The sequence below is a fragment of the Lontra canadensis genome, unplaced genomic scaffold (genome assembly GCF_010015895.1).
Source record: "Lontra canadensis isolate GAN:19392208 unplaced genomic scaffold, GSC_riverotter_1.0 scaffold176, whole genome shotgun sequence".
Lineage (NCBI taxonomy): Eukaryota > Metazoa > Chordata > Mammalia > Carnivora > Mustelidae > Lontra > Lontra canadensis.
In genome coordinates this window covers 1014819-1075766 of record NW_022631170.1, presented here as the reverse complement: position 1 = coordinate 1075766, position 60948 = coordinate 1014819, and the positions used below count along the sequence as shown (strand labels likewise).

At 38.1% G+C, this 60948-nt stretch overlaps 5 protein-coding genes across 5 annotated transcripts; 1 reads left to right on the top strand and 4 right to left on the bottom strand.

Annotated features, from left to right (window-relative positions):
• The first annotated feature begins 11500 nt into the window (after positions 1-11500).
• LOC116860436 (olfactory receptor 1013-like) lies at positions 11501-12436 on the top strand. Its single transcript, XM_032846492.1, has one exon. It carries the CDS (start codon positions 11501-11503, stop codon positions 12434-12436), a length of 936 nt encoding a protein of 311 aa, XP_032702383.1.
• Positions 12437-14472: 2036 nt separating this feature from the next.
• Positions 14473-15426, bottom strand: LOC116860487 (olfactory receptor 9G4). Its single transcript, XM_032846542.1, has one exon. The coding sequence runs from the start codon at positions 15409-15411 to the stop codon at positions 14473-14475; it is 939 nt and encodes a 312-aa protein (XP_032702433.1). The 5' UTR covers positions 15412-15426.
• A 5296-nt stretch (positions 15427-20722) lies between these two features.
• On the bottom strand, positions 20723-21661 carry LOC116860486 (olfactory receptor 1013-like). The gene has a single exon (XM_032846541.1). The coding sequence runs from the start codon at positions 21659-21661 to the stop codon at positions 20723-20725; it is 939 nt and encodes a 312-aa protein (XP_032702432.1).
• A 19429-nt stretch (positions 21662-41090) lies between these two features.
• On the bottom strand, positions 41091-42032 carry LOC116860484 (olfactory receptor 1009-like). Its single transcript, XM_032846540.1, has one exon. It carries the CDS (start codon positions 42030-42032, stop codon positions 41091-41093), a length of 942 nt encoding a protein of 313 aa, XP_032702431.1.
• Positions 42033-55609: 13577 nt separating this feature from the next.
• On the bottom strand, positions 55610-56554 carry LOC116860433 (olfactory receptor 1009-like). The gene is given in 3 exon segments (XM_032846488.1): positions 55610-56052; positions 56055-56457; positions 56459-56554. Coding segments are annotated over 3 exon segments (942 nt in total).
• Between the last annotated feature and the right edge of the window lie 4394 nt (positions 56555-60948).

Below are 60948 nucleotides of genomic sequence, written 5' to 3'. Positions count from 1 at the left end.
TGGGCTATTTGATGTAATAGGCTATAGTAGCCAGGGTCCTCCAAGGAGAACACACTAAGGTAGAATTAAAAGTTCAAGAATTTTGTTAGAGGAAACTGTTGTGTCTGTATAAGATAAAGTGGAGAGGGAGCCAGAAGAAGCAGGAAGTGCCACTCAATCATGAGGAAAGTCTGAGCATGAGTGAAGAAGAGAGAGAAGGAAGGATGAGCAAAAGCATCCTAGGCCATTGTTCAGTTTATGGTAAGTTCAGCAAGGTAGGAACTTGAGCCAAAATTAGCCATCAGTCCTGTGCCTAAGAGGGATAGTCCTGCCTTGGTATCCCTGTTGTTCTCAGTCATTAGCTGGGAGCAGTGGGAAGCATGACCTTGATACAAATGAGGAAATGTATTTCAGAGATCAGCAGCTAGGACCTTTGCACAGTTACATTCCCTGTTCTTGGATCTTTGAAAGGCTCGTTTTCCTGGCCATCACAGGGGCCATGCCAATTCATCCCCTTGGTTCATAGACATGTATATTCTTAATAAAGCAAGATGGAACCATACATTTGCTGCTGTTTTAAAGCATGCAGCAGACTTACAGGACACCTCAACAACCAAGAATGAGTTTTCATATAGTCTTCCACAATTTGATCAGGCCAATCACACTCCAAATGTGTGTACAGACAACTACTATAGAATCACTTTAGAATGATAGAGCAAAAAGTAAAACCAATTATTTCTGTGAATTGGAGAATATAGTTACTATTCCCTTGTCATCTAATATATTTCTTCTTAGAGGTGATGCTTGGTGGGATACCATGTTCATGAAAAAGGCATTAGGTAAGTCTACATCTGCAGGAGCTGGCAAGATAAACTGGTAGGAAAATGGGTATGTAAACCAAACAAATCTCCCAAAATGTGATTATTCCTGGAAAGAAAGTCATTGGCTCTGTAATTTTAGATTAGTAAGAAGTAGTAAATTCTGGGTGCCTGAGTGGCTCTGTCGGTTAAGAAGTAGTGTAATCTAATCACCCTGCTATCCAAGTGGCTCACCAATCTTCCCAGAAAATGATGGTATAGCAGAGGCACAGCTGTGATCATTGTTGTTGGCATTTGGGATACCTAACAGTGGAAGTAGTGAAATTAGTCTTGGTGAATAAAATCATGTTGTTGGGCCCATTCCAGCTACTCTAGCCATTTGTACAAGGGCCTGTGGAGCATGAAAAGAAGAGGAGAAAGAGACTGTGTGTGTACAGAGAAAGAGGCTGACAGACATTCACAGAGCATGTCCATCTGTAAAAATGTGTTCTTTCATGATTTCCAGCTTGTAGATCCTCAAACCCTTTCCCTCCAAAGAAATGAGTTAAATGTTATTAATTGGGATTCCCACCCTTGTATCTTCAAGTCTTTCTTGGAAACACTAATCTCTGAACTTCCTCCAGGTGGAGATTTTGTTTACTGACTCACCAGAGCAATATCACCTTCTGCTTGAACCTAATAACCCTCATTCCATGGGTCATAGGTAGAATTAAAATGAGGATCTTGTTCCAGTCTGTGTATCACTCTATATATCTACAGTATTATTTCTGGGTCTGGGTAATAATGATTGGCTATATATCTGGTCCCATTGGACCTGCTGAAAGATGCATTTAGGCCAAAATCATCTTTTACATTGTTCCCATTACCCTCACTGGCAATTATATACCTCTAGTGTTTTCCATCTCTGTAGGTTAGTGTCAGTTCAGAACCAGTATCTAATAACCCACAGATGATCAGCGTATTTCCACATTCCTAACATGGGTCACCCTCATGAATGGCAGCAAGCCATCCACAAGAAGGCTTGGAGGAAGATGTACAATATATACCTTGGCTAAGTTTCAAGGTTCCTCCTCAAAGGGTATTGCCTCACCATAAGTCTATGTTTTCAATGGTTGTAACACTAGCTTTGGTCAAATTATATAGGAAGAAGTAATATAATTATATAAGTAGGCAGAAAGCCTTACCAGAACATCCTGACCTAGTTTTTATCCAAGTAAAAATAAAATGTTTCTCTTTTCAAGAAAAATATCACCTTGGTTGGTTTCCCAACTACATCACTCCTTAAGAACCCCCTAATTCATGATACTTTGTCATTAACATCTGAACAAAATATTTGGTTACCACCCAGTTATGGCATACTGGGTAATTCCTTCCATCTTATCTTGAAGAGTATCCACTGAAATATGGCTTTCTGACTGCCTGTTTGATTAAGTCAGATAGTCCAGGTTTAAACTTAGCAGAAGGCAAATAACCACATTATATTTATTGCATACTTCTGTGTCAAGGAAAAAAAAATGCTTTCCTGCCTACCTGTCCTTCATTCCATAAAGCCACTGGTGATCATTTAAGTAAGTTTGAGGCTAGTAGATGCAATAGATAGCCATTGTCCCATTTCTCACCATGATGGATTTATATATCTAGCCTTTAAATATATGAACAATCCAACCCCATTTTAATTATCAACTCATACTACTTCTAAGATCAGTATCTGGCAAGTAAATATAGCCAACAAGTTGACTAGTTTGGGGAGGGTTTAAAAAGGGATTATTACATAGAAATGTGTGTGGTATAGAGAACTCCTGAGGAATAGTGTTGCAACTTCTGAGAACTATAACCTTTTTTTTAATTTTTTTTTATTTATTTGAGATAGAGAAAGAGCATTAATTAGCAAAAGGAAGAGGGGCAGAGGAGAGGGAGAGGGAGAAGTAGACTCCCCATGGAGCAGGGAGCCCAAAAAAGGGCTTGATCCCGGGACCCTGAGATTATGATCTGAGCCAAAGGCAGAAGCTTCACCAACTGAGCCACCCAGCTGCCCCTCTTTTCTATTTTTGAAGTTGCCTGAAGACACAGAGGTCATAAGCAATGGAGGGAGAGCTTCAAAATGAATCACCTGGTAAGTCTAGGGAGGCAACCAGCTGTGGCATCTTTGCAAGAAAGTAGACCGGAGAAAAATGCTCATACCTCAATCTCTTCCCCACCAATGACAACCACTGGCTAAACCCATTAAGTAGAGCACAAAGGAGCCCGCTGATGCAGTTAATATAGCTGAGTATCCTGGAGCAAAGAGGAGATTCAAAGGGTAGAGAATGGATTTTGAAGAACAAAAGAAAGGTATTCAACATTTAAGGAAAATATCATATTATTAAACAAATATGATTTAATATGCAGCTATATGTATATGAATATATATTTACATACATAATATATGTGCACATATATGTCTAGTTTAGCTTCTACACAAATCAAGAGAAAATGAGGATGCAAATTATGACTGATTACCTTTTCACCAGGGAATTGTAGTCTCAAAAAAAGAATTCTCCATTATTAAACAATACCCCATTTGTCAACAAACAATTTTCTTTAATTGTCTGGTTACCTATTGCCCAAGTTTATGAAATCCTGAGGGGTAACAGGAATTCCCACCTCTAGGGATACAGAAACTCTTATAAAAGTTTCCGAGGCAAGCAGATTTGAATTCTGTTGAAGTGATGGCATTGCTGAGAATTTTAGGTAAGTTGTCTGATCCAGATGTTAGACATAGATGGAATTTTTTACTTGCTCCTCTCAACCAGGACAAAGGTCATTTACATACTAAGCTATCATAAGTGCTAAAGAAAGGGCTCCTTTGAAACATCTTCACCATCTTCCTATTATAGTTTCTGGAAATGCCGAGTTCACAAGAAGAAAGAGCATATTTTACTATTAAAGACCAAAAAAAGCAATTAATATTATTATCAAAAAAAAGACAAAGGAGAAAGAAACAACTCAGTGCACAAACAAACAGTTAATGTCAGGAACCACTTTAAAAAGCATTGTTAATATCTACAGAACAGCTGGGGAAGCAGGATGAAGTAGCTGAGATTATTATTATAACGGAGACTATTTAGGGCTAAAGCCATCCAAAAAAGTTCACATTTCTTTCAGTTTGATATGCTTTAATTTGAAAGCATCACATCATATGATATTTCTGAGAAGAATTCCAAACAAAAGGAACTATCTCTCACCACAAACCTTGATATTCTAGTAATTAGGGATGGAAATGCTTTATTTAGTTTATCATACAAAAGTATAACTTTAGTTAGAAGAATCATATGTTCAGTGGTTAGCAAGCACAGCCGGATTACTGCAGTTGGATTAACAAAACAGAGCATAATTCTTCAAGCCAATCTCTTCCCAAGGAAATGTATGCCTTACTTGTTTTTGTCCTAGCACTGGAAGTCAGAGTAGATCTGTTCATAGCTCATCTCTTTATGTATAATATTATGCAACACATCTTTAACTCCTCAATTCTTCACAACATTATGATGACAGACAGACTTCATGATAAAGAGTAAGAATAATGTAACTGAGGGGCATCTTGGTGGTTCAGTTGGTTAAGTGCCTGACTCTTGATCTCAGCTCAGGTCTTGCTCTCAGGGTAATGAGTTCAAGCCCCATGTTGGGCTCCACCTGGGTGTGGAGCCTACTTTAAAAGAAAAGAAGAAGAATTTAAATGATATTTATTTCAGCATTTGTCAGACTTGATCTATGGACAATGTACAATATAAGCCCTTGAGCTGCTTTACTGAAAGCAAGTTTCTGGGTCCCACCCACAGATTGCTAAATTAGAAATTCTGGAGCTGGGTCGGGTGATTCTTACAGGCACAGAATTTGAGAACCACTGGCTGCCTGAGTGGTTATGATGTGCTAGGTACTGTGCCTAGTCCTTACTTGAGTTATCTTCTTTACAACAACCCAAAAGAGAGATAAGTTATTCCCTATCTATGAAGAAATTTAGGCTTTACAACATTGACTAGTGATGGAGAACTTGAACCCTTGTTAATCTCCTGAAAGTCAGACACTTTTTCCATGATATCCTGGGTATCTCTGGTTTAGACCACTCAACTCTCATTGTAAAATCAGGCTTCCTATCCATCACGACTTATGAGGATGGAAAATCTGTTGATTATGTGAAAAAAAAAATCTTCACAGACTCACTCCATTTAGGCAAAGAAATATTTGGCAAAGCTTTTTGCAGGCAGATTCCTTTGTTTCTTCTTATTTCTGTTTGCAAAGATCAAGGCAGGGATTACTGGTGCCAGAAAATGCACATGGTATATCAAACAATTCTGCTGATGGTTTAAGAGGAAAATGACATAATTAGAAGCCACCCAGAAAATCATTTCTATTGGTTTGTTTCTTTTCCAACTCAGGGCTATCCATTAATTAATTCATTCATTCAATGTTTATTGTATGTCTATTATATGCCAGTTATTATTTGAGGCAGGAGGCATATAATAATGAATGAAAGAGACAAAACTTCCTGCTCTCATGAAATTTACATCTTAGTGAGATCTTATCTCTGCTTGGCTCCAAGTGACCCCGTATGCCAATGAAAAATAGAAATTCACCATTCAGAGATATTCTCCAGGTAGTTTCAATTTTTTCACATAATTCCCAGAAGAACCCTATAATAAGTCACAGAGTAAAATACAAAGCCGTGGAGTGTGGTTTCTTCACGAAGTGATAACACCCTTTAAGGAACATTTCTGAAATGTGCAGTTGGATTTTTGACTGCCACAGAGATCAAAGGCCCATTTAATAAGCAGTAGACAATGATGAAAATGGTTTGCACCTAGGGGCAGTCCTATCCAAAGGAAAAAAAAAAAATGTCTACACCCTCTACAGTGTCTTGATGGACATTTGTGCATTGAAAAAAGACCTTTGTAATTTTGTGAGTTTGAAATCTACTCCACTTTACAAATAAACACTGTATTTTGCAAGGTTATACTATAAATCAACTCACCTAGGAATTCAAAACTGAGGAATGAGTGTCATTTACTTTGTTGGAACTTTATCAAGAATGATTCACCTTGTCAGAAAAATCTTATGACTGATGGAAATGCCAGTCCTGATATTTGGATCACTAATATATTTGTGATGATTCTACATACATGTATAACCACTTCACCAAATGTTGCAGGATTTACATATTAAAATTCACACTATTTCAGAATAAATCCTATAATTACTACCATGTAATACAAGTTATATTGTGAGTGCTTTTCATTTATATCACTTTTATAATTATAATTATTTTATATACATATGCACACATATGTCTGTAGGTAGGTTTATTAACCACAAATTTCATTTAGGACTATAAGGGAAGCATTTTAAATGTTTGTTATAAAGTGGAAGTTTTTCAATATGATAAATTCAATTTTAATTTCAAAATTCAAATAGTTCAATTGAGAACTATTATTACAAATAATCAAGGTGGGATAAGTGTCTTTTTAAGCATTGTACATGGCTAGTTATAAAACTATTCTCCATGGAAAGACAACTATCATATGATCTCCCTGATATGAGGGAGAGGAGATGCAACATGGGGGTTAAGGGGGTAGGAGAAGAGTAAATGAAGCAAGATGGGATTGGGAGGGAGATAAACCATAAGTGACTCTTAATCTCACAAAACAAACTGAGGGTTGCTGGGGGGTGGGGGGTTGGGGGGTTATTATGGACATTGGGAAGGGTATGTGCTATGGTGAGTGCTGTGAAGTGTGTAAACCTGGCGATTCACAGACCTGTACCCCTGGGGAAAAAAATATATGTTTATAAAAAATAAAATTAAAAAAAAAAAAAACTATTCTCCATGGAGAATGTCAAGTCCCAGGCTTTTAGACCCAAAAGACTTACAATGACATCACTTATTTTGTTACCTGACATAACCAGATGGATTAATTTACTGGTCTCCACTCTGAAATTTCTCTCTGATTCTCAATTTGTTTCTCTCTCTGGGATATATGATAAATGTGCTAAAGACCTCTTCACAGTAACTGAGGAGAGAGGTTGCTCTATGATTGTGGTGGAAAATTGTGTAGGAGATCAAAATTTTACCTTAAGGTTTTGGGCTGGGCATGAAAATTAAATTGGCAGGAGACAGAGTGATAGGAGAAAAGTATACAAATGTATTTAACATAAATGTTACATGACATGGGAGCCCTCACAATGAAATGAAGACGCTGAGAAGTGACAAAACCTAAATGTTTTCATACAAAGTTGAACAACAACAACAGAAAAAGGCAACTGTAGAAGAGTAACTAAAATATATGGGGGAGGCTAAAGGAAGATAAGAAGTATTTTAAAGAGAAGATCGAAGAGCAATTTCAAAACTTGCATTCGGGTGCACGTGCCCCTTTGAATCACTACATTTGTATCTTTAGGGTAAATACCCAGTAGTGCAATTGCTGGGTCATAGGGTACCTTTATTTTCAACTTTTTGAGGAACCTCCATGCTGTTTTCCAGAGTGGTTGCACGAGCTTGCATTCCCACCAGCAATGCAGGAGGGTTCCCCTTTCTCCGCATCCTCTCCAATATCTGTCATTTCCTGACTTGCTAATTTTAGCCATTCTGACTGGTGTGAGGTGGTATCTCATTGTGGTTTTGATTTGTATTTCCTTGATGCCGAGGCATGTGGAGCACTTTTTCATGTGTCTGTTGGCCATCTGGGTGTCTTCTTTGCGGAAATGTCTGTTCACAGATGAATGGATAAAGAAGATGTGAGATATATATATATATATATATATATATATATATATATATATATTGTGTAGCCATCAAAAGAAATAAAATCTTGCCATATGCAATGATGTGGATGGAACTAGAGAGTATTATGCTGAGAGAAATAAGTCAATTATCATATGATCTCCCTGATATGAGGAATTTGAGAGGCAGAGTGGGGGCGTTTGGGGGGTAGGGAAGGAAAAAATGAAACAAGATGGGATTGGGAGGGAAACAAACCATAAGAGACTCTTAATATCACAAAACAAACTGAGGGTTGCTGGTGGGTGGGGGAGGTAGGGATAGGGTGGCTGGGTTATGGACATTGGGGAGGGTATGAGCTGTGGTGAGTGCTGTGAAATGTGTAAGCCTGATGATTCACAGACCTGTACCCCCAGAGCAAATAATACATTATATGTTTATAAAAATAATAATTTAATTTAAAAAAGAACAGAAAAAAAACTTACTACAAGATTACAGTAATTAAGACAGTGAGGTACTGACATAAAGATGGACAAGGGGAGTTAGAGAGGAGAAGGGTGTTGAGGGAAATTGGAAGGGGAGGTGAACCATGAAAGACTATGGACTCTGAAAAACAATCTGAGGGTTTTGAAGGGGTGGGGGTGGGAGGTTGGGGAAACCAGGTGGTGGGTATTGGAGAGGGCATGGATTGCATGGAGCACTGGGTGTGGTGCAAAAACAATGAATACTGTTATGCTGAAAATAAATTTTAAAAAATTAAAAAAAAAAAAAGATGGACATAAAGATCAGTGGAGTAGAATGGAGAACACAAAACTAAATCCTTACACTTATGGTTTTGGTAGGTAGGGTACTGTCTCCCAAAAATGCTCATGTTCTAATCCCTGGAATCCAGGAACATGTTAGAACACATGGGAACTGGAAATTGAGGTTGTTAATCACCTGACTTTAAAATAGATTGTCCTGGCTGGCTCAGTCAGTAGAGCATGCAACTCTTGATCTCAGGGTCATGAGTTCAAGCCCCACATCAGGAGCAGAGTTTACTTCAAATAAAATATAATAAAGTCACTTATAAAATAAATTGTCCTGATGATCGCCCCACTACTGTCATGTCTGCTGTTTATCATTTGACCTTCCAAATGACAGTTCTTCACATTCCTATAATCATTTTTAAAAAAATGTTTACTGCCTATTGGCTGTGATGTTTGTAGTGTTGTACATTAAACATACTCTCATTTTTATCTTTTCTTTTTGTATGAAATGTTTAGTTTCTTTTTTATGATAACTATGAAGGGATGATAGATTTAAATGAATTTTTTTTTATTTTATATATTTTTTCACTACAGCCACATCTCCCCCCCCCAAAAAAAAATAGATAAAATTTAAAAAAGAGGGTAATGTACAAGTTTCTGTATGTATAACGTCAGGCTCTATTTCATGAGAGCAGCTGATCACGATTTGTTTCATGAATCAAGGTATGGAAATGCTTGCATATTGATTGATTTAGGCAGTGTTTACCAGTAGAGGCAAAAAAGAAAAAATATATATAACTAAAAATAAAAAAACAACTTCAAAGATTTTTCAGTGATCAGAATCCACATTTGCATTTCAAGATAATGTAGTTTTAAAGAAAGAGTAAAAAGAAACCTTTGACATAAATTCCTCCTTTCCCCTTGGCTTAATGAATATGACTTATTCAGCATAACATCTTTATATGTTCCACATGTTAAGAAAAATGTACATTAAACGTGTTATAATTAATTAATTTAAAAAATAGATTGTCCTGGATTATCACCTAGGCTGAATATAACCACAAGAGTCCTTCAAAGCAAAAAGAGAGGCAAAAGAGTTGAAGCCAAAAGGAAGATGTGACCATACAGATACAATGGTGCTGACTTTGAAGATGGAGAAAAAGGACCACGAACCAAGGAACATGGGCAACCTCTAGAAGCTGGAAGAGGCAAAGAAATGGATCCTCCTTCAATGCCTCCAGAAAGGAACACAGCCCTGCCAATATCTTGATTTCAATGCAGTTGGTCCCATGTTGGACTTCTTTCTAATCTACAAAACTGTAAGATAATATATTTGTGTTGTTTAAAGCCATTACATGTGAAGTAATTTGTGACAAGGGCAATAGGAAACAAACAATGGTGACCTGATTTTTGGCAAGGATGCCAAGAGAATTCAGTGGGGGAAAATAGTCTTTTCAACAAATGCAGTTGGGACTAGATATTCACACTCAAAAGAATGAAGCTGGACCCCCACTTCACACCATATACAAAAATTAATTCAAAATGGATTGTTAACCTACATGTAAGAACTAAAACAAAAACACTTGGATAAAACTGAGCAAACTGTTGTGAACTTAGGTTAGGCAATGGTTTCTTAAATAAAACATCAAGAGCAAGCAAGAAGAAAAAAGATAAAGTAAACATCAAATTTAAAAGTTCATGCACGTCAAAGGATATCATCAAGAAAGTAAAAAAATAACAGAGAATGAGAAAATATATTTGCATATAATAAATTTCATAAAAGACTTGTATCCAGAATATATAAGAAGTATTACAATTCAACAATGAAAAGACAAAAGAAACTGATAAAAAGATGAGCAAAAGATTTTGATACATATTTCTCCAAAGAAGATAGTTAATAAGCACTTGAAAAGACACTATATATCATTAGTTATTAAGAAAATGTAAATCAAGGGGCACCTGGTAGCTTAGTCAATTAAACATCTGGCTTCTAATTTTGGCTTAGGTCATGATCTCAGACTTATAGGATCAAGCCCCCCCATCCAGCTCTATGCTCAACAGGAAGTCTGCTTGAGATTCTCTTTCTCACTCTCCCTCTGCCCCTCCTTGCCCCCTCAAATAAATAAATAAATAAATCTTTAAAAAAAAGAAAATGTAAATCAAAACTACAATATCGTACCACTTCACACCCAATAGGACTGCTAAATTCAAAAAGATAATAACTTGTATCAGGATGAGGAAATATTGGATCCCACATGCTTTACTGATATGATTGAAAAATGGCAGGATTCATTTGGGAGACAGTTTGGTAATTTCCCAGAATGTTAAATATAGATGTACCATATGATTCAACAATTCTACTCCTGGATATCTACTCAAGATATATGAAAGCATATGTCTTTACAAAACTTGTATAAGGATTCCCATAACAGCATTGTTCATAATTGCCAAAAAATAGAAACAATAAAACATGTATCCATTGATGAATAGGTAAATGAAATATGGTGTATCCACACAAAGGGATATTATAAAGCAATAAAAACAAAGTAATGATACATGCTACAACATTAATGAAAAAGAAAAATGTACTAAAAAGGCATATTTGCAGGTGGTATACTCTGCCATCTTTCAATTGTCACCACTTTCTAAACTACAGGGACTTTCCCATCTCTCATGGGCTTTGAGTAACTTGTCCATGTATAACTGGGAAATAAGAAAAGACTGTTTCCTCTCAGTGTCTAAGTTTAATTAGTTCCTCTCCCAGTTTATTTTCACCACACCATCTAGTTTGCTTTTCCTAATATCTCTAACATTAACTGAAAATATTTCCACATGTATTTGTTTATTTATCATGTAGGACTCTAAATAAAGTCCTCGTAGAATAGGAGTCAGCCCTATTGTCCTCACTGCTGTATCCCAATTCCAAGAAGGCAACTGGAGCTCAAGAAATATTTTTCTTGAAAAATAAGTAAGCAACCAAGAGCACTCAAGCTTTCCTATTATTAAATGCATTTTATTGAAATGAATATGTTAATGCTCCCATCACCTGCCCTAGTCAGGCAAAATTCCTGCTCTGATCTCACTTGACCTAACAGCTTATAGTCTTGACTGTATCTCACGGGCTTATCACAGAGCTTGCATTCCTGTAGTATGGGTTGAGGGAATTCAGCACTTCATTCTTTCATTTGCAGGTGAGGTCTCCTTAAACCATGGAGAGAAGCAATCATACAGTAACTGAGTTCATCCTAGTGGGTTTCACAACGGACCCAGTGATGCAGTTGGTCCTGTTCGTGGTATTCCTTGGTGTGTACTCTCTGACTGTAGTAGGAAATGCCACCCTCATGGTGTTGATCTGTAATGACTCCCGGCTGCACACAGCAATGTATTTCTTCATCGGGAATCTGTCCTTTCTGGATCTCTGGTATTCCTCTGTCTACACCCCAAAGATTCTGGTGACCTGTATCTCTGAAGACAAAAGCATCTCCTTTGCTGCCTGCCTATCTCAGTTCTTCTTCTCTGCTGGGTTGGCATATAGTGAGTGTTACCTATTGGCCGCCATGGCTTATGACCGATACGCAGCCATTTCCAACCCCCTGCTTTACGCTCAGGCCATGTCAAGGAAATTGTGCATCTGTTTGGTTATATATTCCTATACTGGAGGTTTTGTCAATGCAATAATACTGACCAGCAACACATTCACCTTGGATTTTTGTGGTGATAATGTCATTAATGACTTTTTCTGTGATGTCCCACCACTGGTGAAGTTGGCGTGTGATGTGAAAGAGAGCTACCAGGCCGTGCTGTACTTCCTCCTGGCCTCCAACGTCATCGCCCCCACACTGCTCATCCTCGCCTCCTACCTGTTCATCATCACCGCCATCTTGAGGATCCGCTCCACCCAGGGCCGCTACAAGGCCTTCTCCACCTGCTCCTCCCACCTGGTCTCTGTCACCTTGTACTACGGCTCCATTCTCTACATCTACTCTCGCCCAAGTTCCAGCTATTCCCTTGAGAGGGATAAAATGGTATCAACATTTTATACTGTGCTGTTCCCCATGTTGAACCCCATGATCTACAGTCTGAGGAATAAGGACGTGAAAGAAGCCCTGAAAAAACTGGTCTGGTTAACACAGTCGGAAATCTGAGTTGACCTGTATTTCTCAAATCAGTGCTGAGGGAGAATGGGCTGTTTCAGAAGGAGCATGGGCAACTGGCTGTTTTTAAACAGCACAGCTTTTTTCCTAGTCAAAGAGATCCAGTGAAAAAAGTTTTATTTATGTTAGTTTGACTTGCTTTAGTGATCAAACTATAATCTATATTATAAATTATTGGTTCAATTGAATAATAACATAATTTTAAAAAGCAGCCTCAGGGCTTAATGCAAAATGGAAGTATATATTGCTTCTAAGATCCTAAAAGATTAAATTTTCCTTTGCTATCTTCTTAAGATCGACCTATTTTCCCCCTACATACTAAGCTTTATGGGAATGTGAAGAAATTCTGAAGATTTGTGTAATACATCCCAAATCCTTCTCATTCAGTACTTACAGAACTTTTGTAATAGAAGAATTTTTTTTTTTAAATGTCGGGGAGCCTAGGTGGCTCGGTCAGTTAAGCATCTGACTCTTAGTTTCAACTCAGGTCATGATCTCAGGGTCATGGGATCCAACACCAAGGTGGGTTCTGTTCTCAGCAGGAAGTCTGCTTGAGATTCTCTCCTTCTCTCTCTGGCCCTCCCCCTGCTATTTCTCTCTCTCTTTCTTCATCTATGTCTCTCTCTACCTCAAATAAAATAAATAAAAATATTTATAAAAAATAATTTTAAAATGTTAAGAATATTGTGATAAAAAGAGAAGGCATTGAGGTGTTATTTGATGAATGCAGAGGAAAAGAAAGATCAGAAGTGTCAGAGCTAACAGAAATGTTGAAGTGACTCCACCTATTTGTTGTAAAATTTCAATTTACATGCATTTTATAGGGTGCCTGAATGGCTCAGTTGGTTCAAGTTCTGCCTTCAGCTCAGGTCATGATCTCAAGGTCCTGAGATTGAGTCCTACATCAGGATCCTTTCTCCACAGAAATTCTGCTTCTCCCTCTGCACCTCCTCCCACTTGTTCTTTCAATATCTCTCTCTCTCTCTCTCTCTCAAAAATAAATAAAATCTTGAAAAATAAATAAATTTATTTACTTATTTAATGACTGTGGCCATTAGAGTAATAGCTATAGTCTTTCAATAATAAAGTACTGACTGGTAAGGCACAAGCTATTCATTTGTCACATGTAACTAATAATCCTGAATTTTCACTGTGGTTTTAAGGAGTATTAAAAAAATCAATTAAGTTTGTTATGTACTGAATATTGAGCTGTAAGTTTCTTTATGCTTAAAATCCTCTGGTGAGAAAAAAAAAGAAGTGGTGAGTCTAGAACAGAGTAGAATTTTGTTAGTCAACTTATTGATTATGGCTTGTTCCACTTGGTCTTGATCTTTTCCTTCACAGAGAACATGTGGTGTTATGAAGTGAAAGAGTGTAAAGCAGAATATTTATTCTATTCTCTGTGGAGAGATCACTTTTCTGAGGTGATATACAATTTCAGAGACACATATCTCTTCATGGATGTAGAAAGATATTTTGGCTGTTTATTTCCTCATTCTAAAGAACTCTTAAACATACGGCTAATAGTCGATGTAGAAGACTCAAGGTTTACAAAGGTATTTTCTGTATACTCAGAGCTTTAAGATGAAGTATGGAGAGAATGCCTTACTAAAAATAAATATTTATAAAATTTTGAGTAAATTTCCAGCAGTTTAGTCATTCTAGATCCTCTCCCCACACGATAAAATTTGCTTCCCAAGGTTCAAAGACAAACTGCATATACAAAAACTATCCAATTCCTTTTCTCTTTCCAAGATGCCCCAAAGATAATCAAGGGAATAAGTTTTATGTAAATCTATCACTACAAAAGAGTAAAATACAATATTGTAAAGCATCCAACAACCCGAAATTAATTGGTTTAAAATAGTTTAATCACCAAATAGTGATAAACGAAGAGTGGTTTCCTCAATGTGTCATTGCTTTAAGTATGACTTGTATTTACTTGAAAATTGCAATGATTACCAACAGACATATACGCTAATAATTTGGAAAATTATGCAATAAGAACATTCCACAAAATATAACCTTCATCTCTGCAGTCTTATGGTTTGCGTTGCTTTCCAGAAGGCCTCTTTGACATCTTTATTTCTCAGGCTATAGATGAGTGGGTTGAGCAGTGGATTGACCACAGTGTAAAACAGAGCAGCCACTTTGTCTTTCTCCAGGGAGTAGGTGGAACTTGGCCTTGAATACATGAAGAGCAGGGATCCATAGAAGAGCATGACTGAAATGAGGTGTGAAGCACAGGTGGAGAAGGCCTTGCGCCTTCCTGAGGCTGAGCGGATCCTCAGGATAGCCAGAAGTATGTTGCAATAGGAAATCAGGATGGCAAGAATGCTGGAGAGGACCGTGAAGCCCACCACACCCAGGAGGACTTTTTCATAGACGTGGGTATCTGTACACGACATTTTAACCAATGGTGGTGCATCACAGAAGAAGTGGTCAATAATATTTTTACCACAGAAACTCAAGCGGAAAGTGTTGGCAGTATGGGCTATGGCATTCAAAAACCCTCCTATGTAGGAGCCAGCAACAAGCCCAGTACAGAGAGACCTGGACATAGAACTTGAATAAAGTAATGGGTTACAGATCGCTGCATACCGGTCATAGGACATGGCTGCTAGGAGGTAGCACTCAGTGTAGGCTACAACACAAGAGAAGAACAGCTGGGCCCCACATCCAGCCAAGGAAATTCGTTTATCTTCTGAGACACAGTTAGCCAAGATTTTGGGAGTATACACAGAAGTGTACCAAAAATCCAAAAAGGACAGATTGCCAATGAAAAAGTACATAGGTGTGTGTAGGCGGGAATCAATTCGGATTAGAATAACCAAGGTCATGTTCCCCGACAAAGTCATCAAATAGAGCACCAGAAATATTCCAAATAGAATCAGCTGCCACTGTGGGTTTGCTGAGAAACCCACCAAGATGAATTCACTCAGAATGGTACGATTCCCTGCCTCCATGTCCACAGAGGAGAAAGCCTGATAAAGACTTTGAGGGGGGAAAAAATCATTTTGCAGTTGTTCTATTGAAATAAATAAACAAAGGCCTAAGTTAAGTCAGTACTTATTAGGACGCTTATGGACATTTATCCATGATTACCTAGAATGATAGTATTTCAGTCTGTGGCTTGGGGAGACCACAGGTATTAGTGTTAGAATCTGATTGTGAAATTAGGGCTTTCCCACAGGGCAAGGCCCTTAGTCCAACCAGAGAAGAAAAACAAAGCCCCCAACTGGTTGTTTGATTGAGTGAAGGAGACATGCATGAAAATACCAAACCCAATGTTAAGTACATAGTAAGTGCTCAAAAAATTTTAGTATCCTTCATGTATTATTGAGAATTTATGTGTCAGGCGTTATGCTGATAATTACACAAATGTCAACATACTGTACCACTCTTGTAACTATCAATACAACATTTACATTAGATATGATATATAATATAATTAATATAATATAATAATGTAATAATCACTATGCTCCAATTAATATTCTAAATTCTAATCTTGAAATACTTAATCCTTTCTATAATTTCATAAAGTAGGCACTATTACAATTCTCATGGTGTTTAAGAAACAAGTCCAAAGTCACCAAACAGATCAATAGCAGAGCTGGTATTTAAACACAGAATTTTCTTTATCAAGAGTATGTGCTCTCAACTGCTAAGCCATTTATGTGCTTTATAAGTAAATGGTTTTTCTTTTGCTCTCCTGGTTAAGGCAATATATAATCCTCTGACAACTTGAATTACTTTACTTAATAAAAACATCTTTAAAAAAGCTTTTTTTAAGAACATTCTTTCCCCACTTTCTCTTGTTGACCAATGAGATTCATATACATAGCTGAGCTATTTTTGGATATAGTAAATGCTGAATATTAAGCAAAACACAATCTTTGGTGTCAATGACAGACTGAGAAGCCATGAATCCTTTCAAATTATCCCAAAGCTCTAAAACTCTGAGGGAGAAGCTAAAAGGAGAAATCTAATTCAAAACATATGGAATTGGTCCAGTAGTTGGTGGACTATCCCTTAGTTAAAAAGATAGTGGGAGAAAGTTAAAACCAAGAGAAGATTGTGATTTACTTCCATGTTCAGAACATTCTCCTTTGAGCTAAGCCAGAATCCGTTTGTAACTGGACTGTCAGTTGTAATGTTCTACCCCAAAGTCCACTGTTCCTCTTTAATAAGGAAAGGAAGTATCTTAATCTTTAAATATTAGGTCTTGTTATCTTTCAGATGTAGCTAATGATGTTCAGAGAGGACATGATTTGATTGATAAACTGTAGTAGATAAAGCTTGGAATCCTGAAGATCACTCATTCCTCCAACTATTTCCATATAATGGATCTCATCTCATTAGCACACAAAGCACAGATGCTTTAGTCCTACACCCCCTTCCCTAAGTGGGCTTTAACTTAACCTTTACAACTCTCTCTTGCTACTTGTCTTCACCTATTTAGGACTTCAACCAAACTAAATTACTCACATAATCTCCCCCTTAAAAATCTCACATCCTAGGAGCTTCACATGTATTGTGCTACACTGGTGTTCATTTCTACACTACAATTTTTTTTTTTCTGAATTTGCTCAAGCTTGAGTAATAGTTATCTTGGCAGGGATTTATGGTCATTATATTGATAATGTACAACCCGGTGGATGATAGCCATCATCTCAGTAGTTACTATGAACCTCCTCTGCTGTGTTATTATTTATCTACACAATGAAAAATACCTGTGCCTTATTAAGTTCACCTTCAATGCGATAAAACTTGGGGGGGAAATGAAAATATCTGAGAGTGCCTATTATTACCCTTCTACTCCTGCCCTCCAGAGAGGCAAATAACTGAAAAAAATTAATGATTTTTTTTGGTCTATTATTCAAAGTCTTCACAGAAGAAGAGATATTGAAAAGAGACCGGAGAAATGAGCCCAGTGCTAGCCCATTGTAAGGATAAGGAGGAGAGGAAAGCAGTTCCATGAGAGAGAAAAAAAATATATATATATATCAAAGCCCTCACATGAGCGAGAGTCTGGTGAACTCCAAGAGTTGAGAGGGGTTAAGTAAAGACGGGGTGTTCAGAAGAACCAGGAGGTGAGCCACAAGAGTGATCAACTCACAAAGCCTATTGGAAGACATATTAAGGATTTTGGCATTACACGAACACAAATAGTTTTGGGGAAAATAGAGCAGAGTTTGAGGAAAACAAGAAGATGGGTATTGCTGGTGAGAAGAGGGCATGGGATTTGAAATAGAGTGACAAGAATGGGTCTTCATAAGAAAATGACATTTGAATGGGATTTGCAGGAGATGAGGTGTGAGGCCCCATTCAGGTCTATTTTCCCCAAGACATACCGTCATCTTCTAGCTTCTGGATATAGTTTGTTGTCCATTTTTCCTATCAGCATACTGCATACAGCATACAGCACACAGGTCAGTATGATTTCTCTGTTTTATTTACTGCTGTACCCAGCACATATAGAACTGTTCCCAGCAACTAATTGGCACTTTATAAATATTTCTAGAATGAATGAGTGGGTAATTATCTTTATATCTTGAAGCTCTTTTCCCCCAAAGTATTGTCTACTTCTAACCTCATACAAACTACTTAAAACAAATTTACCCTCAGCTAGACATTTATTACTCAGTGTACTGTATCACTTCAGCAGGAAGATTATTAAAGGACTCTTAATCATTACCCTCATAACCATCAGGATGTCCTAAAATCCATCTTGAATTTAAAATAAATTGCAATGAAGGGCACTTCGGTGGCTCTGTGGGTTAAGCCTCTGCCTTCCGCTCAGGTCATGATCTCAGGTCCTGGGATTAAGCCCCACATCAGACTCTCTGCTCAGCAGGGAGCCTGCTTCCAACTCTCTCTCTGCCTGCCTCTCTGTCTACTTGTGATCTCTCTCTGTGTGTCAAATAAATAAATAAATAAAATCTTTTAAAATTTTAAAATAAATTGCAATGAAAGTGTGGATGTGAAATAAAAGACACAGAAAAAGTCTGAGCCAATCGTGCTAAAGCATCCCATGTAGAATAGTTTCTCAAGATGTGTATTCTCCTGTTTCCTGCTCCTCTACTGGAGAACTAAACATTTGGAGGGAGAATGTGTCCCTCTAATACCTGAAAACTAGTAGCAAGAAGTGAAAATATCACACAGTGTAGCTTGGACACTATAATCCAAAAGTAGGTCAACCATATTCTCTTTTTGTTTACCCCACTGTGTTAGTGAATACATGGTGACCCAACATAACTACCAGACTGAATTGCAAATTCTAGATGAAAGTGAGGCATCTCATTCGTGGACTCTTATTTAGAAGACTGTGTCTTTCTGTATATGTGTTTGGCGTAACAATGATCCTTTGAGAGCCATGCCTGACTCTGTATCCCCCTTCTAATTTAGCTGAGGCCAAAGAGAGACCAAAACACTTATCTGCCCCTGGTTCTAGTTGCTTACCCTTTGCAAGGAAGGACAGATACTGGAAGTGACAGGATTTTCCCTTTCCTCTGACATTTTGGCATGCTTTGTTGGACTTGATATGTACATTTTCTCACAGACCTTTGAGACCTCTTCCACAGAACAGAAATATACACTTCAGTCTCTAAAGAATCAATTAGAGTTCATTTACAGTATTGGGATAGTGTGTTAATTAGGACATGATGAAATGAAAAATATTTTACTAAAATCTCACTGTCTTACCATTAAATCACAATATAATCACAAACGTGTCTGATAATAGAAACTCTTCAAATTGTTCTAAATAAGCTTTTTTAGAGTGTATCATTTGTGGTCCATAATTTTTTCTACTGCCAGATCTCCTATGCTTCCTTGTCTGTACCGTGCTTCCAGGCTACATTTCCCCATCTCATTCATCAGAAAAATCCTATTAAACCCTCATATTATGGATTGAATGGCAACCTTCTAAAATTTGTATGTTGACTAATAGTGACTCAGAATGTGTGTTTGGAGATAGGGCCTCTATAGAAGTGATTAAGTTAAGGGGTGCCTTGGTAGTTCAGTAGGCTAAGAGTCCAACTCTTGGTTTCAGCTCAGGTCATGATCTTGGGGTCATGGCATCAAGCCCCTTGTTGGGTTCCATGATCAACATGGTGTCTACCTGAGATTGTCTCTCCCTCACCCTTTTCTCCCTTCTACTCATACTGTCTCGCTCTAAAACAAATAAATAAATCTTTTTTAAGTGATTTTTTTAAATGAGGTTTTTAATGAGTGATTTTTTAAAAATGAGGTGGTTAGGGTGAGCCAGAATCCAATCTGATCTAAGTCTTCATTAAAGAAGAATGGAAATTTGGACTCACAAAGAAGTACAAGAGTAATTGTGCACAGAAAAGACCAAGTGAGGAGAAAGCAAGAGGGTGACCATCTACAAGCAGAGAAGAGACCTCAGAACAAACCAACCTGAGTGGCCCCCTGATCTTGGCCTTTTCTGCTCCAGAACTGTGAGAAAATAAATTTCTGTTGTTTCAGCCACCCAGTCTATGGCATTTTGTTATGGCAACCCTAGCAAATGAATATACTTGGTTAATAACACTAGGGCTTTTTTGTGTGAGCACAGCTTCATGTTTTATACGTAAAAAAAAACTTAAAATTAGGAAATGAGAGACACCATAATGAAATATTCTCTAAGTTGTAATGAATTCATGCATAAAGGTGAACAAGCAAAGAAACACAAACATTCATAGAACCTTAAAGGCTATTCATTTCTTCACTTAGCAGAGATTTTCACAATGAATCTTCTCATGGGTGTAAAAGCTTTTTGAAATCTGTCTCTCTACCTCTCTACCTACCTATTTCTATCTACATCTCCATTTTTGGTCTTCATACAACTGCTCCTCTTTTACCCTTGATTTTTATAATTGTTGAGGAAATGCTCTTTCACTGAAAGCTCACTCTGACTCTGAGATATTTGCTCTTCCCTGTATCTGTTGCCAAAAAAAAAAAAAAACCTTTTTATCATGACAAACAAAACAAAACAAAACAAAAACTCTTCTTCACCCTTCTCAGAATCTCAGGAATTTTAGACTAGTCCCAGGTAGCAGGCATAACAGTTATTTCAAATATACCAACCTTATTTATTTTACACACCTACTCAAATACATTAGTGCCAACTTAAAAAGACAATTGCAGTCAAGTGTTTCCACATTATCCAGTAATTTTTTTTTTATTTTTGTTATTTCTGAGAGTCTAGGCTAATAACCATGATGTGGAGATGACTTAGAAAAAAGATACAGTCATGTTTCCCAAGTATTTTCATTTAAAAATTGGTGCCCTATCTAACATTTTCTTCAGAGCATCTTTAACATCTTTATTTCTTAAGCTATAGATCAAGGGATTCAACAATGGTATCACCACAGTATAGAACACCGACACCACTTTATCCCTTTCCAGGGCATAGCTCGTACTTGGACGGGAGTAAATGAAGAGAATAGAGCCATAGTACAAGGTGACAGCTGTCAGGTGAGAGCCACAGGTAGAGACAGCCTTGAGGCGGCCTTGGGTGGAGCGGATCTTCAAGATGGCAGCAATGATAAAGAGGTAGGAGGCAAGGATGAGCACAGCAGGAGCAATGACATTGGAGGCCAGTATGAAATAGAGCACAGCCTGGTAACTCCCCTTCACATCACAGGCCAGTTTGACAAGGGGGGGCAGATCACAGAAGTAATCATCAATAACATTGCTCCCACAGAAGCTGAGGGTAAATGTCTCACTGGTAATGATGATTGAGTTAAGAAAGCCACTAAGGTATGAAGCTGCAACAAGACTTGCACATATCCTTGAGGACATCACCTGTGAATAAAGCAGAGGGTTGGTGATGGCCACATAGCGGTCATAAGCCATGGCGGCCAACAGGTAACACTCGCTATATGCCAGCCCAGCAGAGAAGAAGAACTGAGCTAGGCAGCCAGCAAAGGAGATGCTTTTGTCTTCTGAGATGCAGGTCACCAGGATCTTTGGGGTGTAGACAGAGGAATACCAGAGATCCAGAAAAGACAGGTTCCCAATGAAGAAATACATGGCTGTGTGGAGCCGAGAATCAGCACAGATCAGAGAAATCAGGGTGATGTTCCCTGAAAGACTAGCGACATAGATGATGAAGAAAATGACAAAGAGTACTTTCTGTAACCACAGGTCTGATGTAAACCCTAAAAGTATAAACTCTTTCACTTTGGTGAAATTTTTCTCATCCATTGATTTTGGGTTTCTATGGTCCTTTTCTGTGAAAAGATTAATAAATATGTCAATACATCCATATATCAACTTCCCCTATCATTTGCCATTTTAGATCCCTGAAATACCCAAGTGATGCATGTATGTTGTTCAACACGAGACATGTTCATGCCATAGCGGATATCACTTTTTTCAGACCACTGAGAAATTAGTTCTATGCTGTGGGGGGATATCCGTTATCAGGCACATAACATAGCAGGCACCACCATATTTTTTTTCTTTGAGTATAGCTGACACACAATGTTACATTTGTTTCAGGTGTGCAACGTTGTGATTCAGCAAGTTTATACATTATGCTATGCTCACCATAAGTGTAGCTACCATCCATCACCATATAAAGCTATTAAAATACCATTTACAGTACTCAGTATGCTGTTCCCTTTATTCCCTGTCACCATATATTTCTCAACTAATTTTTTCTCCTTTACCAGAGAGGGTGATTGAGTTATCTTTTCTCTTTGCACTTGATAGAGTGCCTTGTGATAGATGTTAAAAAAGGAAGCATGAAGTAACGCTCTGGTTTCTCTGCTGGTCATTGACTCCTTTTGTCTTTACTAGAGAATTACACCCAGAAGGATACTTTTTATTATTCTAATCATATTTTGGAATATCCTTGAAAGCAATAACTTTATTTTATTCAACTTTTTATCCACAAAACTGGGAACACAGCTATGCATCAAGTAAAAAGTGTGCAATTTAAATAACAGTTTTCCTTTGATAATAGGAATGTGAGCCATAGCTACCACCAGATGGATGCTTAAAAGAAGCAAAATGTTAATCCGTGGCTAACTGTGTTCATGATGTGGTTGAATTTCCTACAAAAAGTTAAAACAAAACAAAACACTGAACTGGCCAAAGTGCATGGTTTGGAGCAAAACAGTAAGCTGCATATGGCCCATAAAGACATGCAGGTTCTAGTTCCAGGAACCTGGGAATATTACTTTATATGGGGAAAGACTCATTGGGTTCAAAATTAAAAATCTTGAGTTGGGGAGATTATCAGGGTGGGCTCTTAGTGCCATCACAAATATCCTTATAGGGAGGAGGCACAGGGAGGTTTGACTACAGACACAGGAAGAGGAGGTAGTGTGGCCATGGAAGCAAAGACTGGAGGGATAGAACCATGGGGACTGCCAGCACCACCAGGCCTGTGAGGCAAAGACTGGATTCTCCAATGGAGCCTCTGGGTGGAGAGTAGCCCCACCAACACCTTGATTTTGGCCCAGTGATATTGAGTTTGGACTGCTGACCTCCAGAACTGTGAATAAATTTGTGTTGTTTTGTGCCTCCAAGATGATGATGATTTGCTAGTACAAGAGGTTGTGGAATTCGACCCCTGACAGTCTTCTTTCCTTCTGAGGCAGACACAGGAGGCAGGTGTGTTGCCGGCAAAGTGGGAAGCAACATCTCCATTTGTCTGTGTTAAGCCCCTAGGATGCCGACTCCTCCAGCACAGCACAATTAAAAAAGGGCTAAATTACCACTGTCAGGGTTCTGAGCTAATATTTCTGCTTTAGATCCAAGGTTTTAAAATTCTCTTATGCTTGAGGGACACCTGGGTGGCTCAGTTGGTTAACCATGGGCCTTCAGCTCAGGTCATGATCCCAGGGTCCTGGGATCAAGCTCTGCATTGGGTTCCCTGCTCAGCTGGGAGACTGCTTCTCACTCTCCCACTCCCTCTGCTTGTGTTCTCTCTCTCTCTCACTCTCTCTCTCTCTCTCTGTCTCAAATAAATAAATAAAATCTTTTTTAAAAAGTCAAAATTAAAACCTCTTATGATTGAGGAAAAAAACTTAATTTTGCTTTTATGTTATGTGGTATACTTAAAACTATTGTCTCACCTACTTTCCTTAGTTCAGTGGGCCTTCAAGAAGCCACACATGTGATTAAGCCCTCTGAAAACTGGAAGTTAAAACTATGACTTGCATTCTCTCTGACTTTACAGTTTCTTCACCTCAATAGTCTGTCCTTCAGATATATTTGCTTTACCTCCCAAGGACTTTCACTTGTACCTATGCTGATTCCTCAGAGTTTCACATGTTGCTATACAGAAAACTTCCCTTCTTCATTATGTGTCTGTCACACAAGCTGGGAAGTTGCTGGGCTAGACTGCAGAACTATATTGGTAATGAAAATTGTAAAAGATGTTTCTTCCCCAATCTCTCCTGTTTGCCTCTCCAGTTATTAAAATATAAAATAAAAATGCATGTCAATATATAAATATGTGACTATGTATGTCAATACTTTTACAAATTAACAAAAGATTGAGGGTGTCTAGCATGAGACATAAGACACAGGTAAACAACATAAAAAAGAAAACATGAAAAGGAAAAGCAAGACCAACACAAAATAGAGCCAAGAATAAAACCTGTTGCCCAGGAGCAAGTCTAAACCACTGTTCTGTACAGACAACAAATTCCCCTCAAACTTTTCACCAGCTCGTTTACACAATTAGTAGCATCCAAAAGACAAGTAAATCAACCAAGAATTTGGGCAAAACATTACCATTCTTGTTACCAACTTTGAAATCATTTCTTCCAAGAATCCTTGTGAAAAGAATGCATGACATATAATGCAAAATATATTGAACAGTATTCTTATATATGGAGACAAACCAAAAAAGATCTTTATGAGCTACCTTTGTTTGTCATTCATTCATAGACTTAAATCTGGCTGCATGCCTTGCTAGAGTCACAGGTTGCTCAGAAACCTTCTTCCCATAAAATATCTCTGCTCCCCATCTTTCAAATACCTCCTCATAGGGAGAACTTTCTAAGAAATAGATGCTTCTGAGAGTGGTCATCTACAAGGAACTGAGCTCTGAGTTCTCAATCCTCTCCAGGCCACATGCATCTGCCATCAAATCTATATCTGTATTTCCCTATAAAGATCTCAGATATTAAAGAAGGTGAAAAATAGAGACACATAGATATAGTTATAGGTACAGACAGACATATAGAGAGAAATAGATATATATTACATATACATAGAGGTAGAGATAGAGATATAGATGATAGATAGATGATGATTGAGAAGATAGGTGATAGATAATAGATGATAGATGATAAATAGATGATAGAAAGATGATAGAAGATGGATAGATAAATGATGATAAATGATAGATAGATAGATAGATAATAGATAGATGATAGATAGAGATAATAGATGATAGATACAATTGTACTCCTCCTCTTAAGGAGCTCCTGTTCCTTGCACTGCCTAACATAGAAAAAGAAATGTTTTAAGGTCATGAAAATGTTGACTCAAGTTAGTATTTCTACTCTGATCTACTTTAAGGGCTAATAAGTTTTCTGCAAAATACAAGGAGGGACCAAACACAAGTACATAGAGCTACAGAAGGTTCACGAGAAGGAAAACCTCCATCACATACATATCTAATTGCCTGTTTCACTGAAAAAGATAGGAATTGAACGCAAGACATTTGGAGACATTTCAGCTTTTTTCTTCACATATGTTAAAAAGGAAGAAAACCTTACTGTATTTCACAAAACCAAACTATGTTATGGCTTGATTACATTAAGAATTGTAGGGGGTTTTTGTCCATATAATGATATACAGATGGAATTCCTCTGGTTAAACACAGTACTTACATCATGAACGTAAATAGTGACTTCATTTGAATTTCAACTCAAGTCCACAACTTTTCATGTTACCTTAGGAAAAAAAAAGTGCCTACTGTTTACTCCATGGGAATCCTCCTTCCAATGGTAACAATGCTGAGAGAAAATATAAGCCTGAGCTTCCCTTTGGGATATGCCACTAAAAGCAAATCATATCTTCATGTGCTATTCTGGTGCCAAGTGAACAATTATAATACTCCGTTATCCTTCTGGAATGAAGAAGGGAGAGATCATTTATCATGAATATAATTGGTCCAATTAACCAGTAAAGTCCATTTCCTTTGTGATTTTCATTTGCATATTTGATATAAAACAGAATTCAGCAGAAAGAATAACCAATAGAATTGTCTGCACATAATAGATACTCAGGTATTATTTGTAGTCCATAATGACAACAGTAATAACAAAGATAATGAAGACCAGAATTTTCGCTCTGAACCACACAGAGTACCACTTAATAAAATGTGCCTTTTTGCAAACAATGAAATTGAGAGATGGAATTTGAGAAATGAAACTGAGAGACAGAGCAAGTCACATGGTTAGAGCGAACTTTTTCTCTACACCGGACCGTGATTATCTTTATGCATTTGAAATATATTTATCAAGCAACTCCTGTGTATCCAGCACTGGGTTAGATGTTGGGGGAGATAAAACTATGAGTCAAGATAAGGTCTTAGGTGAGTTTATAATGGCTGAGAAGGAAGCCCAGGACAGAGAGTGCCTAAGTATGGACCTCAAGTCTACAACACACTATTTGTGTGATCAGGAACAGTACACTTAAACTCATTTAGCCTCAGATTTCCTATCTATAAAATGGAAATAGCCTGTCTTCCCCATATAATTGTTGTGAGGATGAAATAAGATAACCTATATAAAGGTTTTAATAAATATCGCTTAAAATCAAAAAACAAGTAAAAATTAAAAATAGAGATAGAGTGCCTGTTCTTTTGGAACTTACTGCCACATGAGGGAAGAAATCAAATAATTATATGACATATTTATATATTAAGACTAGTGTCAGAGAGGCATAATACTAAATATACATAACACTAAATATACATAATACTAAAGTGTATTACAAGACCCGACATAGCATATAACCTTAGGGAAGGTTTATCTGAGGAGTTAATATTAAACTTAGAAATAAGGGATAAGAGGAACAGGAGTTCACTGGGCAAAGTGGTGACAAAGACGGGGTGGCAGGCTACCAGGAGGATGGGGAGAACAGTATTACAGTGATTATGAGAAGTACAGACTTCAGAGTTGAGAAAAACACTGTGGGTTCAAGGAAGTGAAGGTAGTTCAGGGTGGCTGGACCCTGATAAACAGATAAATGGAGCAACACTGAATTAGGCAGGAGAGGGGGGCAAGACCAGACCACTTAGGACTGGGAAGACTTTGTTGATGACTATGGAGTATATTCTGTGGACAATGTGAAGCCATTGACATTTTAAGAGACAGCGTTATGTCAGACAAAGTGCTATATAGATCGTTGAGTCTCTGTAAAACCTACAGGTCATCCCTATACTGCGACTTCGAAACATTGTATCAGCACTCCAGGTGGGGTTGAAGAGCATTTCTGTCCCGCACACAACCTACACTATGTTCACCCACACGTGGCCAATCTTGAAGCATAGAATGGAGGGGGAGCTCATGGAAGATGAGACATGGAAAACTTCATGGAGCACCTGGAATCACTAGGAACCACACAGAGATTGCAAAAGGACAGAGATGCTTGGTGCAACTGTGTCAAGGAGGGACCAGAGGCCATTTTTAGAGGAATAAAAAGAAGGAACAGGACCACAGTCACTGACTGTATTCGTCAACTTTAGTAAGAGACTCTTGCATAATGGGGGAGATGCCGCAAAAATATGACCAGACAGATTAGAGTGGGTCATTAGCACATCTATAAATAGTAACTAAATCAGAAAAAAAAATGCTAACACTGTTATGTGTGACCCTATGATAAGTCCCCTGTCCATCTCAACAACCTCAGACTAACACGGTAACTTGACAAGATAATGTGTTAAGGTCCTCTGAACGACACAAAGGCTCATAAGCCACAGCCTTACAACCTCTTCAGCCACTTCTGCTCCTCGCTACCACCATGCCCTCAATAATGCAGACCCTCAGAACGCGGGCTGTTGCCTGAAAAGCCTCCACAGTTACCACCTCTCCTTGGATTTGGGCATGCTGCTTGTGCTTAAAAGACCCTTGCATGCTACTGTATCTGGCATGCTTCCACTCAAGCCACACACTTCAGGTCAGAAGTTAACCTAATACATTGGGTATTACTCACGCCCCCTGCACAAACAAAATTAATCACTCCCTGCACTTTGTACTTAGTGATCACCAACCCAATGCACTCTGTACAAACTACAGTGTATAACATCGGGAACTCGGGGGCACTCCACATCTGTCTGCCATTCTCAAATCTTAGTAAGAGGAATAAGTTGCAATTCTAAGTGTTTGTAAAATGCCAGGCACAGGATGGAGCATTTTATGGATATTAACTCCTTCAAACCTTAAACCGTTCAAAGAGAGAAAAACCTGTGTAGAGCAGTGGAGAACTTTCCTAAGCAACATATAACAGAAATTGACAGAATTAACAGAAATTCACAGAAAAAAAATTAACAAAAATTAACAGAAAAAATTATAAGATAACGGTTCTTTAAGAAATAAAATTGTTTTTAAAAATTAGAAAATGTCAGCAACTGCATTTAAACCTGTAAATCATTTGATCAGTTAATACATGTAAAGTGCTTAGAGCCTTGTTTAGAACACACAATAATCAATACATAAATTTAGAACTAATATTCATATTGTTCCTGATGTTTCATTTCCCAATTTTGAACATTGCAGTGCATTTTACATCTTTCTCAAGGAGGTGAGGCACTAAAATTTCAGAAATTGAAGTTTTTCTGGTGATGAGAGATTGCTGACTAATATTTTTGTAAAATCCCACCCTGCAGCACCCTAAGAAGAGTATAATAATGGGAAAGTGGGGAGACAAATTGACAATAGCATCAGCCACCCACCAGAAGAAGAAAGCTCTATTACCATACTCCTAAATGCAAGAGACACCGACCCAGGAGGAAGAGAGAAATGGAATATGCACAGAGGTTCTGTGGTCTGTATTTATGATCCAAATCCCAAACATTATGTGGTTATGTTAAGAAACAGAAGGCCTAACACACACATACCAAAAAAAAAAAAAAATATATATATATATATATTCAAAAACATAACCCCTTAAGAAATTCTGAACCCTCAAATAAACCTCTCTACTTCATAATAGTTAACATGCCTAAACAAAAAGTCAACATATTTGAAGGCCCAAGTTTGGTTTTCTTCGTTATATTATCCTCCGAGGATACAACACAAACACAATGAAAGCTGATGACAGGAGGGGATTGTCATGCTAGATATTCCCCTTGCAGGTACATCTGCTTAGCTCTGAGGCTCTGACGTATAGCCATCTAGCAATTAAAAGAAGGAAAACCAATAATGGATGATGACTAGTAGAGCTTCAAAGAGAACTGAGATACACAAATTAAGAGAAACCTTTGAGGAAATTGATGAAGATTTCCAATGGGTTTTGTGAAACTAACACCCTTCATGAGTGAGCTGTAAAAACCATAATGGAATGTTGAAAATATTATGTGCCTTTCAGTATTTAATTTTATTCATTTTATGTATGAGTTTATACGTACTTGAAATTCGTATATAGCATTTCATAGTTTTTGTTCTGTTTTTCAAGAGCCCAATGAGGCACTCAGTCCCATGACCTTGAGATCATGACCTGAGCCAAAATCAAGAGTTGGATGCTTAGCAGAACTAGCCATTCAGGTGCCCCAATTTGTCTTTTCTGATGTCTCTCCTCCTGGAGACAAAACTCCTTCACTGCCATAACTTCCAGCCTACGGAAATCCTTTCTATTCAGGGAGATTCAGACATGTTGTCTACCTTGGATTCAGTTGCCTTTATCTTTTGCAACTCCTATATGTAAATTCCCCCATCTGACCAATGTTGACCTATAAGTAGGGAATCTCTGCCCCCCCTCATTCAGCAGGAAGAAGCTACCAAAAATGAGACTCCCCCCCACCAACTCACACAAATGCCAAAGATTTGTCATTGTCCATCTGTCAGCAGGGAATGTAGAGGCTGCATTTAGGCAACAGGCTTGAACAATGGAAACTTGAGCAAGGCACAAGGGCAGACAGTGAACACCAAGGTAAATGCAATGAATAAGTGACCCACCCCAAAATAGCCACAGGACCTAACTAACCAAGGCACCAGGACCTAACTTACACCCAGGCACATTTACAAAAAAAAAAGGGAAAATTCCATTCATTCCCATACTTCCCCACTCCACCATACAACTGTGGCCCCTCATCACAACCCCTCAAGGTCTCTCCTGTTCACTGCTCCCTTGAAGTGTTTTCAATAAAATTTATCTCAGAAAGAAAGAAAGGGAAAAAAGACATGAGAGTGCAAATATCTCTTCAAGGTCTTGATTTCGTTTTCTATGAATATATACCCAGAAGTGGAATTGCTGGATCATATGGTAGTTCTATTCTTAGAGGAAATCCCATACTGTTTTCCATAATGCTTGTAACCATTTATATTCCTCCCAAAAGTGCACAAGGATCCTCTTTTCTGTATGTCCTTGACAACACTTGCTATCTTCTGTCTTGTTTTTTTTTTTTAAGAGAGCCCATTGTGGGACGTGAACTCTTGATCGTGAGATCAAACCTGAGCTGAGATCAAGAGTCACCCGCTTAACCAACTGAGCAACCCAGGTGCCCCTCTTTTGTCTTTTTGATAATAGTCATCACAACAGGTATGAGGTGATGCCTCACTGTCCTTTTGATTTGCATTTCCTTGATGATTAGTGGTCTTGAGTATTTTTTTATACACTGATTGGCCATTTATATGTCTTCTTTGGAAAAATGTCTATGAATGTTCTTTGCCCATTTACTAATCAGGTTTTTTGTGGTTTGGTTTGGTTTGGTTTGCCACTGAGTTTTTAGGGTTCCCTATATATTTTGGATGTTAACCTCTTATCAGATCTATGGTTTGCAAATGTTTTTTTCCCAGTAAATGGGCTGCCTTTTCAGTGTGTTTATTATTTGCTTTGCTGTGCAGGAGCTTTTCATTTTGATGTAGTCTCACTTATTTGTTTTTTTGTTTTGTTTCCTATACTTTTGATATTAAATCAAAAAAAAAAAAAAATTATTCCCGAGACCAATGTCAAGGAGATTTTCCTCTACTTTTTCTTCTAGGAGTTCTTAGACTTTCAGGTCTTACATCTCTAATCCATTGGATTAGATTTCTAATCCATTTTGAGTTGATGAGTGCGTATGCAATAAAACCAGGGTCCCTTACTACTGTTTTGCATAATCCCACGTGGGTTTTTGTTGTAGCTTTCTCACTTTTATCTTAAACCTTAAACCTTTATCTTTTATCTTAAACCTTAGCACTGTAATATTTATTTAAAGTTTTCATTCCAGAACCTCCCCCCCAACCCACACCAACCTAGTATAATGTTTGCCGTGTCATATATTTGCTGTATCATGCATATGTGCAAAGTCTACATATATAAGAAAACACAAAATATATTTGCACAGCCATATCTATTTAAGAGATTATATCAATCAAATATTTCTCACAGAAAAAAAAATCTAATTTTTAAAAAATGGGTAAAAAGAGATGAATTAAAGTCTTAAAGTAGTGTCATTATTTCCCTGAGTGCTGCAAACTATTTCCTTCTCTTTATTGGCTTCATCAGAAAGTACCAGAAAGCATTAACTGTCTTTTTAAAAAATTCTTCTTTACTGTTGTATCACAACTTTCTAAAATTCCATAAGAACATAATTATCTTTTTGTGGGGGGAAGTTCTTTGGAAATAGTCATGAGTTACTTATAAAATGCCTAATACCCCCTCCCAATGTGAGAGTTATGGGAGCTTTCTCTTCTCCCTTCACTTCTTTCCTTCCCTCCTTCCTCCCCTCCTGTCTTCCTTCTTTCTTTCCTTTCTTTTTCAGGAGCAGGTGTCAAGGTACCCGACAAGGAGTAATTGCTCTAAATATCAGGGGGACCAGGTTTATTGACCAAGTTGTGCCTCTAACTCCATGACCTTGAGCAGATGGGTTTCCTCACTTAACAAAGAAAGGGCTCAGCCCGGTGTAGGTGTAAGGCAGTTTTCACTGCTAACATCTCTGTGACTCAAAAAAGCCATATGTGAGTTTGAGACCTGAGCCATCAGTGGTTAACTCTTCAGAGAAACCATTACAGCAGAATGCTAACTCACACTCTTCTTGCCTGTGTGAGACCAAAGCTTCGAGGCCCAACATTCTTACTGATCTCTTTCTAACAAGATGCCTTGGGTATCATTAGGATTGATTGGGTGCTCAGAGATCCACAATTACCGAACTCAAAAGAATTTATTTCACTCCTAAACAAGTTTCAGAGGAGCTAATTAATCAAGGCAATTTTAAATATGAAAACTTCCTGCGTGATAATTGCTGTTCAACTCTGAAAGTCAGCTCCCAGGGCCTGGCACAGGAGAGGTAGCAAAGAAGGACTGAGCCTGGAGAGGGGTGACTCCTTTTGTAAATTGATCAGAGCAGGGGGGGCCACTTTCCAGCATGATCATTCCTTTTTTTTTTTTTTTCGTATGATCATTCCCTTGATTGCAATCTCATCTTCTTGCAATTTTACCCCCCTGCCTTACAAAACAAAATAAAATTTGCTCCAAATTCAGCAGTATCTGGCAAACCCAGGAGATTAATTATAAGAATCAAAAGCTATAGTAGGAAAGGCTGTAATTCACATCCGAGCTATGTCAAAGAACACGTGTCTTGTACACGGACACTTCTGGTTGGAACACGGTCTCTTGATCTTGAATAAGTTAAATTTAAAACTCCTGTTTCAGTTCCTTTCTATGTAACAGCAGGTTAAATAGCATTGCCTGCAGTGGAAGATAAACAAGGAATATAATGTGCCTGGGATGTAGTAAGAACCCAACCGTAATATTAAGTTCTTTCATTGTGTGGCCATCACTCTTCTCACCCTGGCCATTGTCCTAGCTCCTACCAGGTCCCTAACCTCCAGTTCCTCATTCCTGACCACCTGCACAAAGCTGCCTCTCCACTTGGTTGCCCTGCCTGTTATCATGTCAGTCTCTTACTATAGAAAGAATAATGTCCCAACTCCCCACACTGATTAGGGGATCTGACTCCATCTCATCTTCTTTCCATCTCCCCCCCCCTTTCTTTCACAGTTCCTATGATCTCAGCTAAATCAGATCCCTTCTCTGTCACATCACTAAGCTTTTCCTTGTGCCGTTCTCACCACCTGGTATCCTCACCATGGCTAGACGTCCCACCCCTACCTTCACTGCCAATTTCAAGAATCACTTCCTCCGTGAAATCATTCACTTCTCTAATCCAATATGGTTTCTTTCTTTCTTTTCTTCCTCTATCCCTTCCCACCTTCTTTTCTTTGAGCTTCCATGAAGCCATGTGCTTGCTTCTTATGACTAACTCTATTGTTATCAATTTTAGCCATTTATACATTAGCTATGCTTTATTCGGATGGAAATTTCCTGAGGGCAGAGGCTATATCTTTCTGGTTATTTTGATTAACAATAATGATAAACACCAACAAATCTCTATACTACTTAACTTCCATAAATAACTCCAATTTCATCATTCATAAATGCTTTTAATTCTGTTTTATAGATGAGGAAAATGAAGCACTCCTGGAAGCAAGTTAGCTTCTGGAGATCTCAATGAAGGTTAGTGACAGAGCCCAAAACTCCACTCCTTTGACTTCATATCCAGGGGTCTTCTGAACCCAACATTTTCTTGATCTTACATGGACAAGACTGATGGTCCTTTATCAATGCTGTCAATGATCCTTATGCTTTCAGGCTTCCCACACAGTTACTTACATATGCTCCAGAATATTAATTGGATCTCAATTTTACAAAAAAAAAATTGCATGAAACTGTAAACATGTCACTTCCCCAGCCCCCACCCCACTTCCACTTTCTGCTCCTTCCCCCTGCTCCTTGACACAGTCTTTCCCACCATTGGGCCCAGAAGCCCAGAACCTCCTAAGAACCTCTCATCAGGTAGAAAATCCATGGCACAGGGGCCTCAGGTATAAAATCAGGTAAATTGAGATAAGGGGCAGGAATGATGATGTATCTTTTACACCAGCAAATAGCAAATTAAATACTTGAAGTCTATACATTGGCAAGACCATGTTTAAAACAGTGCTATTGAATGAAAATGAAAAATGCATCGGTAAAACAGGGTTCTTCTCAAATCTCAGCCTCAATTAAAAAATAAATTGTGGAGAATTGAGTGGACTTCTGAAGAGATTTCCAGGAGTTTTTAAATAGATTTTTTTAAATTTTATCTTATTATAGAAACATAAAGAGAAATTTTTTTAAGAAGTCATGTTTGGCAAGTCTCACCACACAAATATAACTGCTACTAAGTTAGATGACTTCTTTCTTTTCTTTCTTTTTTTGTCTTTCGTCCCTATGTAGTGCTTTTAACACATGCACATATCATTTTATTTTTATTTCACTTAACATAATGTCTTTAAGTTTCATCCATGTTGTAACATGTAGAAAATTCTTGTTCCTTTTCAAAGCTAGATAATATTCCACTGTATGGGTAGACCACATTTCAAAATCCAAACATTTTTGAGTGGATATTTGCTTTGTTTCCAGCTTTAGGCTATGGTGAAGAGTGCTGCTATGAATGTCAGTCAGCTTTTTAGACATGCAAAGACAAAGCAAAGATTTTCTTCTGAGATAAGGATGAATATGATAAAATTAAATATCGGACAGCTTATAATCATCCATTCTACGATATTACTAAGTACCTACACTGTAGAAGACACCCCACTGGTGAAACACTGGTGAACAAAAAGAGTTTTTCAATCAGCATGCGAAGTATAACAGTGCCAGGACACATGGAGACAAAGATAGGGCAATGGGTCCCCCCCGGCCTGTTGGGAGACTCCAACTGTGGGTGGCCTCTGTAGGCATTTTTCAGAAAGTTCACACAGAGAGGGTCTGAAGGCATGCCCCATGGACCCCATAGGGACTAACCCTTACATTCACTGTTCCTCTCTCTGGTTCACTGCAACACACTCCTGTGGCCTAAGTCAGGCACCCGACCAACCACTTCTACAGCCCCACTGAGGAGAAGGGACCATGGTGCTGGGTGACATCATTGAATGTCCATGGAGATATGGTCAAGTAAGACTTGGTGAATAGGTGGGCATGGTGGGGTCTCTGGTAAATGTCACTCCCATGTTCCCAAGTCTGTCTCCACATTTACCAGATATATCTGTGGCTTTCCTCTGATTGTCATTTTACTGACTTCTGTCTAGTCTTCCACATGTCTGTCTAACCCATGAATGTTCACATTAGAGATGCATCAGAGTTTGAAATACATAATAAGTCAACATTAGAGTAGATCTGAATTCCATTTTCATTACACTGAGAAACCTCAGCATTGCATTTGTCAAAGGAGAAAGGGAAAAACAGCTTTAATATAATTTCTCTAACCTTAATTACAGCTCTTTTAAATATATGACTGCTGTAAAATATTTTTTCAAAATTATGACTAAAAATTGTTCATCAGGAATTGTTCACAGTAATTTCAACTAAAAACCTAGAATAAAACTGTTGTGTTCATGGAAGGAAACTTGAGTTTCCCATTCAAAAACTTGGAGAGAAATTATTTGTGATTTTTATGCAAATTCAAAACATCTTCTCTATAATTTTGTATTTAATTTTATTATTAGTATATTATATTTTAAAATAATGAATTGTCTAAACAAACCCCAGTGAAATACCCCAGTCCTTTCCCAATTTCTTGACTGTTCTGAACAATTATCACTTTATTTTACTGTGACTGTTAATTTTACTTGCCAGCTTGGCTGGGGCACAGTTCCCAGACATGTGGTCACACATTCGTCTGGATGTTTCTGTGAGGGTGTCTCTGGATGAGATCAACATTTAAATCGGTGAAATTTGAGGAGATTGCCGTCTGTAATGGGCAATGCGTTCACCCACTCCACTGAAGGCTTGAAGAGAATAAAAGACTTACCTTCTCTGAGCAAGAGAGAATTTGGCAGCAGACTCCCTTCAGACTGGAACCACAGCATCAATTCCTTCTGGGTCTTCAACACGCCAACCCACCCTGCAGATTTTGGAATTCCAGCTTCCATAAACTGATCAGTCGATTCCTTTAAATAAATCTCATTCTATCTATCCACACACACCCAGTTGGTTCTGTTTCTCTGGAAGACCCTGACCAAGACAAACACCAATGACAGTAGCAAATGACCAGTGCTCAGGATGTACCATGGACCCATCCTAGTCTTAACAAACATTAACTGTGTATCTATTATTATTACCATCCCCACTTTGTGCATGTGATTATAGGAGCTTAGAGAGGTTCTGTAACTTGACCACCTTCACGCAACTATTAAGCAACACAGTCAAAATTTGAACCCAAGCTTGGTCGTAAGGCATATGTTCTTGTCCAATACTCAGTAGACTGTCTTTCCAGAACTGTTTAGGAATAGTTCCTCAAAGCATAGGTTGAGTCCTATTGGTGGGAAATGAAATTAGTTAAGTAGGTCATGACCAGCATTGTTTAAAGAAATAGAATGAAAAAGATTGGAATGGAGGGAATGGAATGGAATGGAATGGAATGGAATGGAATGGAATGGAATGGAATGGATAAAATAATGGGAGTAAAGCAAGAGTCACCAAACTTGTCCCATAAAAAGATGTATAATATGAAATATTATAGGCTTTGCTGGAAGACTGTCTTTGGGACAAATACTCAACTCTGCTTTTATAACCCCAAAGCAGCCACAGGCAAGCCTCAAACCAGGGGTTTGTGACCTACATGTTTTCAACCCACAGAGCTCATCTGGATTCATTTTTGAGGCAATAAGCAGGGCAGGGAGGCTACTGGCCTCCGATGGTAGAGGTAAGAATGTGACTAACCATCCCACAGTGCGAGGAACAATGGCCACCACAAAGAATCATCCAATCCTTAAAATGCCAATAAGGCTGCCATTGAAGAACCCATGTAACACAATGGCTATATTCCAACAGAATTTTATTTATGGACACTGACATTTGAATTCCACATCATTTCCACAGTCATGAAACATTATTCTTCTGTTGATTTATCCAACCACTTAAAAATATAAAAACCATTCCTAGCTTTCAAGCAACGCTGGATTTGGCCCCCAGACCACAGGTGGCCAGTCCCTGAAATTGAGCAATCAAGGTGTACTGCAGGTGGTAAAACTAAGTATATTTTATGGCACTCTTCTTTCAGTTAAACACTTTATGTCTCCACTGGTTATGTTATCTCTGTGTAAAATATATATATGTATGTATATTTGTATATGTATTTTTACTGTGGTGCATGTTTGAAGGACAGGATTCTTTGGGGATAAATTATTCTTTTCTAAGTGTGAACTTGTGGTACCCCTGTGAATTGTGGTTGATTCAGTATTCAGTATGCTCTCCTTAAATTAGAAATTCTGGGTTGAAACTCCATAGGAAGCCACCTTTAGATGAAGAAGTGAATTCAGGTTGGATAAACTCAGCCAGGACCCAGCTGTGAGGGTTTACATGTGGTGTTGTTCCAGGAGTTGCCAAACCTTAGACAAAGGGTCTGTGGATGGACTCCTTTGTCCTGTGGTATTGCCCCTCTGGAGTCACCAAGCAAGCCACCTGCAGACTCAAGGCAGCCATGTTGTAGCAACACATTATCCCTTGGAATCACACTACTCTACATTACCTCCATTCTCTACTAGTCTCATCAGAAGTTGCAGGCTGGCCTCAACTATGCTGTGGGTGGCTTAGAATTAAGAGAGTGTATTTGCAGGTTCAGGAGGAAATGGTGGGGTCTTGGAAGAGTGTCCATCCCTGGAAGCAGAAGAGGAGGTTTGCACAATGGGAATCAGGACCCGTGGGTGGAGCAGAAGCAGTGTGAGGCAGCCTTGAAGGAAGGAGAGCAACAGTAGTTGTGTGCTCCTCCCCTGAGGATGCTCTGAACTACAGGGACAAGAGACTCTGGTATCACCTACATTTCTCCCAGCCAGTAAAGATGGGAATTTGAGCCAAATCATAATCAGGCCTTAAAGGAAAGAGAAGGCCACTTTTAGCTACTAGCTAATGAAACAAGGTGTACTTAGACTATGAACACATACAACCACATTTCTGAATAAAAGGTGCTACCACAACCCAACCCTGCATTTTGGATTATTTCCTTAGGACAGATTATCTGAACTGGGATAACTGGGATTACTGGATTACTCTGAGGAACCCACAAAAGAACCCCCAAGAGAAGGAGCCAGTAATCCTGCATCTGGCATTAGAGGTCCCATTACAAGAACATTTGACTCACTTGTTAAGTATTTTGAAATTTCTTTCAACATTTATTTAAAAAAAAAATCTTTTAATTCAATCCTTGACAAAAAAACATTTTTTTCTAATGTCCCTTTTATACTCATCATGTTGAGACACTTTCCTGCCTCCATTAAGAATTTCCTTTCTCCTAATAGTCTGTTCAGAATCTTTTTTCCACACACCTACAAGCTCTTTCCAAAAATACATAATAAGAAAAGTATCAAGTATGTATTTCCTACAAATATTCCCCCCTTTTTAAAATGGACTTTTAGAGGCTTCTGGGTGGCTCAGTTGGTTAAGCAACTGCCTTTGGCTCTGGTCATGATCCAAGGATTCTGGGATGGAGCCCCACACTGGACTCTCCCTGCTCTGCGGGGAGGCTGCTTCTCCCTATCCCTCTGCCTGCCACTTCCTCTGCTTGGGTTCTTTCTCTCTGTGAAATGAATAAATAAAATCTTAAAAAAATAAAATAAAATATAGACTTTTAATTCTTTGACCTATGGAAGCTTTACAATAATAGTCAAATCTTTCATTTTTTGCATCCATTTGAAGCTGAGAAAATGCACCATTACCCCTAGATATTTTTTTGGCAATTAGCCTTACCTTTGCTCATCCTGCTCTGAGTCATATTTCAAAGTAAAGATTGACCCACCCAAAAAAATATTCCTTCTTCACACACTGCTCGTTCTTTTTTCCTGAGTGAGGAGCCTGAGATAGGGCTAGATCCCAGGACCCTGAGATCATGACCTGAACTGAAATCAAGAGCCACCCGTTTAACAGACTGAGCCACCCAGGCACCCCAACATACTACATGACACACTTCCAATAACACTCTGGTTCCATACTTTTGCTGTTTGCATTGAATGGCTTTTATTGGGAAACAGCAAAACATGTTTATACTTTATGAAGTGATTCCACATCCATTCTTTAATTTAATCTTCATTATAATCTATGATAAGGTTGATATTATCATTATTTCTGTGTATGTCCTCATGGACTTGACTGACCCATCAAAAGGGTAATGAACAGAAGAATATCTTAGATCTGTTGTTCTACAAACTGTACAGATGCAGGAATGATGTTTGTTTTCTTCACTGTTATATGTGACACGAAGTTCCATGCCTGGCACGTGGAAGAAGTTCAATAATTATTTGTTGAATCAATGAATGCAGACATTTTCCAATTCTAAATTTTCTAATTATATTATGTTGTTTCTCTACCAATGAATGGTCTTGATAAAACCTTATTCCATTTGGGAAATTCACTGTAAAACAACGTTCTAAATTTTAAGTGAGTCTATCATAAATACATCAGATAGCAAGTCATATTTTGGGCTTTTATTAAGCATAAGTTAATAAAAAAAAAAAAACATTTTTTCCCTGAGCTGGTAATCTGGTTAGGCTAAATTATCTCTAAAGCCCCATAGCTACAAAGCATGCCATGATTTTGTGGAAACTCTTTGATCAATTTTCGATTTTCAGAGACTGTGTGTTGTACAATAATCAACAGAAAATAACCCATAATACTTTGTACATAGAAAGTACTCAGAAGTTTAGAACATGCATTCACTTATTTATTTATTTATTTAGAGATACCATGACTCCTAGTAAAAGCTTCTTAATCAACTTTGCTAAAATCATCTTAAGCATATAGATGGATATGGAAGTTCCTTAAAATCCTGAGGACATTTCTATAATGATTAAGCCATGATATTATAATGTCATGTAGGAATACTGATCCAGTTCCTCCATGAAACTCTCGGCTTTTTGTGTCTTCATCATCAAATCAAGAGGTAAAGCTATATCAAGAAAGATAAGATAGAATCAGGTCACTTTGTTGGGTCTCTGAGAGGACATGGAGACCCTGGTATGGGAACCCAGTCTCCATACACAGCGATGGCTTTCAGACCCAAAGGCTGCCCATCACTCACATGACCCTGGAGTCATAATAATGAAATTGAGCTGTGTGTATGAACTCTCTTGTGATGCTACAAAACTACTGACCTTACTAGAAACAGGTAGGTCTAGACTAAGAGTCTACCTTCAACTATGGCATTTCTCTGTATGTTCTTGGCCTGGTAATAAGCTTTATTACCAGGGTTTTAAAGGCACCATCACGTATACAACCAAGTCCCAACCTGCAGAACACTAGGTAAGAAATCTCTCAACATCCTCCAGAAAACTGAATTCTGAGAAAATATAGGCTTAATACCTTCTATTGGAAGCTCTTTCAGTGTTGAATGCATTAGAGATGAACACAAGTCTCTATTACTATAAACAATCCCTATAAACCATCCACCTGCCGGAGGTGAACACAGATCCATTTCCAGTCCCTGAGATATACATAGTTCTTTGCGTCAAGGTCACCCAAAAAAACTAGTGTATACAGCCAATGATTTCATTCCACTCATGAGGTTAAGCATAAAATCCCACATCTTTTTTTTTTTTTAGTAGATTCCTATTGATGGGAGCTAGATGTAAGTGCAAAATCCAGAGCACTGCATTTTCTTTTAATTTTTTAAATTTATTTTAGAGAAAGAAAATGCAGTGGGGGAGGGGCAGAGGGAGAAGGAGTCTTTAGCAGACTCCACACTCAGTGAAGAGCCTGAGGTGGGGCTCGATCTCACCACCCTGAGAACCAGAGCCAAAACCAAGGATCAGACACTTAACCGACTGTGCCACACAGGCACCCCCAGAGCACTGCATTTTAAAAATTCCAATGTCAATGAGTCAACAGGAAAAGAAAGTATATTAGCAGAATGACAAAAAATTAATAACTGAAATTAAGTTATAAAACTTTTTTAAAATTATTTTTTGAAAGATTTTTATTTGACGAGACAGAGAGAGAGAGCACACAAGCAGAGGGAGCAGCAGAGGGAGAGGGAGAAGCAGTGAGAAGCAGTGAGCAGGGAACCCAATATAGGACTCAATCCCAGGACCCTGGGATCATGACCGGAGCCAAAGGCAGACGTTTAACCAACTAAGCCACCCAGGCGCCCCAATAAAGCTTCTTTTCAAATATTTGGGCTGTGAGGTGTCTGAGAGAAGCAAAATTAAACAGACAATAGATGTGAACTCTAATATTAGTATATCACAGATAAAAGATCATATACAAGGCTGAATGAATCCACATTAATTGACTAGATGAAGGAGTAAGTGGAGAGATGAATTAGGGCTGCAAACCAACCCCCAACACTTGCAAATGTCCTGGAATCTTAGGAATCCACACAGTTAGTCTGCCTTTTTAGATTTCTTCCTCAATTTCCTTTCTCCATAAGAATTTAGACCCTACACATCTTCCTCCTAGTAACCGTCTTGTGGATGGCATCTTTGACCTCCTTGTTCCTCAAGCTGTAGATAAGCGGGTTCAACATGGGGATCACTGCTGTGTAAAACACCGACACCACTTTATTGATATCCAATGAGAAACTTGCACTAGGCCGTACATAAATAAAGAAAAGAGTACCATATAGGATGGAGACAGCCGTCAGGTGAGAAGAACAGGTAGAAAAGGCTTTGTGCCTGCCCTCGGCAGAGTGGATCTTCATGATGGCAATGAGGATGTAAATGTAGGAGACCACGATAGTCAGACCACTGAAGACTCCCACAGTTCCAGCCACAACAAAAACCACCAACTTAGTAAGCCTGCTGTCAGCACATACGAGGGAAAGCAGGGGGGACATATCACAGAAGAAATGATTAATGACATTGGGGCCGCAAAAAGGAAGATGAAATGCATTCGTTGTATGGGTCATGGTGTTCACGAACCCGATGATGTAGGGACCAACCACCAGCTGGTTACACAGTCTCTGGGACATGGCAACGGAATACAATAATGGGTTGCAGATGGCCACATAGCGGTCATAGGCCATGGACGCCAGCAGAAAACACTCTGCTGCCACAAAGAACCCAAAAAACCACTGTTGCAAAGCACAGCCCAAGAAAGAGATGACCTTCCTCTTCACGAAGAAGTCAATGAGCATCTTGGGGCTCACAACAGAGGAGAAGCAGATGTCCACAAAGGACAAGTGGCTGAGGAAAAAGTACATGGGCGTGTGAAGGCGGGAATCAACCCGAATCAGAATAATCATACCCAAGTTTCCGGTGAGATTGATGAGGTAGAAACTCAGGAAGAGCAGGAAGAGGAAGACCTGAAACTGGGGGTTGTAACTCAAACCTGTGAAAATGAATTCAGTGACCCTCGTGTCATTTTCAATGGCCATTGGCTGGTTCCGGTTTCCACTAGAAGAACAGAGGAATCACAACAGATTTGGTGAACACATCTTCAAAAATGGGACACAGAAAAAAATATACCAGTAACTGGGAGAACCTCAGGGGTGATATGACTTCATTGCATCCTGTGGCCAAGGAAACGCAAGTGAGATAGGGACCCAGGTGGAAGATCAGATCTGAAGCTGTCATATATTAAGACTCCGCAGAAATCCATCAATGCCGAAAGGAGAAGACAAAAATCCAGGAAAAAAGAAGCAGGTTGCTAAAGGTCCCATGGCCAGCTGATCACAGAGATGGCTCCAGAACAGATGTCCAGTAACGCTCACTTCAGTGAACTTTGCTTGCGTTCACCAGGTGAACACACACAGCAGAGTGGAAGTGAGACAAGCTGCAGAAGAAATGAGCAGCCACTCAGTTTTAGAAGGTACTCCGTGCACTTTGCGATTATAACCCAAGGCTAAATGCATGTTCTTCAACTCTGGAGCCCACCGCCTCTGAACCTGGGGAAGTCCTCACTGTGAAACAGGAATGATCATAGTAACACCCACCTTGTAAATTTGGTGTGAGGGTACAATGAAATAACGCATGCAAAGCACTTAGCAGAGTCTCACTGAGCACCATATTAAGTGCACAATAATTGCTAGTATTTTTGCCTTGCATGCTTCATTGAATAAGTCTGCAAGGTAAGTATCATTATCTCCTTTTACTTAGGAGGAAAATTGAAGGTCAATGCACATTCATGCTGGTGACTGGCAGAGATGGGCTTTGCACATGTTTTTGTCCAAACGGACTGTGCTCTTTCCTTTGTCGCTGCAGAAATTGTGTATTCACAATTCCACTCCTCACAAAGAGATGCAAAATCCACTTCACTATGAGTACGGAATGATGTGTGTTTGGCTGCCTACTCCTGGTGTTGAGGTTACCGCCAATGGCCACTAGTGGGAAGCCCATAGTATAAGAGACTGGTGCCCTTGAGTATCACCTTTATGGAAACACACAGGGAAGAACATTAGAAAAGAGCCTAAATTCTCCCACCTGTATACCCTCCATCTATCCCTTGTCACCCTCTCAGGGTGCCCTTGGTTAGGTCAGCTGGTCTTTGAACATGGGTTGCTTCACATGTTCAGTGTAACTAAAACTCTTACTCTCTTAGAACTCTCATCTGCTTAGCATGAGAGGAAGATGTTTAAGTACTCTTGAACCCTACTTATACTTAACTTATTTTTTAAAGATTTATTTAAGAGAGAGAGAAAGAGAGTAGGGGGAGAAACAGGGGGAGAGAGAGAGAGAATCTCAAGCAGACTCCCCGCTGAGTGTGGAACCTGATGCAGGGCTTGATCGCACGACCCTGAGACCATGAGCTGAGCTGAAATCAAGAGCCAGACGCTTAACCAGATGAGCCACCCAGGAACCCCTATACTTTACTTTTAAAAAGTTTTATTAGCCTAGGACTATTGGAGTGCAACATCATACTTAGGCTAGACACTTTTCCTCCAGTTTTCTAATCTGAAATGTATTACTTGACTTTAGCAATGTCTCCTCTGGGACCAGTAATGCAGCTTACCTTAGCTCCTTTGCTTTAGGCCATTAAAAAGAACAATCTGATGGCCAGGCAGACAGTCCACCCATCACACTCAGCTCTTGCTTAGGTCTCTTCAAGAGTCTGGGAACTCCTCCAGGGTCCGTCAAACACTACCTCTCAGTCTTCCACTTGGCAGTCGCCCAAAGCTCCCAGACAATACCTTGTCATCCTTGGTTTCTAAAGCTATCCAGACCTTTCATGCACATTTTAATTTCTCAGGTTCTCTGCTGCATTTGGTGCTTACTCCATAAAAATCAAACCACACAGAGTGGGGAAACACAACCAGCTTTCGTATTCAGAGCACTAGCATAATATCAACACAGCCTGTGATAATCTTCCCTTAGCAAGGAAATCACCCAGGTGGTATAGACAGGGATGCAAGTTGAATTCAGTGCAATATCTTTTCCCTTCTTCTTCTACTAAAGCATCAGTCCTGTTTTATACTTATGTGAGTATATTGCGATCCAGTTGCAAAACCTAGATTTATCTCTACATAAATTACCTCTTCTTAGATTTTTCTCAGTCATCCAACAAACAGGAGGATCATGCCCGTCCTGGCTGTCACTCAAATATATAATTTATTTTAATGCCATTTAAAACAAGTTGTGCTCTCTTGAACTTGTTGAAAATCAAATAGAAAGAACAGAAAATGATTTAGAAGTTCTCAACTTACATTCTAATATGCTCTCTCCTCTTTAAAGATGGCATGAAGAACTAAAGTAAGAAGGAGCCCAGTTTGTCAGCATTCCTCTCTCCCCCTAACATGGCTGCCTTCTCATGCACAATAAGTCAGACTTCTCAGTACTCATTTGGTTTTACTGTCTCTTTCCCTCCAAGAAGAAAATGTAGAGTATTTGCTGTAAAACATACTCAGAGTCTTCATCAATTAGATAAAAGTTCCCTGAACTAGTTGCATCACCTTTTCTTTGTGGTTGCTATGGAAACTCCTCTGTCCCCAAAGTCTACCATAGCTTGGGAATGAAGCCCTCAGGGAGAGTTCAATCAAAGTTTTGCTTCATACACTAAGTAAGTCCGATGTGATCTGTTTTCTGATCATCTTATATTTGTTTTTAACTGGATATACTCCGTCCATTCTATTTCCAGGCTAAGCCAGGAACCTCTAAGGACTCCTAGGTAAACTGACGTAGTGTGGAGAGGGTGGGCCACAGGAGAAACTTAGCTCCCCCAGATTCTTCCTCTATTGCTCATATCTTGGAAACAAGGGCAAAGAATGTGGAAAATTAACTTTTCTCAAAGATAGCATTTATGACCTGTAGCCAAATAAACTAGTCTTCCTGGGACTTTGCCCAAAACATACAAAGCGTTTAACCAAGGGCTGGAAAGAGAATTTCTGAGAATATATTAATGATCGTTAAGCTGTATGGCAAGGCATTATATTATATTTGAACTGTTAACATATGACAAGGGAAATACATTTCTTATTGCCAAGAAAGGAATAAAAACCAATGAAACAAAGTGCTTCAGGTCTCTGTTTCCTCTGCAACACAAACATCGCCAACCAAAACAGAGTCGAGACGGATTCCAGCCTAATGGCAGAAAGTGTAAGCCCTTCAGCAAGCAACACAACTTCCCACTCTAGGAGACTTTGTTTTTTGACTTTTTATTAATTTCTCAGCATGCTGCTATAGTCTTTAGAGCAAATTTTCCATGAGACCTTAGTTTTTGATAACAACTTCCTGTTCACTCTACATATGAAAGACATATGTTGAAAACTGAAAACTGTTTAGATATCGCCCTTTTATTTCTGTTTTTTTTTTATTTCAAGTTTTTATCTAAATTCCAGTCAGTTAATATGCTGTGTAATATTGATTTCTGGTATAGAATTTAGTGATTCAACACTTACCTAAACACCCAGGGCCCATCACAAATGCCCTCCTTAGTGCCCATCACCCATCTAGACCATCCCCCCCTACCTCCCTCCATCAACCCTCAGTGTCATTAAGAATCTGTTCTATGGTTTTACGGTTTGCCTCTCTCTCCTCTTCCCCCTATGTTCATCTGCTTTGTTTCTTAAATTACACATATGAATGAAATCATAGGGTGTTTGTCTTTCTCTGACTAACTTATTTCGCATAGTATGATACTCCCAATTCCATCCAAGTTCTTGCAAATGGCCAGATTCTGTTCTTTTTGATGGCTGAGTAATAGTCCATCTTCTTGACCTTTCATCAGTCAACAGACCTTTGGGCTCTTACCATAATTTGGCTAATGTTGATAATGAGTTGTCTGGATAATAATCCATTTTTATTGTATGGCAGTGTGAGTCTATAGGTTCAATATCACTAAAGGTTTATATATGTGTGCATATATGTGTGTTTTCTTAGGTAAAGTGTCTACAACAAGCGTTTGTCATTAGTCAGGATTCGGGGAGTAACTTTGGTCCTGTTGACTGTCTTCCTGATGATTGGTTAATGTTCTTTGAATAACTGGTTAATGTTTGTTCTGGAAGCATATTTATATTTTCTCTTTGGGGGTGAATTTGTAAGTAGAAATAAATATTTTAATTTTTCCTATGTTGCTTATCTCATAGTTATTTTTATTTCCTTTACGTATATCTGTTTTGAATCTTGAGAATATATATTTCTAAGATTTCTTTTAAAATTTATTTCCTGAATGGGGTGCCTGGGTGGCTCAGTTAGCTAAGCATCTGACTCTTGATTTCAACTCAGGTCATGATCTCAGGGTTGTAAGATCAAGCCCTGAGTCGGGCTGTGTAATGCATATGGAGACTGATTAAGATTCTCTCCCTCCCTCTCCCTCTGCCTCTCCTTCCATCTCTCCCTCCCTCTATAAAAAGATAAAATAAAAATAAAAAATAAAGGAAAAAATCATAATAAACATAAAAAATGTTTAAAATTTACTTCCTGAAGTAAACCAAAGAAAGACAAATACTGTGTGATTTCATTAATATATAGAATCTAGAAAACAAAACAAAACAAAAACTCATAGATACAGAGAAATGAGTGATGGTTTGGTAGTTGCCAGAGACAGGGGTTGGAAAGGTGAGCAAAATGAGTTATAAGATAAATTAATCCTGGGGATGTAGTGTACCCAATTGTGATTATCGTCAGTAATACTGTATGCATATTTGAAAGCTGCTAAGAGAAAAGTTCTTAAAGTTTTTCATTACAAAAACAAATTGTAACTCCGTGGTGATAGATGTTAACAAAACTTGTGGTAACCATTCTGCAATACAAATATCAAATTATTACATTGTATGCCTAAAACTAGTGCAATGTTATATGTCAATTAAATTATTTCTGAGGTCATAAAGACCTAAATTGCAGATAGTTTATTTTTAGCTGTATTGATATAATCACTGTTGATTAAGTTGAAATTTCAAATTCATAAGGCAAATCCATTTGTCAAAGAAAAGACAAATAATTAAGATTATTTTTAATGTATATTTGTGTGCCCTTAAAAGTCATTTTCTTCTTAACCTAAGTGACTAATATTACACAGGAAAAAATGAACAAAGGAAAAAAAGTACAAATATACTATTTTAAGCTTCACCACAGAACATTCAACCTCTGCTGCGAAAGATTTGCACATTTTTGGTTGACAATAGGATAAATTAATTTTAAAAATTTTATGCATTTTTGTTATAATAATGTCAGATGAATCTTGGAAAATGTTTCAAGTTGATGCAATTTTTAGCTGAAATGTAAGCCTTCCTTCTGACAGCTACAGTCTAAAGCGATCTCTCCCTGTAAATTTCAAAACCTGTAATGACCTTGTATATAGAATTTATTGGTGCTACCTTTTCCTATGGAGGTTTTGTGTCACATTTACTATATGACCATAAAGGAGAGAGATCACAACACAGTCAATGCCATGGACATTTCAGGGTGTCTATAGCTCAATTGACAATAGCATTTTACAGTTACCACTATTATTTATATGTAACTATTATCCCATGAAGAGGAAGGGGATTATTCTTTAAATATTCTTAAGTTCCTGAATAATTAAAATACAAATATGATAAAACATAAAAACTCAAAAATAAATGTTTGCCAAATATTCTAATCTATGTTCAATATTTATAGATGGACATCGTAATAAACATGAAACAAACACATCCATAAAATTTTATTTATTTTCAAGGTTACAAAAGACAGACCAGGAAAAGTATTTTGCAGCTAATATTACAAAGGCTTTTTGTTTATTGTTATGATGATGTACGGAGTTACAGGAATGTTGGATGACAGAGTACAATCTCTGAGCTATGTCTTCTAGAACAAGTGTGTCATAACTTTGTTACTCGTCATAGAACATCTTTCCTCCTTTGTACCTTACTCTCAAAATTTGAAAGATAAGAACGTGAGAGTAGATCAGACATGTTAAATTTTTATGTGCAATGAACGTTAAAGTATATGACGAGAGGCAGAAAAAAATGTAAAAAAAAAAAAAAAGAAGAATGTGATGAGAGATCCTAGGTAAAGTACACATTCCTGTAGTCCCCCTTTATGCACAGAGAATGCATTCCAAAACCCCCAGTAGATGCCCAAAACTGTGAATAGTACTGAACCTTCTATAAACCTCATTTTTTCCTATCCATACATACCTAGCATCAAGTTTAATTTATAAATTAGGCACAGTAAGAGATTAATAACAATAAATAATAATAAAATAAAACAAATCAATATACCATAAAAAAAAAAAGTTAGGTGACTGTGGTCTCACAAAATATCTTACTGCACTGTACTCATTCTTCTTGAGATGATGTGAGATAAAATGTCTACATGATGAGATGAAATGAGGTGAATGATGCAAGCATTGCAACATACCATTAGGTTATTACTGACCTTCTGACAATACGTCAGAAGGAAGATCATCTACTTCCAGACCTCAACTAATTGTAAGTAACACAAACCCCAGGAAGCAAAACCAAAGGTAATGGGGGGGACTAGTGTATATAGGCCCAAACACACAAAATGTATCTATGATTTCACAGCCCTTTAAAATTAATTTTTAGGTTTTTGAAAGCTTTTTCCAAGCCTCCTATCTTAATAATGCTTTCAATTATTAAAGGAAATGTTTGTGGACAAAATTATTGTGATTTATAAGCTGATGCTGCCATCTAGTGGCCAAGTTTAGCTACACCTTAAGGAGGAATTCTTAAAATGCTACTTCACTATGGAAACCTGTCTTCCTTTTATTTGAATCCTATATTCACTGAGACCATGGTGACTTTTAAAAACAAGAAGGATAATAAAATATATTTCATGACTAATGTGAAATTGTGCCTGTCATGGTACTGAAAACACATATTTAAAGCAAAACTTGTTCTAAAATAAAACTAAATATGTAAAACTAGGATTTTCAGAATTGAGGGTATAAGGTCATTTTGAGGGAATCTTTGTTAACATGAAATGGCAGAGAGACTAATATCAACCTCAGAAGTTAATGATCATCACATTCCTTTCCAAATGACCTCAGATGGATTTAACAAACTTCTATCGAATCACTTCTGGGTCAGATATTGTGCTAGACTCTGGTGATAAAAGAGTATCTCCCCAGGACACGTGATAAGGAAGAATTTCTTTTTGTTTAGGCTACTAAAATTTCATGAAATTTGATTGGGAACAGATGGTGTCTTATGCCTTCCTAATATCCATAAAGATGATCATATAAAATTTTTATTAGACAAGCAATGATAATAAATTAGAAATATCAGTCACAATCTTCTGAGAACTTATTTGTAATATTTTTCTGAATTTTATAATAATAAAGTGCCCTACATAATATTATCTCCACTTCATAGATGGGTATAGTAAGAAATTTTTTGTTTAAATTTTCTGTATTATTGGATATAGCTCCTTATTTTGAATTTCACACCATGCAGTTTTACTTGGGAAGCATGAATATAACTAGGCCATTCCTATCTAAATTCTCTCTCTCTTCTCTCCCTTTTTCTCCCTCTCCCTCTATCTATCTTTCACATACCCGAATCTAAGCATATTTAAAAACAGGGTTTTGTTTTGTTTTTTTTCCTTGATTGTCTTTCACCTTGGTGGGGGATAAGGATGTGTGAAAACAGCATCTCTTCCTCTCTCCAGACATCTTCCTTAAACCTCTCTCTCTCTTTCCTCAAAATTCCATTTCAAATGTGTCCATCTGGAATAGACCAGATGTCCCTTTTCCCTTTTTTGTCAAGAGAATGACTCTTTCAGTGTAAGTAACGTGTCCATCCCACACCTGGGAGGGGCTGTAAATCATGAGATTCTGACTCTCCAAAACCTCAGAGACAACACTTGCGCCAGGAGAGGAAGTTAGAGAATCCCAACATCCTGGACAGAGCGTCAGATCAGGGGTGGGGAGGGGGGGGATACAAGAGGAGAGGGCAGGGACATAGTGCAGGCACACCCTCGAGATATTGTGGGTTCCGTTCCAGAGCCGTGCAAAAAAATGAGTATTACATTAAGCAAGTCAAATGAATTTTTTTTTGTTTTTTCAGTGTATGTAAAAGTTATAGTTACATTATACTGTAGTTTATTAGTACTGTAGTTTATTATGTACAATATGTACATATGTACAATTATGTACCTTAATTTAAAATACATTACTATATTTGTATACAATACATACAAAGCATCTGTCTCCCTTCAACTCAGGTCATGATCCCAGGGACCTGGGACCAAGCCCCACATGAGGCTCTCTGCTCAGCAGGGAGCCTGCTTCTCCCTCTCTCTGTCTGCCTGCCTCTCTGTCTACTTGTAATCTCAGTCTGTCAAATAAATAAGTAAAATCTTTTTAAAAAATAAAAACACATTACTGCTAAAAAATGCTAGCCATCATCCGCGCTTTTGGCAAGCTGTAATCTCTTGGCTGGTGGAGGGTCTTGACTCCGCATTGACAGCTGCTCACTGGTCAGGGTGACTGTGGCCATTTCTTAAAGTTAAGACAACAGTGAAGTTGGCCACATCCATTGACTCCTCACTTAACCACTCAGAGGTCATTGCAGGCTTATTAATTGGTCTATTTCAGTACGACGTCTCAGAGAATAGGGAAGCCTAAGAAGAGGGAGAGAGATGGGACCAGCAGCCCGTTGCTGGAGCCATCAGAGCACCCCTGTCTACGACAAGGTTCGCCATCTTACATGTACGTGGTTTGTGGTGCCCCGGTGTAGTAACACCGAGATTGCTGACCACAGATCATTAGAGCAAAAACAATAATAGTGAAAAGGTTTAAAATATTGCAAGAATGACCAAAGCATGAGAGAGAGACTCAAAGTGAACAAATGCTGTTGGGAAAATATTGCCGATAGAATTGCTCACGGCTGGATTGCTCCAGACCTTCAACTCATGACAAGCACAGTTATCTGTGAAGGAAGGTAAAGTGAAGCACGATAAAATGAGATACGCTTGCATTTGTTTCTCTGGAAGGGTGTCAAATGGGGAGAGAGAACATGAACAGAAACTCCTTCTCAACTCCATGCCTTTTTAAAGTGTCTTCTCCTGATTTTACTCTCCTTTAATGCATTAAAGCGTGAAAGTCAAGCCAATAGTCAACCCAAGTGTGGCGTGGGTGTTCTACTCCCACCGTCTGCCTTCTAAGAGGGATTTCCATCCGTTTGAATTAGAAGTGGTTATATAAGACAGGAAACTCAAACTAACAGTAACTGTAAAAAACTATTCAAAGAAATTTATTTTCTCTGTCATTAAACAGATCTGGAGGTAGTCAATAGAGGACTAGTAATGGCGGTTATACAGTATCAAGAACTTAAATGCTTCCCCAAGGTAGCCGATGAGTGCTCAAGGTCCAGCCATTAAATCTGCATTCCAGGGAATAGGAAGGATACTGGGGAGAGAAAAGGCACTTTCTGAAGTTCTAAGGAGACTTGGTAGAAGCATCTTACGACGGTTCCACTCCTCCAGCCAGGACCTGATCACATGTCAGCACTCGCCTACAAAGGAGACTGAAAACTGCAGTCTTTTATTATGCTTTCAGATGTGCTCAGCTAAAAATGGGACACCTGTTAAAGAAGAGGAGAAAGAAAGATGGGATGCTTCTCCAGTAGTTTTGTCTGTAGAGACAAAGGGAACCTCTTGGTTTCTTTTCTTAGCTATTCCTTTTCCTAGATGATCTTATTAAGGTGATGGTATTAGCATAATAGCTAAAAGCTTAAGTTTTGCTGTCTGGCATCTGAGTTAAAACCCCATCCCCACTGCTCATTAGCTGTACGGTGCATCCTGACATCTACTGCATCCCATTATATTATTTTTGTAGAACTAATACTGATGTTTAGCTGATTTACCATTACTTACAAGCTTTTCTCCCTTAAATAGATGCTCCATGGAGGGAGGGTCTTTGCCTGTCTTATTCACTGCTGTATCCTCAGAATGTGATAATGCCTACTAATTAGGAATCATCACTCACCATCATTGTTAATTTTATAATTTTTTGGCAATTAAAAATCTTCTTGAGAAGAATATTTAATAGAAAATAGTTTATTTAAAATATTTGATCTGTGATTTAGCATAGAACTGGCTAAAATAATAGTTAATATGAAATTTTGTAGAATTACACACACACACACACACACAGAAAACTACTGGAATAATATAACCCAAATATTTAACATAGAGTATCTGCATAGACAAACTCATATCACAAAAACAATGTGTTTTTTAAGATTTCACTGTCTTTAAAATAGACTCTACATTTATGCATATCTGAAAGCTATATATATTACACAAACATACAGAAATAGAAAATGCCTAAAATAAGTGTATTAAAATAGACACATTTTTATATGCAACTAGTGGAATTACATGATTTTTTCTTCTTTCGTTTCACTTTCCAAACACTCTAAAATAATTAAAGCCCCCCCAAAATGTGTTTTCATTGTATCTCCTAGGCAATAACAACAAAAAAATTTCAAATTTAGGCTCATATTTTATACTTATTAGTTCAAAGGCTTTTTGATTCGATTTATACATGAAATGATAGGATAATGTAAGTAAATTGAAACATCTCAATTAAAAAACTGTTGTGCCTCATCGTTGAAAAGCAGTGAGGCAAACCATGGAGAGAGTGGTTTGTGGATCTCTTGGAGGGCATAAAGCCTCTCATCACATTCAGTGGGAACTCTGGCTAGGTTACAGACGCGTGCGCTCTCCATCAGCCCCATGACACTTGCCTTCAGCCCCACTATATTTGGCATTGGAATTGCTCAAGTGAGATTCTAGATCGCAGTTACTGACCCACCACTCTGAGTTCAGATAACAGCTCACATCCATCTAAATGAGTCTATTGGTTCATTCCTTAAATGATCCACCCATAAAATATCAAGAGCTTTGGCAAAAGTAGGGTCTACACAGATGATCCCAGTGGATTTCAGGGAATTTTTAAGTACCTGAAGAACAGTTGCTGTCACCCATTCCATTCTGAAGATCGAGTTTTTACCAAGAGATGTTTTAGAGGCACCAGGGCTTATAATCAATTCTGCATCCCTTTTCTTGACTGGAAACTTTTTTTTAGGTCATTTATAAAAGTTTCATTATTTGAGTGAGACATAAAATGTGGTATAGCTTGTCTGGTGTTGTCACCCAACATCATGAGATGAACAAAATCTTAAGACTCTGGGACCCACATTATTTGTCCATCAGCACAGCCCCCCAAGGCTGTAAGAGTCAAGTATTATGGAAGGGAGGAGCTGGGTTGTGATTTGGATCAACTCGTGCTGAGACTCAGAGTCTCAGCACCGAATGACTGGGAATGCATTTCCTGCTATCACCCTCATGTAGCTTTCCTTCTCCCAGATGGCTTCAGGCGTATTACGTGTCATACGCCATAGGGTACTTGGGGCTCACAAAACTCCCCATAGACCCCAGGCTGAACCAAGTCTACCTGGATCCCAGTAACTCAGGTGAAAAATGTTTGGGGTGTTTTGTTGTAGTTATTTTTTTTAATGTTGCATAATTTTCCGAGTCCAAAATCATAGAGAACACAGATCAGATTCATATTTGTACCCTGAAGCATTGAACTTAGAAATTAAAGACTCTACTGCCAAAAAACTCACTAAGAAGGGGGGAAAAAAGAGAATGCCCAAGAACCTTCCTTTGGTGCAAGATCTATGCTGTAAAGGCACAGCCTAAAACACTCATAATTTTCCTTTCGCCAAGAGAAAAGGAAATCACTTATTCCACCGGTGGAGCAAACACACGCATCTGAGAATGTTGATCCCAGCCTTTATCTAATCAATTATTTCAAAAATAAATAAGGGATGAAAATTAAATGGAAGGAATTTCTGAGGTAAAATCTGAATCATTTTCAGAGCATTCCATCGGCACTAATTCTGTCTCTCCTGTTTCCTAGCCCGTGACTCATTTCTGCTGTCTGAGGCAGTTGCCTCATTGAAACCAGGATTATCCCTAGCCTAAATACCACTTCATTGTCTTGGTAGTCAGTTCCCGCCACAACCCGCTCACTCCTTCGGAACTCAAGCCACTCTATGCCAGTCTTTGGAAAGTTCTATGCCTACAATAACTGCATTAGTCAAAACAGGTTCATGATCCCAAGAAGAAATGGCTGGGACACCATCATTCCACCAATACTGCCAAAGAAATTACTTATTTATCCACTAACGCCATCATGAAATATATTAGGGCACAGACCTGAGATAAATTTATACTTTAGTTCTCCCCACATCATTCCTGAGGCATGTCTCACTCTGCCTTTTCCCCTTATATCTTTCTATAAACTGAAGATAAATTCTCTATTTTTAGATCACACTCAGCTCAAACAACTCGGGCTTGCAGCAAAAAAACACTTTTCAAAAAATCACGTTCTTTTCTCTGATGTAATTATAATACCTCTTGAATTGTTCCACTGTTGTATGAGGGACAGACAGGTGTTAAAATATATTTTAAACTTCATTTTACTGTATTTCTTTTTCTTTCTAATTTGGAACAACAAAAAAAGACTAACATGAGAATAAGATATACATTTTCTTCATTTTAGTTTACCTCTGGCTTCTCAACACCTATTGCCTCTGATTTTTTTAGAATTTCCTTGTTCTCTCCTTCACCCATTTGTATTTTATTTCTAATTTCTATAATAAGTGATGACGATTTATTTTTGTCTGAAAGGAACAGAAAAACTAAATATCGATATTAAAGTAATAGTGGGAACAGCTTCAGAGTCAAATATGTAAAGAGACATCTCTCTTGTCACTTGTCACTGGGTGGAAGAATCAGAATAAAAGTTTTGTATCGTCAATGCTGTTCACCTTCCGCTTGCATTTGCTTTTTTCTGCAGTCATTGTGACATAGTATTCTCAGAAGCAAGGACAAAGAAAATACACATAAGAGATGTTTGAAAGAATATGAGATGAGGAGTTCCTTTTGTTAAAAAAATAATAATTGGTAGTAGGGGCGCCTGGGTGGCTCAATGGTTTAAAGCCTCTGCCTTTAGCTCAGGTCATGATCCCAGGGTCCTGCAATCCAGCTCCGCAGGGAGCCTGCTTCCTCCTCTCTCTCTCTGCCTGCCTCTCTGCCTACTTGCGATCTTTGTCTGTCAAATAAATTTAAAATTCATAATAATAATAGTAATAATAATAATAATTTGTAGCTAAGTGACCTGTTCTGCTTTCTATTTTCAATTCTGTATTTGGGGATGGAGGTCATATATGTCATTCCAATGAATCTTTGCTGGTCTGGACATATATATTGGTCCAACTAGTGCCATAGTAGTAGTAGCTAGATGATCCAGCACTTACTAGATTTTTATCTTATGCTCAATAATGAAATTATTTGAGGAAACAGAATTGCTCTGATTTTTGATGACTAGGGATTTTTATCATCCACATGCACACGATTGAAATGGAGCTTTAAAGAAATAGTTGGCAAGGATTCCATACTCTAAACTCTGCACATTGCTAGTCTCTTTGGATGATGACCAAATAGACTAACCATGTCTAGAAGCTTTTCCTTCTATCTATTTTGTATTCCAGATCGGAATTTAATTTCTGATGGAAAACTTGCTCCTGACGATCGTTCTGCACATAGCAGCTTTCTCCTCTTTATTTCTCAAGCTCTAGATGAGAGGGTTCAACATGGGGATCACCGTGGTGTAGAACACTGACACCACTTTGTTGACGTCTAGGGAAAAAATTGCACCTGGCCGCACATAGATAAAGAAGAGAGTCCCGTATAAGATGGACACCGCTGTGAGATGGAAGGAGCAGGTGGAAAAGGCTTTGAGCCTCCCATCAGCAGAGCGGATCCTCAGGATGGCAGTAAGGATGTAGAAATAGGAGATTATAATGGTCAGACTACTGACAACCAGGACGGCTCCAGCCACAGTGAAAACCAACAATTTATTGATCCGGGTGTCAGCACATACCAGAGAAAGAAGGGGGCACATGTCACAGAAGAAATGATTAATAATGTTGGCGCGACAAAGGGAAGCCAAAAAGCAGCTGTTGTATGAGTCATGGTGCTCAGGAAGCCAACAGTATAGGGTCCAACCACCAGCTGTATGCAAAGTCTCTGCGACATGGTTACAGAATACAGTAATGGGTTACAGATGGCCACATAGCGGTCATAGGCCATGGACGCCAGCAGAAGGCACTCAATGGCCATGAAGAACCCAAAGAACCATTGCTGTAAAGCACAGCGCAGGAAGCAGATGGCCTTCCTGTCAGCGAAGAAGTCTGTGAGCATCTTGGGACCCACTACGGATGAAAAGCAGACGTCCACAAAGGACAGGTGACTGAGAAAAAAGTACATGGGCGTGTGAAGGTGGGAATCCATCTGAATGAGAACAATCATACGCAAGTTTCCTGTCATGGTAACGAGGTAAAAAAAATAGAAAGAGCAAGAAAAGGAAGACTTGCATCTGAGGATGATACTTTAAGCCTATGAAAATAAACTCTGTGATTCTTGTATGGTTTCCATCAGCCATTGATTGCATTGGTCTTCTAAAGTGAGAAAATCAGAAAATAGATGATGTGCACAACTTTAAATAATTTGAAAACATAACATGATACACAAGAAAAGAAACTACAGGTCCAATTTGGGAACATCAATATAAAAAGAGACTAAATTAAATGCTAGCAAATCAAATATAGTAAAGTTCTTAAGAGCAATATGGCTTAAATGTTTTATAGAGATTAGAACTAGGAATTGGGTCACCATTTGAAAACCTATAAAATTTCTCACCACATTTACATATTGAAAGGAAATGCATTAAATTACTTTAATAAAATTCTTTAAAGAATTTGATAAAATGTGACAAAAAAAAGAAAGAAAGAAAGAAAGAAAGAAAGAAAGAAAGAAAGAAAAAGAAAAACTTCCCAAATTGGAAACAAAAAGGAACTACTTAACTCAGTAAGAAGAATCTTCTTGAAACTCCCAGAGAATATATGTGCACAGGGTACACACGTCTGAAGTACTAAACCATAAATTAAAAAAAGATGTAATAATTCTAGAAAACAGGGATAAGAAAATACTGCATTATTTGCAGACAAAAGTGTACAATAGTCAACCAATAAAATAACTTTTTATAGAAAAAAAATGAAACAGTTCATCCATATAGTGAAGATCAGTGTAAAAAAGTCAGTAATTTCCTATGAATTATAATGGAATGGAATCATTGACTCAAAATGATAATATAGCTATAAATAAGCTTGATAAGGAATGTTCAAGATTCATATGAAGAAAAATACAAATTATAGGACTTTACTGCGCTAGAGAAGAAATGCCTAAATGCCTATGTATTTATTAAGATTCATTTCTTCCTGACAAAACAAAACTTAGCTCTAATAGGGAGAGTGAGATTCTTCATGGTCATTCCTCAGGTTGGAATAGCAGACACAGATACATCAATTGTGAAGTGAACAGGAAACAATATTTCCCTCACAGATAGACTACAGATATAAAGTATCCTAACAACATTGGGTGGGGGGGTGGGTGACAAATATTTTATTACTCAATGAGAAATTGTGTTTTCTAAAATTATAGACTATCTGAAATTTTTGTTTGGAATTATATCAGCAAGGTGAAATATTCCATTCTGGTCTGGAATATCTAAGTCCATCTGACAGAGTAAAACAGTCTCAATTCCCAGCACAGGTACAAAACTCCATGTGAGGGCTGTCTGGTTACAACTCTCTACATGGGTCTTACCTTTATAGTTTTCAAGGAAACAGGACACTGTGCTACCTGTTTGGTTTAGGCCTATTCTGATGTTGTGATGTTGGCCCCTTTACACAGCCCTGCTTTGTTTTGAGCTCATCAGAACTGTTCTTGATTTAAATTCCACCTAACGGCCCCACTTCTCAAAATCCTGTAATAATATCTTCTTCTTTTAAGTTATGGGTTAGTACTTCAGATGTGTTCTCCAATATAATGTTAAATAGTACAGAATGTGAGAATATCTAGTTTTTGGTTATAGTGTGAATGTTTGCAGTGCTCACCCTGTGCACATATATTCTCTGGGAGTTTCAAGAAGATTCTTCTTACAGAGTTAAGTAGTTCCTTTTTGTTCCTTTGTTCAAGGAGACATCCATAGTTCCTAGCTATGGTGTATGGTCTCCCACATTGCACTAGGTCAAAAGCTGATTGGGTCAGGCTACAAGCTTGCTCCTGGCTGTCTAAAACTGATTTAAGGCTAGAACAACCACCACATTATGTGGCAAATTTAATGCAATTCCAACCGATTGGGAAAATTAAATGAAAATATAATTTTTGATGAGACAATCTGATTTTTAAATTTGTGGAAGAGAAAAGTATTCAAAAATAGCAAAGACAATTTCAAAAAAGGAAAACAAAGATAAGGGATATACTATCCCAGATATCAACACATCAATAAAGCCATTGTACTTAAACCCATAAGATGTTGTTACTAGAATAGATGGGAGATGAATAGGAGACAGAAAAACTGAAAAACCATAGGCAGACCTAGGCATAGATGTCAATTTAGAATGAATAAGTTTTCTTTCAATCAGCAAATAAGGATTAATTACTGCTAAAAAAGTGTTACAATATTTGGATAAAAATTTGAAAGAATAGATAAACTAAACTAAAAAGGAAACTTCTAACTATAAACATGTAATATGAAAACACTGAGGAATAGTGTTATGATGTGTTGTAGGGTTGGTCTTCTAAAACGGAACATAAAAATCACCTGAAGAAAATGGTGAACATTTTTACTACATCCTAGTTTTAAGTAGATGGATACACTCCAAGTAAAAATAAGACACACAGATGGAAAAAATACTGGAGCATATGTCACAAAGGATTATAATCAGATCACTTCAAGAGCTGCCACAAATTAGATACTAAAATACTCATTGTGACACAAGGCAGATGCAGACTGGCCTGCCACAGACAGGATGCTTGAAGTCCCAACAAATACGAAAGGATGTTTAATATCCCAGATCATCACAGAAACCAAACTGAAACAACAATTATATGCTATTTTCACCCTTCAAATTGACAATCTATTCAGAAATGAGAAAATGTAAAATACTGACAAAGCCGGGAGACAATATGGCAGTCACAGGAAATCAGGGGCTGCAGCAAGGCCACAGCCTCTGGATGGCAGTGTTTTACTGTCTCTTGAAAAAAAAAAAACAAAATTTTTTTTTTAAGTGCATACTGAGGACTCAGAAATTCTTAATTAAAATTACTTAGCATCCACCCTGAGGAAACACAGAATGGAAAAACAATGATGTCCTCTTCACCGTTGCTCCAAGTGATTAAAAAAAAAAAAAACTGAAATCCATACAAATAGTCTCTGAAAGGCATTAACAGCAAATAAATCTTGGTATAGCCATTCTGTGGACTATTTTACAGACAGTTAAAAATTAAGTAGTAGATTACCTGAGGGGAGGTCAGAGGAGGGGCACGGGTGAAATAGGTAAACGGAATGAAGAGAACATGTACATTGAGGAGAACTGAGTAATGTACAGAATTGTTGAATCACTCTGTTGTACACCTGAAACTAACACTATATGGGAATTATGCTGGAATTAAAAATTAAAATTAAGTGGTAGAAACATGGCTATTATTCCAAAATATGTGAAGGAGAAGCAAGTCACAGAATGATGTGCACAGTATGAAGTAGGAACATTTTCAATGTTTTCTTTAATTTTAATTATTTAAGTGTGTTTCTGTGTGTGTGTGTGTGTGTGAGAGAGAGAGAGAGAGAGTAAATAAGAGTCTGGACAGATGAGGCACCAAAGGAGTACTCATTACCTCTGAAAACAGAGGGACAGTGAACTGGGATGTAGGTAGGTAATCAAAGGGGACTCTAGATTTAACCACAATTTTAAGATTTAATACAAGGAGAAAATGCACATGCATTACCTTTGTAATTAAAAATAATCTAAGGGTGTCTGGGTTGCTCAGTTGGCTAAGCTTCTGACTCTTGGTTTCAGCTCAGGTCATGGTCTCACGGTCCTTGGATCAAGCCCCACATTGGATGCCTCACTCAGTGTGGAGTCTGCTTGTCCCTCTGTCCCTCCTGCTGCGTGCTCTTTCTCTCTCTCAAATAAATAAATAAAATCTTTGGGAAAAAATTTTAAAACAAGACCAAAAAAAAAAATCTAAAGCAATTCCTTAATTGCCTTTATTTATTATTTATTTATTATTAATTTTATTTATTATTATATGAAATTTATTTCAACATTTAAAAAGAAAAAGAGAGAAGACAAATTAGCTACAATCAAGTGGGAGAAGAAAAACAGGCAAGGAAGAAATGTAGGAAGCCTCAGAGGTAGAAAGTGAGAAACAATTACAAGCTATGCGTTTGGAGTTCAAGATTTCTAAAATTATAGGAAACAGAGAGAACTCTGGCCCCAATCTCACCGTTTGTAAATAAGAAAACTGAGGCTCCAAGATGTCTGACTCAGGACCACAGAGCTAGTGGCAAATACACAATCACTTTCCACCTGCAGTTCAAAGCAATGATTGGCTACATGATCCAGTATTTTTAAGGTTACAATGAATACGGAGGGGCAATAAGCTTTTGTGGAGTATTCAAGACTTTGCAAAGCACCTGTGCCCCAGGTGCTTTGCAACATCAGCCCATTTGCTTTCCACCAAAACCTAGGTAAGAAACATGTTGCTACCTCTTTTCTTACAGAAGAGGCTATGAAGTGTGGAAAAGGGTCCCTGAAGTGCCAGTTAGTATTTTGTAAGAGTCATTGGAGATTAAGACACGGCCCCATCTGGATACAGAGTCTCCATCCTTTTAAAGATGTCACTCTCCCAAGCAGGAGCCTTAGATCTCTCAGAGTCTCAACCCAGTTCTGCATGCTGTTTGAGGGATAGAGAATCAAGCAGTGCCTGTAT

Excerpts from the sequence above, each read along its gene's own strand:
- LOC116860486 (XM_032846541.1), bottom strand. The coding sequence starts at position 21,661 with ATGGATGAGAAAAATTTCACCAAAGTGAAAGAGTTTATACTTTTAGGG.
- LOC116860436 (XM_032846492.1), top strand. The coding sequence starts at position 11,501 with ATGGAGAGAAGCAATCATACAGTAACTGAGTTCATCCTAGTGGGTTTC.
- LOC116860487 (XM_032846542.1), bottom strand. The coding sequence starts at position 15,411 with ATGGAGGCAGGGAATCGTACCATTCTGAGTGAATTCATCTTGGTGGGT.
- LOC116860484 (XM_032846540.1), bottom strand. The coding sequence starts at position 42,032 with ATGGCCATTGAAAATGACACGAGGGTCACTGAATTCATTTTCACAGGT.